This window comes from Microtus oregoni, unplaced genomic scaffold (assembly GCF_018167655.1).
Source record: "Microtus oregoni isolate MIOR12 unplaced genomic scaffold, Mior012 000006F_ref0000085, whole genome shotgun sequence".
Taxonomy (NCBI): Eukaryota; Metazoa; Chordata; class Mammalia; order Rodentia; family Cricetidae; genus Microtus; species Microtus oregoni.
The window spans coordinates 5,838,661-5,910,749 of record NW_024543065.1 but is presented as its reverse complement, the minus strand read 5'-3'; the positions used below and the strand labels follow the sequence as shown (position 1 = coordinate 5,910,749).

Here is a 72,089-nt window from a genome sequence, read left to right as displayed (position 1 = left end):
TTAGAGCTGGGTGAAGATGTTTTCATTCACTCAATAGTTTGATGCTCTCTACTCTGTAAAACTTGAAGTCACAGATAGGCTGAATGTGGTGACATAGGCCTATAATCTGAGTTCTCTAGAGACTGAGGCAGAACCAAGTGTTCATGACTAATCTGAACTACATACTCAGGGACACATAATAGGAACCCATTTTTATAACAATAATAAAAAAGAAGGGAAAGGGCTCGGCGGTGGTGGTGCGTGCCTTTAATCCCAGCACTTAGGAGGCAGAGGCAGGCAGATCTCTGTGAGTTCGAGGCCAGCCTGGTCTACAAGAGCTAGTTCCAGGCCAGACTCTAAAACAAAAAAAAGGGGGGGAAAGGAAGGAAGGGAAAGAAAAAAGGAAGGAAGGAAGGAAGAAAGGAAGGAAGGAAGGAAGGAAGGAAGGAAGACAATTGGCATGCCCTGTTCTAGAAAACTGCCTCTGCATCTTTAGCTAGTAAAATGTTTCTTCCTTATTAGAGTCATTTGGTTTATTGCTGACCAACTAATATACTTAGTTATAAACTATGTCAGTCCTGAGTGCTTCAAGTAATGTACCACCAAAGGGATCTAACATAGATATTTAAGTCTGTGAAGGATACCTTCACACTCCCATTCTTCTCACAAGCAGCAGCTCTAGAAATGTCCCTGGATCTCCAGATTAGATCAAATTCAGCCAGTTGATCCTCTTTCAGCCAAATGCTCAGACTACGCTCTATCACAGGTCAATCCCTGAGGAACTGCATGCTCACATGGCTTTCTGCTCCCCTAGGCACTGTACTCCTCCAGTGGATAGCTCGCACTCAGTCTTCCATCACTAACACTGTTATGCATCTAGTACACCCTGAGCACTCAAATGTTGTGGAAATGAGAAACATGGCTGGAGCATTTGCACAGTAAGCAAAATGTCACCCAGTAGGCACAGTTCCATCTTTCCAGGGCTGTAGGTCTCAAGTATGTGATGAATGTGACTTGTTATGACATGGATGAAACCAAACAGAGGATGTCCTGGAAACATATAAATGAAGCTAATAACCTAGCTGAGGAGTGATGAAGGTCCTACAGATGTGGCAAGCGTCCTTTATGGCAAGGATAACAGCTGGAAAATGCTATGAAAGGTGAGCAGGTGGGAGCCACCATTGATAAAGGAATAAAATTTTATCGGCATGTAGAGATTCCATAGATGCTGGAAGTTTGGGATAAATGCTAGCAGCATCTCGATACACAGAATCCCAGAGCATGTGTAAGTAGTGGATACAGGGACCACACACAAGACTTCCTGGGTTGCCTATATTCAAGCATTCGATTTGTCAATTAGTAGTTTAGTGAGGAATATTCAGCAAGAAGGTCACATAATCAGAAAAAGCACTGTAATTTATTTTGTAATAGTATACAGAATAGATTAGATAGAGCAGAAACTGTTAACAAATAGTCCTAGTAGGAGAGCAAGATTTCAAATGAGATAAGCTGATAGCCAGACCAAGGAATCAAAATGCAGACTATCTCAGCATTCTGTAATAGGCCCCTTTTCCTGTTAAGGGCTGGAAGATGCCTGTATCCTTCCTGTTGAGGACTGGGAGATGCCTGCACCCTTCTTGCTGAGGACTGAGAGATGCCTGCATCCTTCCTGCTGAGGACTGACTGAGAGATGCCCACATCCTTCCTCCTGAGGACTGGGAGATGCCTAAATCTCAGTAAAAAACTACTCTGGAAACAATCTTAGGGGACAACTCTCTCTATACTGAGCACTGAGTGCATGCTTGGTGTTAAATCCTTTATAAAGCAAGGCAGGCATTGATGAGCACTCAGAGAATGCCTAAACATGCAGGACATATATCCTAGGTACTACATCATCCTTGATCTGTAATTTGAATAATTTTAGTATTGGCGTTCCCGCTCTCCACTGCCTCGGCATCAGCTCCTCTCTTCAGCTTCCAACCTGGACTTCTTTAGTGATTGTGGAAGTGTAAGCAAAATAAACCCTTTATTCCTTGTGATGAATCGAATAAAAATGGCCCCCATAGGCTCAAGGATTTGAATGCTTGGTCACCAGGGAGTGACATTATTTGAAAGGATTAGGAGGTGTGACCCTTTTGAAGGAAGTGTGTCACTGGGGTTTGGACTTTGATGTTTCAAAATCCCAAACCACATCCAGTGTTTCTTTCTGATGCTTCCAGATCTGGATGTAGAGAGCTCTTAGCTACTTCCCCAGCACCATGGTTGACTTTGTGCAACATTCTCTTGGCCATGATGATAATGGACTAAACCTCTGAAACTGTACACAAGACCCAATTATTTTTAAGAGTTGCCTTGGTCATGGAGTCTCTTCGCAGTGACAGAGCAGTGACCAAGACACTTCTCAACTTGCTTTCGATCATGGTATTTCATCACAGGAATAGAAACCCGGACTAAAATATTTCCTTTTTGTGTACCCTAAGAAAAACAATCTTCTACTGATAATCTGATATTCAGTTTTACCCAGCTGTGTGCATTTGATCCAGGAACTTTCCCGACAGTGGCCTTACCTGCAGATGATACTGCCCTTCCACGGTATGCAGTCCATCAAAGGCCCCAAGGGCATAGACTTCATCACTTCGCTTCTCAGTCATCCGGTAGCTTAGATGACAGCAGAGATCATTCTGGCAAACCGTGTAATTCCCTGCGATTCCTTTTAGCTCCACAAAGGTAAACTCATCAAAGAAAGCAACGCTCTGAAATTCCTGGTTTCCCGTTGCGGGTGCGTCTACACTGCTGGCATATGCGGTCCAGTTCACGGCAGAGTGGCGTGGGTGGGACTCCAGCTGCGCGAGAAGGAGTTTGCCCTCATCGGTTTTCCTGTCATAGTGAAAGGCCCTTGGGGAATCTGGTGCATAGATGCCACTTCCTGGAAATACGGTTGGAAAAGGGAAAATAAGGAGACTTTGTGTTTGTCACTTCTACCTGAAACTCATCATTTTACCCTATCTAAGAAATATACTTCACTCATTTCTGTAATATATGTTGACTGGGAACAAACACAAGAGGAAATTCATACATAGAACATGACAATAAAAACATGTAAAGGATGAATGTTGAATAATATTAAATAAATATTCAAACTGAAAAATAGTGAATAAATCTGCAAATGAAGGCATGTTCTATTTGGGTCTTTATTATTCTTTATTTATTGGGTTTTGTTTGTTTGTTTGTTTGTTTGTTTTAAGTCAGCGTCTGTCTATATAATCCAAACTAGCCTTCAATTCACTATGTAGCCCAGCCTGGCTACGAACTCAGGATTTTCCAGCCTTAGTCTCCCCGGTGCTGAGATTACAGCTGTTCTTCATCACACCCAGTTACAAAAGACTTTAATAAAGAATAAATGCACAGCATATCCCAACGAAATATTCAAAATTAAGAGTTGGGCTAGAGAAGTGGCTCAGAGGTTAGGGTACTGGCTACCCTTACCCAGGACCAGGGTTCAAGTCCCAGCACCGATATGGTGACTCAGAACTGTTTGCAACTCCAGTCTCGGGGATCTGATGCCCTCCAAGGGTATTGCACACATGCATGCAAAATACCTATATATATATAAGATAAATAAATAAATCTTTAATAAGTAATTTCTATAAAAAAGATAGAATATATTAACTTTAAAAAGTAGGGGCTGACATCTAACATGGTGGCATAGGCAGAGGAGAGATGTGCTCCCCCACCCCCTGCCCATCAACACCTGAGACAGGTGGAGGAGCTGGCATGGGGGTCATAAGAAGGGAAGGGCTGTCCCTGTCCCTCACCAACTGCAGCACTCAGGAGAGTGGCTCCTGTACCTTACCTGGGCAACACAATAGAGCTGGCCCTGATGGTATAGGTGTGAGAAAGCTTACCCTGAGAGCATGGAAACAAGAAAACTGGTCCACCCCTTGCTCACAGGGAAATTAGCCAGGGCAATCCTGGCGAGCTCACCCTGGTGGGGAGGACAGGGGAGAACTGGCAGGTGGACCAATCCTGCAGCTGCTCAGCTAGACCCAGGGTTATGACTTGGCCTGCCCCAACATCCACCCCATCTGTAATCTGGAGTATGTGAGGGGACCTGACACGCAGACCCAATGCTGCTGGATCTCCACAACACAGGGAAACAAGAGTCCTAATGAGGAACCAGCATTGATGGTGCAGTAGAAACCAAAGGCCTTGAACCAGACCAATGACTCATGGTAATGAACACTTGCAAGTGAAGATATATGGATAAAAGGGCTTACTGCATGACTCCCTGTGTCACCCTGCGGTTCTGTGATGAGATTTTTTTTTTAATTTCCCCCCTTTTTTCTGTTTTCCTTTAACCTTTGTTTTATTGCGGGGGGGGGGTGCGGTCAGGGGCAGTGGACAGTTGTGACGGAATGTGGAAATGAATAGGATCCTGATACATGATGTAAAAGACACATAAAATAAATAAAAAGAAAGTTAAAAAAGTAAAATGAAAATGGGAGTTGAAAAATAAAAGATATACAAGCTATTTTTTTAAATGCTCTTTCTAACTAAAGGTCAAAGACCACACATTACCTACCTGTCATTCTCCTCAAGGGATTATGTATATTGGCTGCGAGGAAATTGACCCCCATGCCCATAGCCCAAGCTGAGTGGAATTCAATGGCTGCCAAATGGGGTAGAACATCCATCCAAGCGGTTGGGAAGAGTATGGTGTCCACCTGGAACTTGGTCACCAGGCTGACAGCGGGATCGTGGAAGAGTACATCGAAGCATGTGAAGATCCCAAACTTTCCGAACGGGGTGTTGAAAGTCACGAACTCAGGCTCCACGGGTGCATTGAATTGTTCTTCACCCATGAAAAGGTTTTGCTGTTATAGGCAAACCATGCAGAGGAATAAAATTCTTTGAAGCTTCCCAGGACGTTACTCTACGTGTAAAATGTGTTCATTCAACAGTGTGTGTTACATCTGTGACCACCGTCTTTATGGAAGAGCAGCACTTTGGAAAATGAGAGGTACTCCAGTAGGATGGAGCTGGCAACTCCCTTCCCAGTACAGACGGTATGTATGGGTGCACCTGTCTATACAGACGGTCTTCAATCTTACAAAATGACAGCGAAACAGACAGCCCCTGACCAAACACCTCGCCATGGGCAAAGAGCTGTGCTCCTTCCTTAGGACTAAATCTGCCCCATAAGGCCCTTTTAATTCATCTTTGACCCATGTAAAAGTCAAAACCCGAAAGATGACAGAGTAGTTCGATGAAGGTGGCTTCAGGTGACTCTCACCTGTTGAAATATTAGTTGAAGACGTGTTATATTTGTTTATGCTGGGGAACGTTTGTTTAGTGGTGCAAAGATGTGTTACATTCTTTTGCATTGCATTTATTTAACTCTGAAGCTATGTTACTTTGTCTAAGACACCTGATTGGCCTAGTAAAGAGCCAATAGCTAGGAAAAAGGATAGATGGGACTGGAAGGCAGAGAGAATAAATAAGAAAAAAAAATCTAGAGAGCAGAAAGCTAGGAGCGAGAAAAAAAGGAGAGGAGGATGCCAGGGGTGAGCCACCCAGCCACACAGCCTGCCACGGAATAAGAAGGAAAGAAAGACATATAGAATAAAGAAAGGCCAAAAGTCCAGAGGCAAAATGTATCTAAATAGAAATGGGATAATTTAAGTTAGAAAAACTGCCTAGAAAGAAGCCAGGCTAAGGCCAGGCATTCATCAGTAAGAAAAAGTCTCCATGTACTTATTTAGGAACTGGGTGGTGGGCCCCCAAAGAGTAAAAATAAAAAATTAAAAAAAGAAAAAACCCAACTGCATTCACATACCCCAGTTGGCAGACTCCCAGGTTGCTGGATGCACCGGTCTCCTTATAGGAATTGGTTACATCTAAATCCTCCTGTGCTGTCACCACTCTCCCTCTGAAGGTCGTTTATTGCTGTAAATAACAATTGCTCTCCTCCCTTATATTCCATTGTCATTCAGTTAGCTAATTCATTAATCAGTGTTACCTTGTGATATCGCGCAACCAGTTTACCCAGGGAATCAAACACCACGTCAGTGTTGTACTGGAAACGCCCATCAGGAGGACACTGAGGGTCACTAGTGTTGCATGGCTTCTTGTCTCCCATGTTGGCCACAACATAGATTGAGTTGTTCTTGGCCAGGCAGCTGAGTCTCTCCTGTACCGGGGTGTAGCCAAATCTGGTACATGTCCATTGGGAGAGAAATTTAAAAAAAAAAATCTGCATTAGCTTTTAACAAAAATCTATGGTTAGGTATATACAATGATTCCAATTAATAAGTAGGCAAAAAGGATTAATACAAGAGACGTTAGAGGACACTAATAGTGAGAAACTGGCAGTAGAAAAATATTCTGGGGTAAAGAGTCCAGCCATACCTACTTTTGAATCATAATATGTATCAAATCTATAAGTGTACATGCCATTGTATATTCATTTCAAAACATCTGCAGCATATTTCAGATATTATAAAGCAAAACCTTCCATGCTCTGTTCATGAAACCAGGCCTAGTAGAGGAAGCACTATGTGTGAATCAAAACCTAGAAGAATAAAGCTGGACAGTGGTGGTGTATGCCTTTAATCCCAGCACTCAGGAGGCAGAGACAGGAGGATCTCTGTGAGTTCGAGGCCAGCCTGGTCTACAGAACAAGTTCCAGGATGGACAGTCAAGGCTGTACAGAGAAACCCTGCCTGAAAAACAAAAAGCAAACAAAAAAAAAAACCACAAACAAACTTAGAAGAACGCTGGAAAGATAGAAGAATAGAGAACACTTGAAGGCGTAAGTCACAAAAAATGCCACACCAGTTTGGAATTATGATTAATAGGGTGGTATTTATTTAAAGGGGAAAAAACTTACAGATCACTGTCCCAGGCAACAGCCCTCTACGCAACCAGGAAGGGAGTCTAGTCGCCTGCAGAGCAGGAAGTGAAGAGAGAGAGGAGAGGGAAGTGGCTGCTTTTTTAAAGGGAGAGAGACCACGCTCCAATGGGCTGGTATCTCAGCAGCTATAGGCTGGAGGAGTGGGAGGACCTCCCACAACACCTCCCCCTTTTGTTTAAATAAGAGAGTTCTAAAGCTACTATGAAATTATATACATTAAGTACAAATATCCTATTCTAACTAGCTTGGTCTTGTATACTAAATAACTTGGCCAAGTCATGAGAGAAAGTAACTACATTTATATAGTCTTCAACCCCATCGAAGATCTGAGAAGGGAAATAATGTTACCTGGGTAATTAGGAAGTTCAGTAAAACAACTTCCAAAATATGCAACAAAACACAGAGACAACTAGCTACCTGGGCAATCACCCAAAGTCACATTAGCAGTGTTGAAGCAACCAACTTTGGCTAAGGCCTAACATAACTGACATACCATTTTCTAAGGCAAGCAACTTTTCAAAACTATCTTACCCTGTCTTGGCAGGATATGACAGTCCTGTTTTATCCACTGATGCATGCTCTGTATCTTTGTCAGTCGTTGAGGTATGGGCATTTCTTTGCCCCAAGGCCAGTTCTGCCAAAAAGAAGGCTCCAGATGGAGTGTCTTTGGTGCTCAACATTCTCTCAGGAATAGAGTGTTGTTGCCAGGAGCAATTGTGTCTCACTACCACAAAACTCTGAGTTAGATTAAAGGCCATTTTCTACAGCTCTTTGAAGAAGTTGAAGATTATCTATCTTACTGAGTATAATCTCTATATATCTAAAAAACCTGATTAGTCTAATTATAAATGACAAACTTAGATGACTATTAATCTATATAATTCTCAATATCTATCTAACTTAAAGACTAAGAAAATAAACGACTGTGAAACAAATGAGGACAATGACCTCCCAATATAAACAATGTACAAATATACATTGCAGTAGGTAAATATATATCAATACACAAATATTATATAAGTATCTTAATCAGAGGTAGAAATGTACACTGCAATATAGTAAATATATACAATATATATATATATATATCAATACAATATATGTCAATACATAAAAAATGTTTTAAACAGAGGTAGAAACATGCATGCATACAATAGTCAATATAATTTAACTTTGTATCAATATACAAGAATCTATACCAATATATTTGTCTAAAAACAGTAACTCACAATTACAAATCTATTATCCAATCATCCCTCTTTTTTTTTTCAAAATGATCCCTGAGCTTATAAAATTCCTCCCCCAACCCTCAATCATATACTAATTATAATCAATCCCTAAACGATGTCCCTAAACCCAAGGGCAAACTTTACTGGGAGAGGAGACTTCATCCTCTAGAATTACTTCCAGCTGTCATGGGGGCAACGTTCTTTCTGGGGGATCCTGTGAAAGTAAAATGATGGTTAAATTTCAAGATCAATGTCTTTTAAAATTGCAAATAGTCTCTGGGTATTTTGTGCAGGTCTGGCCAAAATGTTGTATAAGATGTGCACCATTTCAGCTAACCAAGTTAGAACTGTCTTGTGCAGCTGGTACCCAAAGCAGGTCTTGTAGTAGCACTGTCAATATCATGACGTCATATCAACCAGGTGGAGTTGTTGTTATGGGGCCCATCTTCTTCCTGGAAACTTCAAATGTCACTTCAGGAAAAACTCATTGTTCATTGTGAAAAACTTAAACATTAATCATATAGACATATATGTATATATTCACTGAAAGGCATGATAGATATATTCAATGAAAAGTATGATAGATATAAAGAAAAGCAAAGATGTTTTCTAAACTCATATTTCTTTCTGTCCCATATCATGGCTCTTGATATGAGACAGAAACTCCAGAAACTCTGGGTTTTTCTCTTACTAACAGGCTTGGAATTGGAGAGGGACTGAGCCAGAGTCCAACTTCAAAACCAGCTTTATAAATTTAGAAATATGGTTTAATATTACTTACACAACCCATTCAGTTTTCTTGATATTTCCTATTGGGCAGGTATTTTTCCATCTGTCAGTATCCAAATATCCAGGGTCCCTTGAATTTTTCAAAGATGAGTGTTTTCCTGTGGAGATAGGAACAGAACCCTGCCCCTATTCTATATGTTTTTCTTACCACCTGTATGAATATCATCATTGTGGATGAGTTGTCATTTCTCCTTTCCAAGAGGTTTCTCCTCTTCAAATCGAAACTTTATTAATTTTGATAGTATCCACAATTTTTCTTCTCCTGTGGAAACAAGAGCAAAACCCCTTCCCCAACGTAGCACATCTCCTGGCTTCCACTGAGAGGTCAGCACATCTTTGAAATAAATCGGTTGATTTAGTTCAGCAGACTTTTCCATTATCCAATGTCTCTCTGCTGCTGTCGTTCCTTTCTCATTAGCGTTAAGAAAATTTAAGGTTAATAAAGCATTATGTAATCTATTTCTGGGGGTATTTTCGGTCCCTTTCTGTTTGTTCAGCATATCCTTTATAGTACGATTTGATCTTTCTATAACTGCCTGACCTGTAGGATTATTTGGTATACCTGTAATGTGTTTTATATTATAATAATCAAAAAAGCGTTTCATTTTCTTAGATACATATGCTGGACCATTATCTGTCTTTATTTGTGCAGGTATACCCATGATAGCCATAAATTCCAATAAATGTGTGATTACTGAATCAGCCTTTTCTGAGCTCAGGGCAGTAGCCCATTGAAAACCTGAATACGTGTCTATGGTGTGGTGTACATATTTTAATTTACCAAATTCCATAAAGTGGAACACATCCATCTGCCAGATTTCATTTCTCTTAGTACCCTTTGGGTTACACCCTGCAGGCAACGGTGTTTGATTATAGAAAGAACAAGTAGGACATCTCTTTATAATGTCCTTAGCTTGTTGCCAAGTAATGGAAAATTCTTTCTTTAGGCCTTTACTATTGACATGATGCTTCTTATGAAATTCTGAGGCCTGCAACACACTTTGAATCAATAATTGATCAATCTCAGCGTTGCCTTGGGCTAGAGGACCAGGCAGACCTGTATGGGACCGGATTGTGTTATGTACATTGGACAAAGCCTGTTCCTGATTATGTCTTGTACCTGGATAAACAATGAAGTCAACTCTGTGTCATCTGGTATAAATCCAGCAGTTTCAATATGCAAGATAACTCTTTCTGCATATTGTGAATCTGTAACTATATTAAGAGGTTCTTTTTTTTAAAATATTTATTTATTTATTATGTGTACAATATTCTTTCTGTGTGTATGCCTGAAGGCCAGAAGAGGGCAGCAGACCTCATTTCAGATGGTTGTGAGCCACCCATGTGGTTGCTGGGAATTGAACTCAGAACCTTTGGAAGAGCAGGCAATGCTCTTAACCGCTGAGCCATCTCTCCAGCCCTAAGAGGTTCTTTAAAATCCCTTAGCACCATAAGAATGGCATATAATTCTGCCTTCTGGACAGAATTATAAGGGCTTTGTTCCACCTTACTCAATTCATCTGACTTGTAACATGCTTTCCCTGATTTATTTGCATCAGTATAGAACTTACGGGCTCCAGTTATTGGAGCATCACATACAATTCTAGGAAGAATCCAAGAAGTTCTTTTTATGAGGTTAAGTCTACCACTTTTGGGATAGTTGCTATTAATTTCTCCCAAAAAATTAGCACAAGCTCTTTGCCACGGTTCATTGTCTTCCCATAACTTTTTTATTTCTTCAGTAGTAAAAGGCACTATAATTTCTGCTGGGTCTATACCTGCTAGTTGACGAAGTCTCAGCTTACCTTTTATAATTAATTCAGAGACTTTTTCCACATAAGTTTTTAATTTTTTACTTGGTTTATTACGTATAATATCCACTCTAAAATAATATCTTCCCTCTGCATTAGAATCCCTGTAGGGGAAATTCTGGAAGGCAATATGACTAGGATGCAGCTAAGATTTGGGTTCAACCTATCCACATGTGCCTCCTGTAATTTTTCCTCAATCATTGTCAGTTCCTTTTCTGCTTCAGCTGTCAGTTTTCTTGGACTATTCAAATCTTTATCACCATCTAAGGTTTTGTTTAAATGAACTATTAGATCAGGTGTTATCCCAACAGCTGGTCGTAGACTGGAAATGTCTCCTAACAATCTTTGGAAGTCATTAAGAGTCTTTAACCGGTCTCTCCTAATTTGTGCCTTTTGCGTTTTAATTTTCTCTAACCCTATTCTGTAACCTAGGTAATTAATAGAATTTCCTCTTTGAATCTTTTCAGGGGCAATTTGTAATCCCCACCTAGGCAAGACTTTCTTTACTTCTTCAAACATCCTTTCTAAAGTATCTTTATTTGAATCAGATAACAAGATGTCATCCATGTAATAATAAATTATGGACTTGGGGAATTGTTTATGAATTATTTCCAATGGCTTACTTACAAAATATTGGCACAATGTAGGACTATTGAGCATTCCCTGTGGGAGGACAGTCCATTGATATCTCCTATTAGGCTGAGAATTATTATAAGTAGGCACTGTGAAGGCAAATTTTTCTCTATCCTTTTCTTGTATAGTGAAAAAACAATCTTTCAAATCAATAACTATAAGAGGCCATCCTTTTGGTAACAGAGAAGGCAAAGGAATTCCAGCTTGTAGTGGGCCCATAGGTTGAATTACTTTGTTGACAGCTCTTAGATCTGTCACCATTCTCCATTTACCAGATTTCTTTTTTACAACAAACACAGGAGAATTCCAAGGGCTGATTGATTCTTCAATATGGTGAGCATCTAGTTGCTCTTGCACCAGCTGTTCCAATGCCTGTAGTTTATCTTCAGCTAGAGGCCACTGTTTGATCCATATTGGCTTCTCAGTTAGCCATTTTAAAGGTAGGGCTGTTGGTACCTCTAAAAGTTTGGTATTTGCTGTATGCTCTTGTACAGCCTGAATGGCTGGTGACCTTTTTCCATAATACCTCATCATATCCTTCCCAGAATTATGAGTTCCTGGAACTACGGGAATGTTAATCTGGGTATTCCATTGCTGTAGCTGGTCACGGCCCCATAAATTTATGGCAATATTGGCTATATAGTCTTCCTATTTGCCCTTCGGGCCCTATGCATTCAACCCATCTTGTGCTTTGTTTTACACGAGATAGGGTTCCAATTCCCAGGAACTGAACATCTACCTCTTGAAGAGGCCAATTCGGATGCCAAGATTCTGGGGTAATGATACTTACATCTGCACCTGTGTCTAATAAGCCTTCAATAAAAGTGCCATTTATACAGACTCTTAGCTTTGGTCTTTGATTCTTAATAGAAGTCTGCCAAAATATACGTTTACTCTGTCCTACTGGGTTTTTTGACTCATCCTCCACATTTAGACCAGTATTACTTTTTACAGCAGAAATTGGAGCTTTTAATTTTCTTGGTGAGGCACGTTCTCCATTGTGACTGGGAATGACTGGGCCACTGTTGGCTTGGGGGCCTGCGAGAAGCCCCTCAAGGAGTTTCCCGATGATATCGGATTGCCCTGTCTGTCTGTTGTTGACCTACATTCGTTGGACCAATGCCGGCCTTTACCACATCTACTACATATACCTGAAGGCCGAGGTCTCCTATTTTTGTCATTCCCAGAAGAGGTATTATTCCTAGAAATTCTTTGCCTGCAATCCCTTTGAAAATGTCCTAATTTACTACAATTAAAACACCTGGCAGTTTGATGTCTCCTCATTGCTTTGGAAATCGCTTCTCCTACCCAAGATTCATCATTATAACTAAACGTCTCAACATTCATCGTATGCTGAATCCATTCATCCATAGGTGCTGATCTAGACTTTAAAGGCCCAATTATCTTTTTGCATTCTATGTTTGCATTCTCAAAAGCTAGAGATTCAAGAAGTATTCGTCTAGCTTCTGGGTCTGTTACCCCTATGTCCAGAGCCTTAATTAATCTTTGCAAAAAGTCAATAAAGGGTTCTCTCTGTCCCTGCCTAGTTCTGGTATATGATTCAACCCGTTTTGCTGGATCTTGTATCCTATTCCAAACATTTAAAGCTGCTTGGTGACATAGACACAGTACTTCATCATCATAAAGAGCTTGGACCTGTGGATCAGCATATTCTCCTGCACCAAGAATTTGGTCGTGGGAAACCTCAACACCTTTTGCTCTTCCTTGCTGTCCCATATGTTTGGATTCTTCTCTGAAATAAATTCCAAACATCAAGGAAGGTCCATTATCTAAAACTGCAGACACTAACTGATGGAAATCATGGGGGGTAGCTCTAGCATTAGAAGCCCAAGTCCTTATCATTTTCTTTACATATGCATTGTGCAAGCCAAAATTAACAACAGCTTGCTTAATTTCTTTCAGATCATTCATTGCTATTGGCGTCCATCTAGCTTCTCTGACTCCCTTTGAGCCTTTAGAAGTTGACGCTTTGTCAGAATTAACTATAGGGTATGTTGCTAGAACCCTGGGCAAGCCAGTTCTAATAGCTGGTGAAGGCATTATATCCTGTCCTTGTGCCTCCTTACTCTGTTCACCAGCTGCAATAATTTCTCCAATCTTTTCAAATCTTTTTATCATTATCTCTCTTAAATCCTGAATCTCCTGACCTGTATATATTTCCAGTGATATCACTGAGGCATCAATTTTTGGGTCCCCATTCTGCACCTGTGATTTCAAAGCTTTAATTTTTTCCTTCAAAGATAACATGTCCTCCTTAAACTTTTCTTGTATATCATGTAGATTCCCATCTTGGAGGTACATTCTGTCTGTTACCTTATCAAAACTTTGTGATAAAGTCTGAACGTCAAATTCAACAGCCTAAACCCTTTCAGGTAACTTTCTAATACCCTTGGATATGGAGTCAGTTTTGTCTGTCATAGTATCCACTTGTTCAGATAACCTCTGATTTTCAATAATTTTAATCCTGTCAATTAGTTGTTCATTATTAGTTCGTAAAGATTCTATCGTTCTTAGGAGTGCCATATTCTTCCTTAATGATAGAATATGGAAAAGAAAACTGAAACCTAGTAACAAGCAAATCAAGGTATCCCCATAATCATATAAACCTTGTATGATGTAATCCACTGTATTAGTAAATATAAATTTACTAATCCATTGTATTAGTGAAAACAAAGCAGTAAAATTTGCATTAGAAACGAAAACTGCCATATTACCTATTATCCAGCAGGTGGCACTGTTGCCGAGTCGCGATGAAAACGGGGTCCTGTTTCAGTGCCTTAGTAGATGTTAAAAACTGGAAAATGCAAGTTTCTCAACAAAGTAAATGTAACTAAATCAATTCCAGGGATGGAACCAGAAACCCAGAATCCAGGGGTAGAGAAGAGCAACCTGAAAGCCGCTTATGCCTCCACGTGACAGAGTCACCCTGAGGGGTTGCAGTTTTCAGCAACTGCGTGCTCTGGCTCATGCCACTTAAGAGCTGTGCTTGCAAGGGAGATTTAAAAACGGCTCAGAAAAGAGCAAACCACACAGGCAGAGACTACGCGGGCCTGTGGAGTTTAAATCCACGTGGGGAGGCCAAGGCCGCCGCTGCAAGGCACAGGCGGTGGCTGAGGAAGGGAGGGCTCCCACCAAGCCGAACTCACAGCCGGCAGCCGAGCGGGGAAAGGAGAGGTTCTAAAACCAAACATTGGGCGCCAAAATGAAGGCATAAGTCACAAAAAATGCCACACCAGTTTGGAATTATGATTAATAGGGTGGTATTTATTTAAAGGGGAAAAAACTTACAGATCACTGTCCCAGGCAACAGCCCTCTACGCAACCAGGAAGGGAGTCTAGTCGCTGGCGGAGCAGGAAGTGAAGAGAGAGAGGAGAGGGACGTGGCCGCTTTTTTAAAGGGAGAGAGACCACGCCCCAATGGGCTGGTATCTCAGCAGCTATAGGCTGGAGGAGTGGGAGGACCTCCCGCAACAAACACTGTGGAATCTGACTCTCTACCTAGACAACCACTGCACTGTAGAATCTGTCTTAACTATTTTGGAATTTGGTAGTCTATTCAAAGGTCCAAAATGTAAACGTAAGTTAATTCCATCATTTCTGTTCTAATTAGCCATGGCTACTCATCTCCCAACCCTAACCTTGCAACAGGAAGCTGTCCTTTTTTTGGTGAAGTGTACACACTGCTTGGGAAGCGAACTGGGTAACAAGGACTCTGGGCTCTTGATAGCAAGGTCCTTATCTAAATACCTGCTTCTGAACACACATATACAGACAAAGAAAAAGCAATCTTTGCACAAATGCTCCATTATTTAAAACCTGATCTTAAGTACCAGGGTATAAGAGACCACCTCCTTCCCCTATTTTGAAGAGAAGATACAGCAAATCCTGAGGAAAGTAAGAATCTCAATGATGTGGGAGTGATTACTTTCTAATCTGTTGCTTTCATTGGTTAATTAATAAAGAAACTGCCTAGGCCCATTTGATAGGCCAACCCTTAGGTGGGTGGAGTAAACAGAACAGAATGCTGGGAGAAAGAAGCTGAGTCAAGGAGTCGCCATGATTCTCCCACTCCAGGCAGCCGCAGGTTAAGATCATTCCTGGTAAGCCAGCTCGTGGGCTACACAGATTATTAGAAATGGGTTAGGTCAATATGTAAGAGCTAGCCAATAAGAGGCTGGAACTAATGGGCCAGGCAGTGTTTAAAAGAATACAGTTTCCATGTAATTATTTCGGGTAAAGCTAGCCATGCAGGCAGCCGGGTGCCGGGGACGCAGCCCGCTGCTCCTATTTCAACAGAGTGGCGCCTGATGTGATGGACTAAATCCACTTAAAAACCTAAAAGGCTTAAAAATAAGGGAGAGAGAGTTAAACACAGATTTTTGCTGTTTGTTGGTTGCATGCTTTAGAGAGATTTCCTGATTCGGCAACAGCAGCAGAAAAAATGCTGTGTCATTTTAAAGCTCAGTTTCTTGGGGCTGTGCTGCCAGCGTGAACTCTGGCTTTAATGCATTTCAGTGGCTTTTATGGGACTGGATGTTTGTGTTCCTGCTTGGGATCAGAAGGAGAGGGTTCTGAGACCGTGCTGATGGCTCAGAGCTCCTCGCCTGCACCTGGACAGATGGCAGAATCAGGCTGAGGCAGGCGGAGGAGCATGGAGGATTCCTGCTGCCATACAGAGACGTGTTTTTAGACTGCGTAGTGCTCTACGTGTCAGATTTGGCTGTAACTTGGATGAAAAGAGTTTCTGTGCCGCACGCTCAGTCTCAGAATTGAACTGCTGAGTGTGGCTCCAATGTAGACTTGCTGTGTGCCTGGAACAGTGTGTGCCACAGCTCAGAGGCACAAGCAGCTCCGCCATGTTGGACTGGACAGGACAAGCAGGCAATACCTGTTTTTGACCTAGGAATGTCACAGCTTAGATTCTTAAGCACTTAGTGATTTAAGGCGTAAATCAAAAGTGCTCCTGGATAGTAAAAAATTGCAGATTCACAATAGGACAGATTCAGACCACTAAATGAGTCACAGTATTGGATAAATGTACGTAGGCTTGGGAGAGAGAAGAAAAAGAATATAAAGAATAAAGTTAGTGTCTTAAAAAAAAAGGGTAAAGTCTTTAAAGAGACAGAGTACAGATAGTTAAGAGATTAAAAGAAATAAAAAAATAAGCCACATAAAAATGGAAAATTCACAGAGAGTCCGGATTACGTACATTGTGTTTTCTTTACAATTTTTGAGTGTGAAGGAGCTAAGTACAGAGAGACATTTCATTACATGGGATGCCAAGCTAAACCAGAATTGATATAAGGGTATTACGATTTCAAAACTTGGGTCTAAGGATATGATGCTTTAGAGAGGGTCTTCTTTTATTTTCACAGAGGACCAGACCCTGTGTATTGATTCTATCCCGATATGGTATGATAGACCATGACCTCCCGAAAAGTTGCTGTGAACACCCTCAAAAAATTATTTCACTCCTCTCCCCATCCCTCTCCAGTCCAAAGAGCAGTCAGGGTTCCCTGCCCTGTGGTAAGTCCTAGGTCCTCCCCTCTCCATCCATTTCTAGGAAGGTGAACATCCAAACTGGCTAGGCTCCCACAAAGCCAGGGGGAGAAGGGTGGGAGGAGGGGGAGGGAAATGGGAGGCTGGGAGGAGGTGGAAACTTGTTTTTTTTTTCTCCTTTTCTCAATAAAAAAATGGAAAAAAAATTATTTCACTCAACTGCCAACTGAGATAAACCTGACACACAGGTTACACCCTAAATGATCTGATTAACAGCGCCCCCATTCAGCAGGAAGCAGTTTGGAGAGAAAAAAACTGCGCCCATGTTCCCAAAATATTGTTTATAAATGTTCTTTTACATTTAAAGGGGGATATGATATAGATATGAATAATTTATATTGGTATGGATTTTAAGGTCAATTTTGTTATATGTATATGTATTTCTTGATCTTGACTAAGGTATTGTGACTGTGTAGTTCATTTAAAAATGTACTGTATAATTAAGAAATATAGGTTGTTAATGGATAATCATCAAAAATAGTAAAGCTTGTAGTCATGTTAGTTAGATTTTCTAGATATATAGAGATATATTTCAGATAGGCATTCTTCATATCTCTCAAAGGCTGCAGAATATGGCATTTAAAATATTTTAATAACTTAGGGTTTTTCACGACAATGAGACACGTCTGCTTCTGACAGCGCCAATCTACTTAAAGAGGAAGATGGGCATCGAAGAGGATCCTTACGGAGCTTGATAGCCATTTAGGCAAGAAACTGCTCTTGCCTGAACTGTTGCATAAACTAGACACAGAGAACCCACAGAGAGAGGGCTGCTGAACTTGCCAAAAGGTGATATGGTCTTTCGGGGTTCCTGATTCAAGAGAGTCTGTGAGACATTCTGCAGGACACAGCAGAAAGTGACTGAACTGTCTTTGAAAATTCCTGCTTCATGGAAATGTCTGCTGGATACTATGGGCCTGTAGGCCGAAGATGGATGCCCCAACGGTACAAAGGAACTTTGGGTGACTGTACAGGCAGCGAGATGTCTCTGTCATTTCTAGAGCTTTGGATTTCTTGTTTGCTTAGGTAATATTATATCCTTCTGGAGTCTTTGATGGAGTTGAAGAATGGTTAGTTATAGTTACAGTTTTCCTTAGTTATGATAAAAGATAAAATAGATATAAATATTGTAACTATAATTCTTGCTTGATAACTGTTTTGTTATATGTAATCTTACTATGTTAAAATGAAAGCCTTTCTTTTTTGTTTAAACAGAAAAAGGGGAAATGATGGGGGAGAGTCTTCTGGCTTGTGTTAATTTCATTGGTTAAGTAAAGAGACTGCCTTGGCCCTTTAATAGGACATAAAATTAGGTAGGCAGAGTAAACAGAACAGAATGCTGGGAGAAAGAAGCTAAGTCAGGGAGTCGCCATGGTTCTCCCACTCCAGACCAGATGCAGGTTAAGATCTTTCCTGGTAAGCACACCTCGTGGTGTTACATAGATTATTAGAAATGAGTTAAGAGGCTGAAACTAATGGGCCAGGCAGTGTTTAAAAGAATATAGTTTCCGTGTAATTATTTCGGGTAAAGCTAGCCGTGCAGCTGAATGCCAGGAAACTAGCCCGCCGCTATTAACACAACAGATGAGTGTAGATTAAAACCTCTGAAACTCTGGGTCTCCTTTTTTAGATAGCAGTGGCAGTCTGACTAACACAGGACCTGCTCGATGTTTTCAACAGCCTTTTTCCCAAGTAAAACAACTAGAGGTTCATAATTGAATTTTTCATGTTTTATTTTTTGTGGGAAAGGGGGTCATGGAACTTGCTCTGTAGGCCAGGCTGGCCTTGAAGTCACAGAGGTCTACCTGCCTCTGCCTCCTGAGTGCTGGGATTAAATGTGTGCACCACACCGGGTTTGAATTTCTTCCTGTTTCTATTTGAGAGATTCTCATATGTATACAGTAAAATCTGATCATATCTACCCTCCCCACACTCCCCCCTAGATGCCCTCCTACCTACTCCCCTCCATGTACTGTTTCTTCACCTGTCTGCATTATCACAGGGGATCCAGTTCACTTGAGGGTCCGGGATATCCTCCAAGTAGGGGTAGATAGTATCCCTGGTGAAATGCATGCCATATATCCCGTCTTCTGGAGTCACAATAATGTGTGCGCCCTGTTAGAAACAGAGAGTTAAAACACTTCTCCCACAGGCAAACAGTCAGAGAAGAGCTGCAGGAAGAGCTGAAAATTAAGTGGCAAGCTGGGTGTGGTAGAGGAGCTCCATGTGTGGAGGCCAGCCAGAACTAGAGAGAGAGAGATGCCATCTCAGAGAGAGGGGAGGGGGGTTGGAATTAAGTGGAAAATAGCTATTTGGGCACCTTTTAATCTTATTCTATTTTCTCTATTTTTCTTTTTGCAAGCTGCTTTGCCTTGTTTTGTTTTGAGACAGGATCTCATGTAGCCCAGCCTGTCCTCAAACAAACTGTATAGTTTAGAATAAGTTTAAACTCCTCAGCCTCCTGCCTCCATCTCCCAAGCACTCAGATTACAAGTATACATCTGACTTTGCTAAGCCCCTTTATCTTAATTAAATATCCTGCCATTTTCACACTGGTGAGAATTTTCATGAACATTAACTGCTGTCTATACCATTCGCTGCTCTGTAGACCCCTGTTCCCATTAATTATAAACCTATTTCTTCCCCCAAGTCAACCCCTCTTTGAACTTTGGTCAATTGTGCCTGCCTGGACTGATTTATAACTCAATCCCTGTTTCTGCCTCAGGATTCTCCTACACAGCACTCACGAACATGATTCCCACTCCGAGGGAGGAAGGACCTCGTACACAGGTCAGCTAGGCTATTCCTTGCTTAGCATAATCTCTCAGCTAACCTGCATACTTTGGAACTGGAGATCCACCTTGAAGGTTGCCGTGCTCCTTAAAGAAACAGTTTGGACTAAGGGTGAAATGCAATATCAATATGGAACAATCTTTTACATTTTAATATATAGAAAATTTTTATTGGAGACTCAATCTCACTGTGTATGCAGCCCTGGTTAGCCTGAGACTCACAGGGATCTACCTGCCTCTGCTTTTGGATCACTGGGATTAATAGTGTGTGCCATTACACCAGCTACCCAGTGTGTTTGTATTTATTACTGTTACCTGGCTTTCCATGTCCCTGGTCTATAACTGACCTATGAGAATCTTACTTACACCCCTGTAGCTTGACCACACTTTAGAGTTTGCTTTAAACTTTACACTTCATCCGATTCAAGAACATTGACACATATACTTTGATGGTGAAATTAAAATGAACTGGTGACCGTGATACTTAGTGGAAGGAGTTTGTAACCGGTTTAATTGTTTCCGGACTATAAGTGGGAAGTCTGTGTGGCCACACCCTTGGAACACTCCAGATCTTGTCTGGTCAGATTTTAAACTTATCTGATTCCTACAAACCAGAGCACAAACATACACTGATGCTATTATAGTTTAAAATATTAATGAAGGGGGCGTGGCTTCAGACTAAGAACACTAACTGCTCTTCCAGAAGATCCAGGTTCAAGTCTCAGCACTCTCAAGGTTGCTCACAACTGCCTGGGACTCTATTTCCAAAAGAGCCAATGCCTTCTGTCCTCTGAAGGGACCAGGCACACACCTGGTACACAGAGGTACACACAGGCAAAACACTCATACACATAAAGAAATATTTTTTTTTTCGAAGAAGAAGAAGAAGAGCAACTGGTCCCTGTTGTCCTGTTGTCCTGGTTATACTTTAGCCTCCATGGTTAGCAGAAAATGGAAACGAAAATATTCAATATATAGCCACTTCCCCAAAGTCCTACTTAAATAATGAGCAAAATATTTCCATCTTTGTTCGCTCCGTTTGTTAGGTATATATAATAGTTTTGAAGTAAACTGTTCTAATAAAACAAAGAACGTTGGCTATGCTAATATTGTAAATATTACTGACCCTGACAGTAACCCAGTTCCCTGAGAACCACCTCCACCCCTCCCAGGCACTCCCGCACACTCCCCTACCCCCATCCCTCTCGGGACTTGAGATGGAAGAGGATACCTGCTTTGCTGCTGCTACGATCGCTCCTTCCAGAAGATCCAGATTGCGATTCATTAATGCCAGAGCCTCACTGTGAGACACAGGCAACAGTGTGCTACTAGGCAGGATCACGGCGTGCTCGTAAACAGCTGCCACAAACGTGTCCAGAGAGCTGGCTCGTAAAACACAGAAGGCAGACAGCACCGCACAAGCCAGCCAGCGGGATGCACTCATGCTGAAGTCCAGAGAGAGCTGAAAACCCAAGGGAGGCTTACGATTTGTATAAACAAAAGCACGGGTGGCGTAGTTCCCAGACGTTAGTAAGCTTCCAAATAAATTTAAAAGGTTAACTTCAAGAAATCTTTGTCCCTGAGAGCAACTGTAGCAGAAAGGTCCTTGGTTCTCCAGTCAAAAATGCCAGAAGGCAACTGTGGTTACTTATCTTCTCTTGAGTGAGCCCCACCCATTGCCTGGAGGTCACACGGGAGGGTGGGCGGGGCTGGAGCTCCCTACCCGAAAAAAGCTTTGGAGCTGTATCTCTAGAGTTGAGGGATAAACGTGGATGATGTCCATATCCCGATTTCAGCCCATCTCCAAAATGACTTTAGGGATATCCCTTCTTCGGAGCCGGACTTTGCAGCAGTTTTGGTCTGGGCTCTGTGGAAGCCCATTAGGGAAAGCTGTTGCTTTGACTGGAAGGATACCTAACATTCCAAGCTATCCAGTAACTAAAGAGTTGTCCGAGCTGGGTGTGTCAATCTCCAGGCAAAAAAAAAAAAAAAAAAAAAAAAAAAAAAAAAACCCTCAATGAGTTGGATTCGTTTTAAGTCAAGCTAAAGAGACAGAAAGAATAACTGTCCCTTCAAGAAATAATATGGTGAGTGCCTGTCGCCTAGAGCTGTCGTTCCAAAACCACCTCAAGGTGCTGTTGGCTGAAGCTGTCTTTCTGACTCAGAAAGATATGGCTTCTTTCTTTCTTTTCTTTCTTTCTTTCTTTCTTTCTTTTTTCTTTCGTTTTCTCACAGACACTGGCAATAACCAAGGCTGCTTGTTTAACTTGTGGCCAACTTCCAAGCCTAACTCAGTCTGGCTTTGGCTCTTCTTCCCCTGGGCAGCTTCTGAGATTTAAAGTTTGCCTGCCCTGCGGTTTTCTTTAAACTCAAATAAAATGGTCTTTAAGTTGTTGCTTTTTACTTTTAAAGGAAAGGTAAAGAAAATATTGTCAAGCCATCTGTAGTGACACACATCTTTAATCCCAGCAGAACACAGTAGGCAGAAGGCAGACAGTTCTCTGTGAGTTCAAGGCCAGCCTGGTCTAGCGAGAGAGAGAGAGAGAGAGAGAGAGAGAGAGAGAGAGAGAGAGAGGGAGCGCCAGTGAGCCAGAGCTAAGTAGGGAGACCCTGTCTACAAAAACAAAGAAGGAAAGAAAACACTGCACTCTCAACATTATTCTAAGAGAACAGAAGACCTTTTCTCTCAGACAACAGGTGAGGAACAAGTAAGAGATCATGTGTACGGGACACAGGACTGTCACCTGGCAGCATACCACAGACTGAGCAATGTGAATAACACAGGCACATCGTTTTCTGGTAGCAAGGTTGACCTCTACTCAAGGCTGCAAGAAGGGACTTGCTCCTGTCTCTCCTTGGCATGACCATGACTGTCTTCTTCCCGAGTCTCCAGAGAGTAACTGCCTGTGTGTCCAAATGTCTTCTTTCCATCAGAGCACCAGGTAGATGCAGTGCCTACTTCCACTCCAGTGTGACCTCTTCTTAACTAGTTACATCTTACGCCCCATTTCTTTTTTTTTTATTTTATTTTATTGAGCTATACATTTTTCTCTGTTCCCCTCCCTGCCTCTCCCTTCCCCTTCAACCCTCTCCCATGGTCCCCATGGTCCCAATTTACTCAGTAGATCTTGTCCTTTTCTACTTCCCATGTAGATTAGATCCATGTAAGTCTCTCTTAGGGTCCTCATTGTTGTCTAGGTTCTCTGGGATTGTGATTTGTAGGCTGGTTTTCTTTGTTTTATGTTTAAAAACTACTTACGAGTGAGTACTATGATAATTGTCTTTCTGTGTCTGGGTTACCTCACTCAATGTGTGTGTGTGTGTGTGTGTGTGTGTGTGTGTGTGTGTTGTGTAGCTCTATCCATTTGCCTGCAAATTTCAAGATGCCATTATTTTTTCTTCTGTGTAGTACTCCATTGTGTAAGTGTACCACATTATCCTTATCCATTCTTTGGTCGAGGGGCATTTAGGTTATTTCCAGGTTCTGACTATGACAACCAATGTTGCTATGAACATAGCACATGTCCTTGTGGCACGAATGAGCATCCTTTGGATATACACCTAAAAGTAGTATTATTGGGTCTTGAGAAAGGTGGTTCCCTAATTTTCTGAGAAATCACCACACTGATATCCAAAGGGGCTGTACCAGCTTGCACTCCCACAGCAATGCAGGAATTTTCCCTTTACCCCTCAACCCCTCCAGCATAAGTTGTCATGGGTGTTTTTGATCTTAGCCATTCTTACAGGTTACACCCCATTTCTAACTAGAGGAACATGGTCACATCCCGAGGAGCTGGATTCCAACACGGACATTTTAGAACTTCCATGCTGCAGGAATTCCACATGTCTAAGTAGCATACTAGTCAGTAGCTTGACTATTTTGAAGTTATTAAGCCATCTTCTTGTGATCCTTGATTTTCGGTCACGCAGTTAAGACTCAGCTCAGTCAGACTAGTGTTGACCTCTAGTGACTTCAACTAGTGTTGAAAGCTGTGGGGTTTCCCTGGCCAGGAAACTACATACTTTGCAAGGAGAGAAGGAAAACGGGCCAGCACCTGCTGTGGCTGTGATGGCTCCTTCTGAGGAGAGGTCCGGAGAGCCAGCAGAAGGCAGAAAACAGCACAAGTATGCAAACAGCTGTTACGTCACGGTTTCTGAGGTAAAAGTTCAGCCAGAATGAGTTACCAAAGAGTCATTCCTAGATCCATTAAAGTTCAAAAAAAATTTCTTTCTGAGCAGGGAGTCACTATGTAGCAAGACTTGGCTGGCCTGGAATTCATGGAGCTCTACTTGCCTCTGCCTCCCAAGGGCTGTGATCAAAGGTGTGCACCGCCACACCTGATTCAAAATATTTTAAAAAGGATCTCCCACTAAGGTCTCTGTTTAAAATGGATGATGGTTGGCAAGGATCTCACCAAAAGAAAAAACAAAAAAAAAAAACCAAGAAACACCTGATTGTCAGGAACTCCCTAAGAGCCTTGAGAATTAGGTCACAGACCAGTCTGTAGCCCTCTGAGTTGGAGAGAAAGGCAAAGGAGACAAAAGCAGAGTGAGCCTGATGCCAGAGCCAGGCTTTCAGATGCAGCACTGCCTGTAGACAAAACTGTGCTGTGGACCCCCTTGAGAGAAAAGTCTGCAGGGAATGAAGAGGTCTCACCTTTTTGTCACGTTGAGTTCTGTCTCCAGGACACCTACCAGGTTTTCATGACAAACATATCAAAAATCCGTTAGAGCAGAATTCCTGCCATAAGGAGCTGAGAGGAGGAAACTGTAATGAGCTCATCCTTCAAAAGGCCCAGAACCTTCCATTGTTAACCTCCTTAACAAAACCTTCAAGGTCTAGTATGATGGTGCACATCTTTAATCCCAGCACTTAGGAAGCAGAGGCAGGTGGATTCCTGTGAGCTCGATGTCAGCCTGGTCTACAGAGTCAGTTCCATTACAGCCAGAACTACATAGAAAGACCCTGTCTACAAATCAAAATCAAAATGTTTCAAGGAAAAGTGTTTCACTAGATCCTAATCCTCTAACCTCGGACAGGCGGAAGCACTAGCTCTTGCCTCCTCTCCCTGGTTCTTGTCTCAGTGAGCAACAGAAGGGAAATGAAAGGGGGCTCTTACAAAGCAAAGCAGATTGAGGGGAGACTTAGTAAAAGGTTGCAAGTGCACCACAAGATAGCGAACGCTTGCTTCCCACAGCCCTGCAGGCCCCACTGTGTCAGTCCAACAAGAGCAAGGCATCAAAGGCAACACTGAAGCTCTTAGGTGTCATGAGCTGGACCTGGATTCGAGTTGTGCCAGCAGCTTCTATTCAACTCCTCTGTGGGGTCTTCAGCTCCCCAGTGTCTGGTACATCCCCTGTAACCAGTTCTTGCATTGCCTGCTAAGCTGCTACACATAGCCTCTCTGCTCACAGAGACCATCTCTCACAAAAAGACTATAAATGCAGAGAAAAGCCTTGGTAGAAACCTTCAGATTTCACCAGACTGACCTGCAAGGACGAAGAGTATTTTTTTAAATGTACATTGGTGTTTTACTTGAATATATATGTGTATAAGGGTGTCGGGCATCCTGAACTGGAGTTACAGACAGTTGTGAGTCCCATGGGACCTGAACCCAGGTCCTCTCGAAGAACAGCCAGAGCTCTTAATGGTTGAGCCAGCTCTCTGGCCCCAACACATTACTTCTTGAGGAGAAAATGGGCATAGCTCCTGAGAATGGGGACAAGATCACACTGGGCTGGTGTAAGACTTTAAGACAATCCTGAAGCCATTTTTGACAATTCTGAATCCTCTCAGCCTCTGTGCCATAGTGCTTCCCCTCCTCCCCTGGGAACCAAGGACCTAACAGCTACATTCGCATGTACTCAGTTCCTGAACAATTACCCATATACGTATGCTTTGGTTCGGTCCCCTGGAAAACGGGGTCAAAATGACCTCTTACCTCATCTGATCTGGCAACAGCTCTCCAGTCAATTATTGGTAATAGCCCTTTCGAATAAGCCAATCAGAATAGTCAAAGAACAACCCCCCTTGCTTCTGTGGCCCCTTTAAAAGTAGACTGTACCAGCTATTCGAGATCCCTCGGCTTCCCGAATGCTGGGGGACCCTGTAGTGACAGAATTAATAAAATCCTCACGGTTTTGCATGGGCTGTGGTGTGTGAGGTGGTCTCTGGGGGCGACTCCTCGGTGTTTGGATGCTAGAGTCCAACACTGGGAGTTTGAGAGCAAACTAAACTACACGATGAAACTCCATTAGAAAGAAAGAAAGAAAGAAAGAAAGAAAGAAAGAAAGAAAGAAAGAGAGAGAAAGAGGGAGGGAGGGAGAGACAGAGAGAGAGAGAGAGAGAGAGAGAGAGAGAGAAAGAAAGAAAGAAGGAAGGAAAGATGCTCACACTCCTCTGGCCTTTGCAGAGAGAGCAGTGAAGACATGACCCCAGTCAGCAGGTTCTGAAGTGTCTTCAGAAACTATTCCTAACCGTGTGAGCAAGCAGAACCATTTACTAGGGAAAAGAAACTGAGAACAAGAACTGTGTGGGGATAACACCGCCAGCTGCACTCTGAACTTGCAGAGCAACATGTACAGGTGTGTACGTGTTTGTGATGGGAGATTAGATATAGGCCTCTGTGTCCCTGATAAGCATATCATAAGATGCTAGTCATAACTTCAAAGCAATTCTCTGATTATGTCTAGTGTGGTCCATGAAGTTTTTTGTAGTTTAAGAACGTATTTTTGACTTTTGTAATGGTGCTGGGGACCACACTCAGAGACTCACACATGCTGTGTAAGTGCCTCGCCTTGCGCTACACCCCTGGCTACCTCAGTGTTGTCACTAAGATTTCTACGCTCTTGTCAAAGGACAAAATGACAGTTTATTTTAAAGATCTTTGTTGATTTTATTTTCAGTTCTGGGATCAACCAAGGCTTCATCCCATGAAAATTCTCTTCCCACAGACTGAGTAAAAAAAAAAAAAAAAAAAAAAAAAAAAAAACACTTTTGAGGGTTGGGGCTTGGAAAGATGGGTGAGGTTGTTTGGTTTTTGTTTGTTCCATGTTTTCAAGACAGGATTTTTCTGTGTAGCCCTGGCTGTCCTGGTCCTACAGAACAGGCTGGCCTCGAACTCAGAGATCTCCCTGCTGGGACTGAAGGCATGAGCCACCAGGCCTGGCTTTGAGAAAGATGCTTCAACATAGATTTAAGCTTGAGGGCTAAGACAGAAAGGCAGTCAGAATGAAGTAACATATCCAAAAGTACGGGTGAGAGTCTTCGGTAAAATCCTGTTTATCTAAACAGGGAGAGGCTGGCGAAAATCGGAGAGAATGGAAAGCTAATCTTTCCAAGTCACTTTCCTCATTAGGTGTGGGCAGGAGGCACACCAAAGTTTGGAGGAAAGGCTTGGCTTGCATCAGATTGTTCCGGGTGACTAATTGAAATAAGAATTAAAGCAGAGGACTAGGCATTGCCAAGCATTCTAACAGAAGCTGGCCTGTTGGGTCTTTGTGCCATCACCTCAATAATCCTGGTTTCTCAGTGGATAAGATAAGCAGTATATGGAGGTGGGTGGTCCTTGGACTTCCCACAGGGCAGGGAACCCTGATTGCTCTTTGGGCTGGCAAAGGAGGGGGACTTGATTGGGAGAGGGGGAGGGAAATTGGAGGTGGTGGCAGGGAAGAGACCGAAATCTTTAATAGATAGATAGATAGATAGATAGATAGATAGATAGATAGATAAGCAGTATAGTTTTGGCTTGGTTGGTGTGGAAGATTTTTCTCAGATTTTTAGCCTGGTTTTGCTGGAGTCCAGAGCGGGACCCGAGTTTAAAACAGTCATGCCGCATGTTTTTATTCAGCAGCTTGAATTAGTTCTCACAGGGGGGGAAAAATCATCTAACTAGGAAGTTATACTCCTCAATATCAGAAATATTAGCTGAAGACATGAAGAGTTTTGCTCTCCATAGTGTCTGGATGAGAGAGGTACAACTGTGTGAGCAGACTCTTGGAGGCTCACCATTTGTGTATAAACTGAGGACGTGACTCCTCCAAAGTGTCATTAAGGGGGAAGTTTTTACTGTAGAGATAAGGGAGAGAGCCGCCAGGGCAGCTGGAAGAGTTCCTAGCAGAGAAAGAAAAACAAATAGACCAGGCCTGTCCCAGCAAAGCTTATCATTTGTAAGGCGTGGTAAAGAAAAAGAAAGGCGTGACTGTCCTTTGTGTGTTGGGGGGCGGGGTGTAGAGGTAAAAGAAAATTAAAAACATTGGCAGTAAAGAAAAAGAGCAAGGTGGTTTCAAGAAGATTTCTGTTGTGCTGAGGAGCAAGAGCTGAGAAATGAGGCAAGGCATAAAATATACACCTTTAATCCCAGCACATGGGAGGCAGAGGCAGGCTGATGTCTGTGAGTTCGAGGCCAAGCTGGTCTATGTGATGAGCTCTGTATAGCCAGGGCTATATAGTGAGACTCTGTTTCTAAAATACCCAACAAGCACAAGAGCTGAGAAGGGATAGTAAAAGCTGAATTTGAAATCTTTTTTAATAAAAAAACTGGCAGAAGTCTGCCTACATGATTGTGTATGTAACAGGGTGCAGGATACTGAGAAAGCTGAGGTCACCATGACAGCCTCCAGATAGCTGTCTAGGGGTGGAAGAAGTAGTCTAGAAGGAACTCACATGAGTCCAAAAGAAAGGAAAACGGCCATGATTCACATGGACAAAGGAACCCAAGCCTTGGTTTCCTGTTGTCTTTAGAGTGTAGAGTCCTATAGCTCCTGCAGAAAGAACCTAAGAAAAACAGGACTAGAGAGCCCAAAAGCATTTTCTAGTGCCAGTTGTTGACACTGAAGTAAGTTATAGTGGGTGGAAATAAATACCAAAAATGTCTATAAATGCAGTGATAAGAGATGTCTCTGAACTCAGTGAGCCTCAACTGTCATCATTCAACCCAGATAATTTACATGCTCTCAGTTGAGCAAAAGCCCATAGCTCTTCCCCAAGTTAATCAATGACCAACCTGGATAAGGACTCCCAGGGCCAGGAAGACTGGGCTAAAGGTTTTTAGGGGAAAGGTGAGGTAGCCCTCAGGAAGTTTTGGGCAAGCACAGTACACAATAATCCCTTACTACTACAAGGTGGTTTCATGAGGACTCAGTAAATTTAGACTACAGTAGATTCATGAAATAAAGTATCTACCTTATAGACTATACTGACAAGACAGCAGAACCATTTGCATGACCACAAAGTATTCATAGTTACTTGATACATGCCCTTGTTCTGAATATCAATATACAAAACTCACTCTGTACATTTACAAAGACTATATGTTAAGATTAATGATATGAAGGAAGAATGGATGAAGAAATAAATAATAAATTAAAAAAATATGGAAAAAAGAAAGAGAGAAAGGGGGTTAATTTTAAAATAGGGGCTCACACAGTTATGGCTACTGAGAAGTATGATCTGCTATGTAAAAGCTGGAGACTATGAAGGCGAGAGGCATAGATTGAAGGACTAAGAACTGGAATATTCATGATGTTGGTTTAAGTCCAGATCTGAAGGCCCAAGCACCATACAGTAGACGATCTTGTGTCTCAACGCACAAAGCGGGAAATCCTGTTTGCAATACAATGCCTTTTTGTTCTGTTCTGGCATTCCAGAGACTGTGTGACATCTACTGATGAAGTGATTCTACTGTAACTGTGAGCAGGTTAATTCACATTCACTGTTCAGAGGCCACAGTCCATCATAGCTGGGAAGTCAAGGTGATAGAACCAGCCCCTGTCTGGAGGCAAGACCATGAGGCCACTTGCTCACCCTTGGAAGAATGGATCCAAGATACATTCAATATTGAATCTCATTTTTATTAATGTGTGTAGCACCACGGGGTGGTGGCTTACCAGGAAAGATTCTAGCCTACATCCATTGCATGTCGAAGAATCATGGCGTCTGACTCACTTCCCTTCTTTCCAGAATTCTGTTCTGTCTACTCCACCTATCTAAGCTGCTGTCCTATCAAAGGCCAAGGCAGTCTCTTTATTTGACCAATGAAAGTAGCACATAGACAGAAGACCCACCTACATCATGTTTTCAAGGTCAAACAGAGATATATTTAAAATAGCCAGGTCATCGACAAACATTTCAGAGACCTACAGAATATGGCATTTAAGATGTTTTAATAATATAGGTTCTTTTTTATGACAATGAGACATGCCTGCTTCAACCCCAATCCACTTCAGAGAAGAAAATGGGCATCAAAGAAACTCCACAAGGAGTTTACTTTCTTTGTGACAAAAGTAAGCCACTGAGAAAAAAACAAAATGTCCTTTCCTCAACTGCTGACAATATGCTGTCTTAATTTGACAAACAGGACACAAAAGAGAGTGGCTGCCAAATCTTGTCAAGACAAAGAAGGACAGTCCTTCAAAATTCCTGCTTCATAGGAAAGCCTGTTGAATAGTCTAGGCCTTTAGGCTGAAGATGGATGCCCCAACATTGCAGAGGAACTCTGGGTGACTGTCCAGGCAGCCAGGTGTTTTTGTTATTTCTCACATTTTTTGGAAGTCACTTGCTTGCACTTTCTGCTTACTCAATTAATATTATTTCCTTCTCTGGTCTCTGACATAGTTGAATACTATATAGTTATAGTTTTCCTTGTTTACAAGACTCAGAAAAGAAATTTACTAAAGAAGTGTAAAGTGTATAAGGTTGAAAGATAACGAAAGATAGTTTGGGATGGTAATGCAAGTTATAATAAAAAATAAATTAGGTACAAGACTTTGGACTCACCAAGATAGGATAGATAATAGAGTGTTTTCTCTGAATTTGTCACATGTAAATGAACTAAACATTGTTGATGTTCTTATTGCCTGGGTATATTGAATATAGTTACTGTGCTTATTGTATATAGTTTTTCTTGTAATTATTATATTCTTCTTTTTATTTTAAACAAAAATGGAAAATATAGTGATGTTTTGTTTGTGATCTAATAAATAAAGCTTGTCTGAAGATCTGTGTGCAAAGCCACACTAGTCAGTCATACAAGCCAGGGAGTAGTAGTAAACATCTTTAACCCCAGCAGCCACTCTAGTTATCCATAGAAGCTGGGCAGTGGTGGTGTGTGGCGGACTTCTCGATCGGCGACAAAGAATGACCACCACATCAGGATTCTACTCAGAACACGCTTTACTGGAGTGCCCTTGATTGATGGGGAGCAGGAAAGAAGAGGGGCAAGAAAACAAGGGGCAGTAAGGGAAGGGCAGGGAGAGCATGAAGCGAAGGGGCAGGGAGCGAAGGGGCAGGGAGCGAGGGGAGAGGCAGCAGGAAGCGAAGGGACTGGGGGGGGGGCACTTAGGCAGCCGCTTAAATAGGGAATTGGCACATGGGTCGCCCTGTGATTGGCTGCCACCAACAGCTGCCACCAGACTGCATCGGGATAGGCTCAAGGATCCTCATCTACCGCGCATGCGGGAAGCGGGGGGGGGGGGGGGGGGGACGTGCAGCTCTCAAAGGCATAGCCAAATATGGAGTTGTTTATTTCCAACAAGATAGGATGTCGGCGCCATCTTGTCATCTTGTAATGGCGATCCTGTCCGGCTCACTACAGTGGTGCATACCCTTAATCCCATCCCTAGAGAGGAATATAAGGTAGGATGAGACAAGAACTCACTCTTTTCAGTCTGAAGATTTCATAGAGGTAAGAGTGGCTTGGCTTGCTTTTCTGATTTTAGCTTGATCCCAATATGTCTCTGGGTTTTTATTATTCATGTTACAGGTAATGTAGTTGGGTCTTTACTTATCTAGACTGACTGCTCAGCAATCTCCAGAAACCCTGCTATCTTGACCTCCCCAGCAAGATAAAAAGAACGTACCACCATTCCTACCCTTTAAACCAGTTTTAAAGATTCTAAAACTGATGGCTAAATATGTTCAATACAATTTCAAGTGTGTACTGGCTATCTGTGTTTTCTTCAGTTGAGAACTGTCTCTTCAGTTCATTAGCCCATTCATTGATTAGATAATTTGGCAGGGGGTGGAGTGGTGTTTAACTTTTGTAGTTCTTTATCTTGACATTTATTCCCTGTCAAATGCAAAGCTCTTTCTGTTTTTATAAGTTGTTTTATTCACCCTAGTGATGGTTTCTTTTGTTATGTAGAAGTCTTATAACTTCACAAGGTCCTGTTTGTTCACTATTGGGATAATTTCTTGTGTTATTATTGGTGTCTCATTAAGAATATTCTTGTTTATTCATATACCAATATAGCTGGACTAGCTGGCCAGTGAACCTCTGGGATCTGTCAATCTGTCTGCCTCTGCCCCACCTCCAAAATACTAAGGCTTCAGGCATACACTGCCATGTTTGATTTTTTCATTCATGTTGGGGATCTGAACTTGGGTTCTTGTGATTGCACAGCAAACACTTTGTCTACTGAGCTATCTCTCCAGCCCTAAGTCAATTATTTTTGTATATTGATTTTGTACCCTCCTACTTTGCTGTCAGCATTTATCAGATCTATGGGTTTTCTGGTGAAGTCCTTGTGTTCATTCATGTAGAGGAGCATTCCATCTGCTAATAGACATAATTTAATTTCTTCCTTTGCTACTTGTATCCCTTTATCTGGTATTATAGATCTAGAGATAACCTGATAACTATGTCAAATAATAATTAGAAAAGAAGCCCTCATATCGTTCTAGATTTTAGGAGAAATTCTGCTTTAGTCCCACTTACTATAATGCTGGCTATGATTTTTCATATACACTCTTTATTATGTTCAGATATGTTCTTCCTATCCCTATTTTCTTTAAGATTTTTACCATGAATTTATGTTGAACTTTGCCAAGGGCCTTTCCTCACTGATTGACAGATGATTGTGTGATTTTTGCTCCTAAGTATATTGATGTGCCGAATTACACTTGTAATTCAGTACCTATTTAACAAACATTGTTGCCCTGAATGAAAGCAACATAGTCATTGTAATATGAGTTTCTTGCTGTGTTCTTAAATTTAACTTCTAAGAATTTTATTGAGAACATTAATATCTGCGTTTATCGGGGAAATTGGTTCACAGTTTTCTTTCCTATTATGTCCTTATTTGATTTGATTCTCAAGTATCAAGGTCAGGCTCCATAGCTGAGTCTTTCTATTTCTACGCCTTGAGAAGCATTGGCAATGAGTCCATCTAGACCTGGGCTTTTCTTTGTTGGGAAGTTTTTTATTACTGCGTCAAACTCATTGATTATTCTGCAACTGTTTAAAATTGTTTATATCTCTTTATTTACTTTAATAATGCTTTCATATGTTTCTAGGAAATTATACACTTCATCTATATTTTCCATCACTTTGACATATTTTTAAGTACTTCCTAGTGATTTTCTATATTTCGATGGATTCTGTAGTAATATCTCCTCTTTTCATCTTTAATTGTATTAATTATGATCTTCTGTTTCCTTTGGTTAGTTTTGCCAGGGATTGATTAATTTTGTTCTCACAGAGAACACAGTCTTTGATCATTATTAAGTGTTTGTGGTGATTTGAATAGGAATGGTCCCCATAGATCCATATGTTTGAATGTTTGGCCCATAGGGATTGGCAGTATTAGGAGGTGTGGCCTTATTGGAGGAGAGGAGGTGTGGCCTTGATGGAATAAGTGTGGCTTTGTTGGAGGAAGAGTGTCATTGCGGTGAGGGAGGGAGTGGGCTTTGAGGTCTCAGATGCTCAAGCCACACTCACTGTGACAGACTCTTCCTGATACCTGCAGATCCAGACGCAGAACTCTTAGCTCCTTCTCTGACACCATGTCTGCCTGCACACCACCATACTTCTAAACATGATGATAATGACTAAACTTCTGAAATGTAAGTTAGCCCCAGTTCACTATTTTCCTTTATAAAGAGTTGCCATGGCCATGTTATCTCTTCACAGCAATAGAAACTCTGACTAAGACAATATTGTTCCTTAAGTCTTTATTCTGTTAGTCTTTGCACTTATCTTTATTATTTCTTGCCATTCTTCTGCCTTAAGGTTTAGATTGTTCTTGTTTTACTAGCCCTTGGAGTCCATTGATATTTATGTGAGATTTTTGTGACTTTTGTTTTGTCTTCTTTTATTTTATTATTTTTTGAGACAGGATTTCTTTGTGTAGCCTTGGCTGTCCTGGAACATGCTCTATAGACCAGGCTGGCCTCAAACTCACAGAGATCCACCTGCCTCTGCTACTGGAGTGCTGGTGCATATGGTGAGTGCCACTGATGCCTGATGTGACTGTTTTAATGTGAACATTTATAGCTATAGCCCCTGTTCTTGGCACTGCTCAACTGCACTTCAACAGATCTGGTAAGCTGGGCTTTTGTTTAATTTTACTTGAGTCTCAAAACTTTTAAACTTCATCCCTGATATGTTCAGTAACTCACTGGTCAATCAAGAGTTTATTGTTCATGCTAGAGAGACGGCTCAGCAGATAAGAACACTGGCTGCTCTTGCAGAGGATCCAGGTTCAGTTCCCTGCATGCCACATCCACGGCTGTCTCGCCTGTGTGACAAAATGCCTCTCAGGTAGTGGCCGTCTCAAAATGAGGGGCTCGTCTACTTGGAGCTTGGCCCCCGGAAGTTCCCTGTCAGTCTGCTCGAGTTGAGGTGCCTGATTAGCCTCAAAAACCTCGTTCACTTTGTTCCTGGCGATGGTTTCTTGCATTGACTCTGCTGTCCTTTCTTCTGTTCTATTTTTCTCTTGACAAAAACTTAATCTGTTCAAGGAACCAAAAAACATTCCTAACGGCTCCTTGAATACGGAGGAACTGATGCGTCAGTTCCCTCCCTTAATTCAGGCCATTAATGTTATGATTAAGACTCTGGCTCACTCTCTGGGGGAATTTACAGATACCCTAGAACAGAAAGAGCTCATGATAGGAGATTTGGTAGAAGATGGGCAAATTATGAAGGAAAATGTATGGGATGGCATGAATTACCATTTATGGAAAGGCTAGCCAAAATGAGAAACCTCTGGTGCATTTTAGATAGGAAAGAAAGGCAAGATATTCTTGATAACATGAAGTCAGACATTCAATATTGAAACAAACCCTGGGGGTGGAATCCTGAAGAATGGTGTTTGGGTTACCTTGAGGGCAGATATGATTTAGGGCCATGAGGAAGCACAGTTGAGAATGGGGTTACTTTGTTTACCTTGAGGGCAGATATGATTTAGGGCCATGAGAAAGCACATTTAGTTAGTGGTGTGAGACGAATTTCTAAGAAAAGCTCTGCCTACCTGGCCCTGACCACAAGACTTGTTAAGAATAATCAATTATCTGTAATCATTTTTCTATGGAAACTTTTATGTCTGCCAACTTCCTTCTGTAATCTCTTAAAAGTGATGCTTGAATTTTAGTAAAGTTGCAGCGGATTCAAATCTCATTAGAGTTGTGTCTGTCTGTCATTCGCCGAATCCTGGGTTCTCCTAAGCCTTCACCCCTGTTCTCCCTCAGTCTTCGATCTCCAAGAGAGTCAGTCCGCGGCACCAGCATCCACCCAGTGGCTTACAACCATCCTTAATGCTAGTTCCAAATGTCTGATGCCTTCTTCTGGCTTTCAAAGGCACCAGGCATAGACAGGGCACACACATACACATGCAGGAAAAGCATTCAAGCACATTAAAACTTTTAGAAATCTTCTAAAGATTGCTCTCTCTGTATTGGTATAGTTTCTTTGGTTTTACTAATAATTTTTTAGCTCTGTAGTTTTACTAGTAATTTTTATTGTCCTGTATTCTGACAAGATTCAAGAGATAGTTTTAATTCCTTCATATCTGTTGAGACTTTGATTGTCCCTTAAATATGCTCTTTTTTTTAGGGGAGGCTCCATGGATTTTTATCCATTGAATGAAATGGCCTGTAACAAATAGTCCATACATAATCTGTAATATTCTGTAACTATCTGTTAAATCCCCATAGTATGCAGTGTACTTTCACTCTAAGGATTCTTTGTTGATTTTTAGTTTTCATGTATCTAGAACCATATATGCCTGTATGCCACCATGCTTCCGACTATGATGACAAGGAAATAAGCCAGCCACAATTCAATGTTTTCCGTTATAAGAGTTGCATGGTCATGGTGTCTCTTCAGAGAAATGGAAATCCTAACTAAGACTACCACCATGCCTAGCTATGAGAGTCTCTTGCAAGAAACCCATAAAATAAAACCAAGATACTATTAAATCTACTGATATGAAACAGAAGGAAACAAGAAAAAAATAGCTAGAACTAAGGCAAGAATATATACTGTCCAATAGTGGGAAAATACACAGACAAAATTAAATAGGCTCTGGTAAGTAACTGACAGACAATTCCAGAATTTAATCCATATGCCAACCTCAAGCTCAGACCATCAAACTTCAGGTTTATTCTCAGCTGATGAGCTCTATTCCCAGACACCAAAGGTGGGGCACTCAGAAGCCTGAGTCAGCTTCATAGGGCTTATAGCCTTTGGCCCATGAGTGTCTATCCCTCCTGCTCTCCGCGCCTGTCTGTCTGGGCCTTTTCTCAACTAAGGTCAGCACACCAATTTTAATCTGTCAGAAATACCCCATCACATACTCAGAAATATTTAACCAGTCAACTGAGCATCTGTATCTAATGGAGTTAGTATATGAAATGAATCTTCATCTGGTGAAATCATTGTTTGGATACAGCAGAACAGTTCCTAAAAAGAAGCCTTGCTCTCACTAAAGTACACCTTCTGCATCACATACTTACATATATCTGGGCACATATAAAAAAGCTGAAAAAAAAGCTGGATGCACATATACACTATCCCAAGGATGTGCATGCCTTATGGTAGCCAGTTTTCATTTGCTAACAGCACAATATTGCATATTGGGTACCTTATAAAGAACCATGACATTGGCTCATGGTTCTAGTTCCAGGACAAGGGCCTCACATATGGTAATACTCTTCTTCTTAACAGAGTTCCAAAGTAGTGAAAGACATTGCATGGTAGGAAACAGTGCTTCTGTGTGCTACACACACCCCCACACATATCTATAAAGCCACAGTATATCACTACACACCCTGGTTATTTACACAATCCTCCTCATTTCCTAAAAGCTCACTTCTGAAAACCGTGGCTGAATTAAGTGGTCCACTCTCTTAATACTTCATGATGGAAATTAAATTTGAGTATAAATTTTGGAGGAAACAAACCATATCCAGGCCATAGCATACCAAGTGCTTTTTATTTTATTGTTTTATTTCTTCATTTGGTTTGCCTTTTCAACAGCTTACATTGTATCTTCTAAAAAAAAAACTACATAAATACTCTTTTATTTATGCCCCCTCTCTTTGCCAGGCTAATTCTGACAGGCCACAATGAAGGGGTTCATTGTATCTTCCCAGGTCCCTGCCCTAAGCGTGGAGGGTCCTTCTCAAACACTCTTCCATATAAGGCCATCACCAGAACAGGCAAAGGGGCTCCACCTCGGCTCCAGAGACGTCCATCTCTCGTAACCTGATGAAAGACAGCAAAGGATTAACTCCAATGCAAAGCTCGGTTTCCAGCGACATCTCCTTCTAGAAACATTCCTCCCAAAGCAATATTGGGTGGTATAAATTACACAAGATTTGATGGTAGAAGACCCAACTTTCTAACTTTGCTCTAATTATGGAGGGAAGGGGTGAAAATGTGGCTAATAATCTCTCTTAAAACTCATAAACCACTGCACAACTATTGCTAGCATTAAAGCAACTTCTCAATGCTCCCATGAAGTGAGCTCTCTTTGCAGTGCTTCCCACTCGTCCTGAGCACTGAACTCAGGGTATTGTTAATGATAGACAACGCCTCTACCTGTAATCTGTATTCCTAACTCTTTAAAACATATCATTACTTTTTAATTTACTTTTTGGTTTTATGTATATGAATGTTTGGCCAGCATTTATGTCTATTCACTGTGAACACGTTTGGTGCCTGGGAGGTCGGAAGAGGGTGTTCAACACAGAACACCCTCCCTTAGAAATGGAGTTACCGATCCCCATGGGCCACCATATGGGTATTAAGAAACAAACTCGGGTTCTCTGCAAGAGCAGCAAGTGCTCTAAACCACTAAGTCATGTTTCCAGCTTAATTTTTACTCTATGTATATGATTGTTTGGCCTGCACTTGCACCATGTACATGCAATGTCTGAGAAAGTCAGAAGAGGGCACCAGAGTCCCTAGAACAGGGGTTACTAACCAGTTGTAACTGACTGGTCATGTGCACGCTGGGGGTCAATCCTGGTCCTCTGAAAGACTAGAAAATGCTCTTAACTGCTGAACCATCCTTTCAGTCAGTGTGTGTGTGTGTGTGTGTGTGTGTGTGTGTGTGTGTGTGTGTATGTGTGTGTACATATATAGCTGTGTGTATGTAGGTATATATGTGTGCATGTGTGTATATGTGTATGTATGTGCGTATACATATATATGTGTGTACTCTGAGTATATGTGTGCATGTGTGTATATGTGTATGCATGTGCGTATACATATATATATGTGTGTATGTCTGAGTATATGTGTGCATGTGTGTATATGTGTATGCATGTGCGTATACATATATATATGTGTGTATGTCTGAGTGTATGTGTGCATGTGTGTATATGTGTGTATACATATATCTCTGTGTTTGTATATATGTATGCATGTGTATCTCTGTGTGTATGTGTGCATGTGTGTATATATGTGTGTATATATATATATCTATGTTTGTGTATGTAAATATGAGCGTGTGTGTGTATGTGTGTGTGTGTTGGGTTTGTTTTTTTTTTTTTTGAGAAAGGATCTCTCTATGTAGTCCTGACTGTACTAAAACTAGCTTTGCAGACCAGGCTGGTCTCAATCTCAGAATTTACCTGCCTCTGCCTCCAAAGTGCAAGAATTAAACTTTTATATTCTTATTTTGAGACTAGGTCTCACAGAATTGTCAGTTCAGACCGGCCTTGGACTCACTTTGTAGCCTATGCAGGCCTTGAACTTCTGACCATCTTCCCTCAGTCTCTTCAGTAGTTTAGACTCCAGGCTGCTCCACCAGGCCCAGCTAGCTGCACTATTTAATGAACTGTTCTTAATTCGAATCTTCTACACTATAAAAATGGTTATTAGTAGTCTGTATTTTAATTTTAATTCCCCCATGATTTCATATTTTTATAGAACAATAAACCCCGAGTTGCCTATCACAGGATAAATACAATCTGCAACTACAGCTTGTTCTGTGTCACAGCCAATGCAACCTTTAAAGCATCTCATAGACTGTGAGGGTGATATTTTGGTACTGCTCTCCTTCTTTCCCTTCCTCCCTCTTTCTCTCCCTTCCTCCCTCCCTCCATTCTCCTTTTCTTTCTTTTCTTTTCTGGGTTGTTTGTTTGTTTGTTTTTTTGTTTTTTTTTTTTTTTTTTTGGTTTTTCGAGACAGGGTTTCTCTGTGGTTTTGGAGCCTCTCCTGGAACTAGCTCTTGTAGACCAGGCTGGTCTCGAACTCACAGAGATCCGCCTGCCTCTGCCTCCCGAGTGCTGGGATTAAAGGCGTGTGCCACCACCGCCCGGCTGTTTGTTTGTTTTTGAAACAGGGTTTTATCTGTGTAGCTTTGGCTGTCCTAGAACTCACTCTGAAGATCAGCTTGGCCTTGAACTCACAGAGATCCACCTCTGTGATTTCCTGAGTGCTGGGATTAAAGGTACACAACCACCGCCTAGACCTTTATTTCAAGGATCTTGATTATGTTTGTCTACTTCATCTATTCAAAGTTAAATTTTCTTTTAACTCAGTCATGCTACACTAGGTCACAAATTAACTTAGACTCCAGTAGAAGAAAGCTGGCCAACCATTCCTCTAAAGTAACAAGAGGATACATAGACATTGCACCCTTTTCAACCTGAACTTGCCTGCAGAGAACTCCTCAATCTGCTTGATATTTTTCACCTTGTAGCCAAGAAAAAGAAATGGTTCTGGTGATGATGGAACAAATTAAATGTTCTGTAGCTGCAACATTACATGAAATAACTCAATTTAATTCAATTTTGAAGAAAAATCTATGATACTTTGTTGCGGGAGGTCCTCCTGCTCCTCCAGCCTATAGCTGCTGAGATACCAGCCCATTGGGGCATGGTCTCTCTCCCTTTAAAAAAGCGGCCACTTCCCTCTCCTCTCTCTCTTCACTTCCTGCTCCGCCAGTGACTAGACTCCCTTCCTGGTTGCATAGAGGGCTGTTGCCTGGGACAGTGATCTGTAAGTTTTTTCCCCTTTAAATAAATACCACCCTATTAATCATAATTCCAAACTGGTGTGGCATTGTTTGTGACTTACGCCTTCAATACTTATGCTAATTGTTTTGTATTTTATTTTATCTGTGAACTTGACACAGCGAGGGTCATCTGGAAAGAGGAACCTCCATTGAGGAAATGTCTCCATCATATTGCAGGCAATCTGCAAGGACGTTCTCTTGATTAGTGGTTATTTAGGTGGGAGGGCCCACTATGGGTGGTGAGGAAATGTCTCCATCGTATTGTACGCAATCTGCAAGGACGTTCTCTTGATTAATGGTTATTTAGGTGGGAGGGCCCACTATGGGTGGTGCCACCTCTGGGAAGGTGGTCTTGGGTTGTAGGAGAAAACAAGTTGAGAATGTCACAGGGACCAAGCCAGTAAGCAACATTCCTCCATGGTCTCTGTTTTCGCTCCTGCCTTGAGTTCCTGCCCTGACTTCCCTCGGTGATGGACTGTGATTTCATCAGTAAGCCAAATAAGCCCTTTCCCCTTTAAGTTGCTTTTACTCATGGTCTTAATCACAGTTAATAAAAAAGCAATGACTTAGAACAAAACTCAGTAATAAGTCATCGTAACATATTCAAGCATTCTACCTGTAAATAATATTGCCCTTCTATTGTGTGTAGTCCATCAAAGGCACCCAGGACATAGGCCTCATCCATTCCATTCACTTCTCTGACATCTTGTACGTCAGGTGACAACACAGGTCCTTTTGGCAAACTGTGTAATTTCCAGTACTCCCCAAAAGCCGCGTGAAGCTGAATTCATCAAATAAATCATCCCTGGGAAGTCTGCCTGCTCTGATGAGAATGGTTTGATACTTTTGGTGTAAGCATCCCCGTCAACCTCTGCAGGGGAGCAGGGCTGGCGTGGCTGAGACTTCAATTCTGATACCAGCAGCTGGCCACTCTCTGTCTCCATGTCATAGTGGTACACACTAACAGCTTCCGGGCTATAGATCCCACTCCCTGAGGCCAACGTAAAGAAACACAAATTATATGGTGACAAAGGGAACATTCCCGTGGGAAATTAAACATAATGTTATGAACGGACAGTGACTTCTTAATTTTTTATTTAATTTTATTTTGTGTGCTTCAATGTTTTGCCATGGATGTCAGGTTCCTGGAACTGCAGTTACAGACAGTTGTGAGCTGCCATGTGAGTTCTGGGAATTGAACCCAAGTACTCCGGAAGAGCAGCCAGTGCTCTTAACCATTGAGCCATCTCTTCAAACCCACAATGACTTTTTAAAAGATGTTATTGGAAATCCAGGTTGACTCTGCTTTCTCCCTAAGGTACTGAAATGATAATTTAAAGTTTTGCTTTTTTAAATCTTTTCTTTAAAAAAGCAACTTTTCTCTTTTAAAATCAATTTGGGTTTGAAATTTATTCTTTGCAATTGTGTAAAACCAGTCAAGAGGAAGACAAATGTTAGCCTTAATGAGGATACTACCGAGTAAACTCTAAAACCGATTAAGCTCATTCATTTTGTCATCACAAGATTGATTTCAATACAACTAATATGTATTAGCTGGAACACCCTTTAGGTCTAGCATTGACCTTTTTTTTTTCTTTTAGTAACTTTGGTTGTGAGCCTAGCCACCAGCTACCACCCCTTTTTTGTTTTTACATGACCTGACTTCTTCACAACTTCAGTTTTCCCTCCTGAAGCATCAAGATAATATTTGCTTCCTTTCCTTAGCATAATAAAGCTCCTTAAGCAGAAGGAAGCTTTCCTGCTGCTAACCAGGCATGGTAGCGAATGTATGTAATCCAGCACTCAGGAGACTGAAGCAGAAAAATCATAAATTCTAGGCCTGCCTGGCCTACCTAGTAAGAGCCAATCTCAAAAACGAAGAAATTGATTTTTCTGTCCTCAGAAAAATAAATATATACATAAATAAATTTAATCAAACCTTGAGCAGAAACTCATGGTATTATTAATTTTATGATAGCGAACTTAGCCGTTAAGGAAAATTTTGGTTGGAGTTCTTCCCCAAGACTGTCATTGCTGCTTGGCAGATGATCAATTACCTGTCATGTGCATTCTGATGTTGTGGGTGTTTGCTGCCAGCAGGTTGACTCTCATGGCTCTGGCCCATGCTGAATGGAATGGGACAGCTGAATGGAGGAGCAAAGTGTTGTACCATGCCGTAGGGTAGACAACGCTGTCAACTTGAAAATCCTTCACAACCGCCACAGCTGGGTCGTAAGAGAAAATGTTAAAGCAAGTGAAGATGCCAAACCTCCCAAAGGCAGTGTCAAAAGTCACCAATTCTGAATCCTTGGGGAAATCAAACTGAATCTCTGGGGCAAAAAGATTGTACTGTCAAAGACAAGCAGAGAAGGAAGAAATTAGTAAAGAACCAATATGCCAATAGATATTGTCAATACCCATAAAAGCCATTTTCTTTCATGTGTACTGATGTGCATACGGTTACACGAGCATTTATAAGCATTAAGCCAATTACACCAACTACCTGTGAGTTTCCACACTGTGACAGTAATCCAAACACTATATGTTTCACCATCAGTGAACAAATGAAATAAATGACATCCAAGAGATGATCATTTATGTCTTTAAAGCTGCCGAGTGAAAATCTTTTTCGCTCTATTTTTAATAGTATGTGTAAGTGCGTGCATGTGAGTGTGGGTACCGATGGACCAGAAGAGGGTTTCAGATCCTCTGGAGCTGGAGTGACAAGCAGGTGTGGGTTACTCAAGATAGGTGCTGGGAACTGAACGAAGGTGTTCTGTAAGAACAGTGTATGTTCCTGACTGCTGAGCCATCCATCCAGCCTTCAGTCAGGATGAACGCTTGAGCCTCCTCTTTTTAAAACTGATTCCACTGTGTCCTTTAAATATGAACAGCACTCCAGGTGTGGGTTCTAGCCAGTGTTAATACAATAAACGTCACCATGTTTACTGTGCCACTTATATCAATTAAATGAAGCTGACTTAGAATTAATTTCTACTTTAAGGTTGCTACGTCTTACTAATTACTAAGCTGTTCATAATCTTATCTTTTTTTTTCTGCCTGATTGTTGATTCCAAATGGGTAAGTGTTACATTGATGGCAGCCATCAATGGGTTCCTGAAGATCCCTGAAGTTTCCCAGCAATTTCTTCCAAATACTTGTCACAAAACATTGTTCTTGTCAGGCACCTGAACGTGTCCTCCCTTAGTATGGCCTCTCCTGAATCCTGACTACTTAACTCCAGCTCAGGAGCAGGGTGCTTATTTAGCTGGGTCTTCACTTGGCCTCTTGCGTGCCTGAGTGCAGACACATCAGCTACCCCACATCCCAGTGTTCCAGAGACTCTTTTGCCCCCACTCTCCACCTTCATGGGATTGTGTCCTGCATAGACCAGTGAGTAGTTCTGAACAGGTGTGTGACCTGGCTGGCATGGAGGAGTGAGAAGGCCAGGCTGAGTGTCCAAGTAACAGAAATGCAAGTTTCTGTGGACTTTATTCATAAAGGTAAGAATTTTGTGCTGTGCTGTTGAGACCACATGGCTTCTAAAGGGGCAGTTATCCTGAGAAAAAGCTGTTAGCAAGACCTAGAGGGGTGGATAGTATCTGAGAAATGGACTGACTGCTCCTGGAATGATACCAGCCTTTTCTGTGATACGTATCCTTTTCAGCTTTACAAATAAGGATATTGCCTTTTTCTAAGAACCAGTTACTATTGGGGTTTGATTTCATAGCAGTCAGAAAGGTATGTTGAAATAAATAGTAACTTAATATTAAATAATAACAAATTATGTTCCCCCAAGCCCTCTGATACTAACTCAAAGATGAAACAGCATTTCTCAAAGGATAGTCAATCTTTGTGAGGCTACTATCACATCTGTTTTGACATTGTACTATATTATACTTTATGATGAATTCACATAGACAATCATTAATTGGTATACAGATAAGTGAAATTGCCTTTTCAATTTAAAATAGTAATGATTACGAGATGTCTCTGTAACAGTTACATCTCCAGTATTTAAAAAACAAATGTGCAAACATATCACAAACAACAGAAATGAACCAAGTTCAGTGAAAGCGCAGCTAATTCTTACCTTATGGTATCAGGCTGCTAACCTGACCTGGGAATCAAATACCACATTGGTGTTGTATTGATAACTTCTATCCAGAGGACATTGAAGGGTCAGTAGAATTACACGGCTTCTTGTCCCCAGTATTTGCCACAATATAGATAGAGTTATCCTTGGCGAGGCCACTGAGTCTCTCCTGCACTAGTGCATAGCCAAACCTAATTCAACAAAAGTTGCCTCAAGCTTAGTACATGAGAGGGACTTCCAAAATAGCAAAGCAATGCTGCGTTTTTCCATTTCCTATAATGTAACAGCTCTAGGTCAAAAATGAAGAGCCAAGAATTTAAAACTCATATGCAGAGTGGGGAGATGGCTCAGTCAGTAAAACACTTGGCTTCCAACTGTGACGGCCTCACTTCAGATCCCAGAACCCGTGTAAATGCCAGGCACAGCCCCATGCACCTGATATTTTAGCAATGGGGAGATGGGAGACAGAGACAGGCAGACCCCTAGAAGTTTGGGGGCCAGCAAGTCTGCCCTATCTGGTAAGGTTCCATGAGAGACCCTATCCCAAACAGTAGTAGACAGTAACTACACACCACCTACACCCAACATTGTCCCCGGACCTCTAAATATACACTACATGCTCACATGTGCACACACAGAGAAATGGCTTACACACATGTATATACACATGTACACAAAAGAAAAACAAAAGCTTGTGGCACAGAGGCGGCGTGGCGGCCAGACGCACAGAGGCGGCAGCATGGCGGCCAGATGCGAGGAGTGACACCACATTCAGGAAGAGGCTTTGGGGGACCAGCGCGGCGGCAGACCCAAGCGGCAGGAACAGCCGTGCAATAAGGAGAGCAGATCGCCCTACTACAATTGAATCAAAGAGGTAGGCCTTTGGTTGGCCAGGTCACTGGCACACAGGGAGCCTGGTCCTGTCCTGAAGACCCTTCAGAGGGGTGAGAGGGTTCTTGGCCTGCGGCAGGAACCAGGAAACAGAGCGAGGGCATTTTGTAAGAGGAGCCCTTGGCCAGCAGGGAAACCTGATCTGGTTTTTAAAAGACCCATTAGATAGGATCAATAGGAGGAGATGGGCAGGCGCCAAGGCAAGAATTCACCCAATAATCTGAAAAACAACATGAAAACACCAGAACCCAATGATCTTACAACAGAAGTATTTGAAAAACCTAGCACAGAAGAAGTGGAAAAAATTGACTTTATGAAGACAATAGAGTCCCTTAAACAACATGTAAAAAATGCCCTTATAGAAATGGATGAGAAGTATAACAAAAAGTTTGAAGAAATGAGTAAATACGTACGTGATACCCTGGGAAACCAAGAAAAAACGATCAAACAGGTAATGGAAACAGTTCAAGAATTGAAAACTGAAAGGAAGGCAAGGAAGAAAATACAAACTGAGGACCAGCTGGATATGGAAAATCTAGGTCAACGAGCAGAGTCTACAGAAACAAGCATAATCAATAGAATACAAGAGCTAGAAGAAAGAATCTCAGATGCTGAGGACACCATAGAGAAAATAAACGCTCTGATCAAAGAAAACAGCAAAGCCAACAAATTCTCAACACAAAACATTCAGGAAATATGGGACACAATAAAAAGACCAAATCTAAGAATAATAGGAATAGAAGAAGGAGAAGAGTCACAGCTCAAAGGCCCAGAAAATATTTTCAACAAAATTATGGAAGAAAACTTTCCCAACTTAAAGAAAGATATTCATGTAAATATTCAAGAAGCATACAGAACACCAAGCAGACTGGATCAAAGAAAAACATCTCCTTGCCATATAATAATCAAAACACAAAATATACAGGTTAAAGAAAGAATATTAAGAGCTGCAAAGGAAAAAGGGCAAGTAACTTATAAAGGTAAACCGATCAGACTTAAACCTGACTTCTCTATGGAAACTATGAAAGCCAGAAGGTCCTGGATAGAGGTACTGCAGAAGCTAAGAGACCATGGATGCAAACCCAAACTACTATACCCAGCCAAGCTATCGTTCATTATCAATGGAGAAAACAAGACATTCCAGGATAAGAAAAAATTTAAACAATACGTAGCCACAAATCCAGCCCTACAGAAAGTAATAGAAGGAAAATCGCAACCCAAGGAATCCAACACTACCAACACTGTCTACAATAACCCAGGCATCTAGTGACCCTTCACCAGCACATCTCAAAGAAGGGAGACACACAATCTCTACTACCAAAAGCAATAAGAATAACCAGGGTAAACAACCACTGGTCATTAATGTCACTTAATATTAATGGGCTCAATTCACCTATAAAAAGGCACAGGCTAAAAGATGGGATACGAAAACAGGATCCAACATTCTGCTGTTTGCAAGAAACACATCTCAACCACAAAGACAGGCACCTACTCAGAGTAAAGGGTTGGGAAAAGGCTTATCAAGCAAATGGACCTAAGAAAAAAGCAGGTGTGGCCATACTAATTTCTAACAAAACTGACTTCAAACTAAAATCAATCAGAAGAGACCGAGATGGTCACTTTATACTCATAACAGGAACAATTCATCAGGATGAAGACTCAATCCTGAATATCTACGCCCCCAATATAAAAACACCTACTTATGTAAAAGAAATATTACTAGGACTCAAGGCAGACATCAAACAACACACACTAGTAGTAGGAGACTTCAACACACCTCTCTCTCTAAGGGACAGGTCAATCAGGCAGAAACCTAATAGAGAATTAAGAGAATTATTGGAGGTAATGAAGCAAATGGACTTAACAGATATCTATAGAACATTCCACCCAAATAGGAAAGAATATACCTTCTTCTCTGCAGCTCATGGAACCTTCTCAAAAATTGACCACATACTCGGAAACAAAGGAAAGCTCCACAGATACAAAAAAAATATCAGTGTCCACCTGTGTCTTATCAGATCACCACGGATTAAAGTTAGAAGGCAACAACCACGCTACCCCCAAAAAACCGACAAACTCATGGAAACTGAACAGTCAACTACTGAACCACACCTGGGTCAAGGAAGAAATCAAGAAAGAAATTGAAGTCTTCCTTGAATTTAATGAAAATAAAGGGACAACATACTCAAACCTATGGGACACAATGAAAGGAGTGCTAATAGGAAAGTTCATAGCATTAAGTGCCCACTTAAAGAAAACGGAGAATGCATACATTGGGGACTTAACAACACACCTGAAAGCTCTAGAAAAAAAAAGAAGCAGATGCCCCCAGGAGAAGTAGAAGACTGGAAATAATAAAACTGAGGGCTGAAATCAACAAAATAGAAACACAAAAAACAGTCCAAAGAATCAATGAAACAAAAAGCTGGTTCTTGGAGAAATTCAACAAGATCGACAAATCCCTATCCAAACTAATTAAACGACAGAGAGAGAACATGCAAATAAATAAGATCAGAAATGAAAAGGGGGACATAACCACAGACACAGAGGAAATTCAGAGTATCATTAGATCTTACTACAAAAGGCTGTATGCCACAAAACTGGAAAATACAAAAGAAATGGACATTTTTTTAAATAAGTACCATATACCAAAGCTAAACCAAGACCAGGTGAATGATCTAAATAGACCGGTTACTCGCGAAGAATTAGAAATGGTTATCAAAAATCTCCCTTCGAAAAAAAGCCCAGGACCAGATAGTTTCAATGCAGAATTCTACCAGAACTTCCAAGAAGAACTAATACCTATACTCCTTAATGTATTTCACAATATAGAAAGAGAAGAGTCATTGCCAAATTCCTTTTATGAAGCTACAGTTACCCTGATACCAAAACCGAACAAAGACCCAACCAAGAAAGAGAATGACAGACCTATCTCACTCATGAACATCGATGCAAAAATTTTCAATAAAATACTGGCAAACCGAATCCAAGAACACATAAGAAAAATTATCCATTATGATCAAGTAGGCTTCATCCCAGAAATGCAGGGCTGGTTCAACATACGCAAATCTATCAATGTAATCCACCATATAAATAAACTGAAAGAAAAAAAACCATATGATCATTTCATTATATGCTGAAAAAGCATTTGACAAAATTCAACACCCCTTTATGATAAAGGTCTTGGAGAGAATAGGGATACAAGGGTCCTACCTAAATATAATAAAAGCTATTTACAGCAAGCCAACAGCTAATATTAAATTAAACGGAGAAAAACTCAAAGCCATCCCACTAAAATCAGGAACACGACAAGGATGTCCACTCTCTCCATACCTCTTCAACATAGTGCTTGAAGTTCTAGCAATAGCAATAAGACAACATAAGGAGATCAAGGGGATTCGTATTGGAAAGGAAGAAGTTAAGCTTTCGTTATTTGCAGATGATATGATAGTATACATAAGCGACCCCAAAAATTCTACCAAAGAACTCCTACAGATGATAAACACCTTTAGTAATGTGGCAGGATACAAGATCAACTCCAAAAACTCAGTTGCCTTCCTATACACTAAGGATAAGGAAGCAGAGAGGGAAATCAGAGAAGCATCACCTTTCACGATAGCCACAAATACATAAAATATCTTGGGGTAACTCTGACCAAGGAAGTGAAAGATCTATTTGACAAGAACTATAAGTCTTTGAAGAAAGAAATTAGAGAAGACACCAGAAAATGGAAGGACCTCCCTTGCTCTTGGATTGGGAGGATCAACATAGTAAAAATGGCAATTCTACCAAAAGCAATCTATAGATTCAATGCAATCCCCATCGAAATCCCATCAAAATTCTTCACAGATCTGGAGAAGACAATAATCAACTTTATATGGAAAAACAAAAAACCCAGGATAGCCAAAACAATCTTATACAATAAAGGATTGTCTGGAGGCATTACCATCCCTGACTTCAAACTCTATTACAGAGCTACAGTATTGAAAACAGCTTGGTATTGGCATAAAAACAGAGAAGTCGACCAATGGAATCGAATAGAAGACCCTGACTTTAACCCACAAACCTATGAACATCTGATTTTCGATAAAGGAGCTAAAAGTATACAATGGAAAAAAGAGAGCATCTTCAACAAATTGTGCTGGCAAAACTGGATGTCAATCTGTAGAAGAATGAAAATAGATCCATATCTATCACCATGCACAACACTCAAGTCCAAATGGATTAAAGACCTCAATATCAGTCCGAACACACTGAACCTGATAGAAGAGAAAGTGGGAAGTACTCTACAGCACATGGGCACAGGAGATCACTTCCTATGTATAACCCAGCAGCACAGACACTAAGGGCATCATTGAATAAATGGGACCTCCTGAGGCTGAGAAGCTTCTGTAAAGCAAAGGACACTGTCACTAAGACAAAAAGGCAACCCACTGACTGGGAGAAGATCTTCACCAACCCCGCAAATGACAAAGGTCTGATCTCCAAAATATATAAAGAACTCAAGAAACTAGACCGCAAAAGGCTAATCAACCCAATTATAAAATGGGGCACTGAGCTGAACAGAGAATTCTCAACAGAAGAAGTTCAAATGGCCAAAAGACACTTAAGGTCATGCTCAACTTCCTTAGCGATCAGGGAAATGCAAATCAAGACAACTTTAAGATACCATCTTACACCTGTCAGAATGGCTAAAATCAAAAACACCAATGATAGGCTTTGCTGGAGAGGTTGTAGAGAAAGGGGTACACTCACCCATTGCTGGTGGGAATGCAAACTTGTGCAACCACTCTGGAAAGCAGTGTTTCGGTTTCTCAGGAAATTCGGGATCAACCTACCCCTGGACCCAGCAATACCACTCTTGGGAATATACCCAAGAGAGGCCCTATCATACAACAAAAGTATATGCTCAACTATGTTCATGGCAGCATTGTTTGTAATAGCCAGAACCTGGAAACAACCTAGATGCCCTTCAACGGAAGAATGGATGAAGAAAGTATGGAATATATACATATTAGAGTATTACTCAGCAGTAAAAAACAAGGACTTCTTGAATTTTGCATACAAATGGATGGAAATAGAAAACACTATCCTGAGTGAGGTAAGCCAGACCCAAAAAGAGGAACATGGGATGTACTCACTCATATTTGGTTTCTAGCCATAAATAAAGGACATTGAGCTTATAATTCATGATCCTAGAGAAGCTAAATAAGAAGGTGAACCCAAAGACAAACACACAGGCATCCTCATGAATACTAACCTTCATCAGGTGATCAAAGGAGACAGAGACAGAGACCCACATGGGAGCACCGGACAGAAATCTCAAGGTCCAAATCAGGAGCAGAAGGAGACGGAGCACGGGCAAGGAACTCAGGACCACGAGGGGTGCACCCACACACTGAGACAATGGGGATGTTCTATCAGGAACTCACCAAGGCCAGCTGGCCTAGGTCTGAAAAAGCATGGGATAAATCTGGACTTGCTGAACATAGCGGACAATGAGGAATACTGAGAACTCAAGAACAATCGCAGTGGGTTTTTGATCCTACTGCACGTACTGGCTTTGTGGGAGCCTAGGCAGTTTGAATGCTCACCTTAGGAGACCTGGATAGAGGTGGGCGGTCCTTGGGCTTCCCACAGGTCAGGGAACCCTGATTGCTCTTCGAGCAGATGAGGGAGGGGGACTTGATCGGGGGAGGGGGAGGGAAATGAGAAGCGGTTGCGGGGAGGAGGCAGAAATCCTTAATAAATAAATAAATTTTAAAAAAAAAGAAAAACAAAAGCGTGTGTGCAACATAGTGTTTGTCTTTATGACTACTGGTGTCTTCTAATGTGCCAGGTGTTCCAGCATGAAAACCTAAAGTAGACTGAAAGAAAAATAATACTCTGTCTTCAAGGGGGAAGAGAAGCTTGAAATTTAGCAAACTCCTCCATGAGAAAGGCCTCATCTATAACGCCAGCTAGAATATTACACATGCGTGGCTGTAAACTGTGGTCGAAAACAAAGCACCAGTGCAGGTCATCTTCTATAGGGAGCAAATGAGGCCTTGTGCGGTAAGAACATAAACAAGTAAACAGTACTTGGGCCTGGCTCAACTTTCTCCTCCAACAAATGTGATATTTGGCTTAGAAGGTTCGTGTGGAGAAAAGTACACATCATGAAATTGTTGTTATATTTCTTCTAGGAGTCAAAAGGGAATGTCTTGAGGTGATTTAGGCTTCAAATCTGTGAATGTCTCTCTTGTGAGGGGTCTGTGTTGTGGATAAAGAAGTACTGAACAAGAGAGATCAAGGCCAGTGTCATAAGCAGATTCACAGATGACAGAGGTCATTCGCAGAAGACCTCTCAGGAATAAATCTATTTCTTTGTCATTATAATTTTCAGTATAATTCAGTATAGTGACAAATCTGTTAAGGTTCCATGGCTTAATACAAATGGCTGTGTGGTGTGTATGTGCAACTGTTCATGTATGTGGTGGAGGGTGCACACACGTGCATTGGGGAATCAGAAGACCACCCAGGGTGTCATTCCTCAGTCAGTATCCTCCTCCCTGCCCCTTCCCACACAATGTCTCTCATTGGCCCAGGACTTGACCAAGTAAGAAAACCAGTCTCACTGGCCAGCAAACTGGCCTGGGATTTGAATGAGTCTATTCTCCAATTTGCCCCTGCCAAAATTTTAAGTGTGTGTTACTGTCTCTAGTTTTTAAATGGGCTTTTGGGATCAAACTTGGGCTTTCACACTTTCAGGGCAAGTACTCTATGGACTGAGCCCTCTCCCCAGCCTGCAAATGGTTTTCTTTAATTCCACTTAACCTAATTACTTTACTAACATTGCAGCCCTAACACCCCCTTCCATCTCAGAGTTAATATGCAAATAGTGACACCTCTTGTCAATAGTGAAAGATTTAATATGCACAGCACACCAGATACAGCTCTTGGAATTCAAAAGCACAATGAAGAGCTAACACCTTATGGGTTTCTATAATTGTGAGGAGGTGGGTAGAACAGAGATTGTGTTCATGCCTGTGTATATGTACATGTGTTCTCCTATTTGATAAGTGCACATACCTGGGTAGGTACATGTGCATATATGTGGGTGTCCAGGTGGATGCCCAGAGTCGGTGCTGTATGTCTTCCCTGATCATTCTCACTTTATTTATCATTCCCATCACTGCCTCCCAAGCACTGACCTGCAGGTAGACAGGTGGCCCTCCTGCCGGCCTGGATTTTACATAGGTTCTGAAAATCTGAACTCCAGTTCTCATATTTAATTGACAAGTGCTTTATCCGATGAGCCATTTCTCCAATTGTTCCATTTTGCGACTGTTGGTGTTTTGCTTTGCTTTAAGTCGAGTTTTACTGTGTAAGCCAAGCAGCCTTGGAGCTCATGAAGCAGTTTCTCCCACCTCAGTTTCCTGAGTGCTGGGATTATTCACATGAGCTCCTAGACTCAGCTTGATTCCCCCTTCTGTTTCACAAAGCTGAATCTTTGTCACTGGAATAATTCAGTGTCAAAATTTCATGAACCTTTTGCTTTCCCAAGCTAACAGAATTCAAGTAAGCATAATGACCAGACTTTTGAGCCTCTTCTCCTAGGAGAGTCAGCTCTAATGGAATTGTCACATGAAGCATAGTTTAATATAAACCTCTAGAATTACAGCAAGTAATGATTGCTTGCTGTCCTAGGGAAAGCTTTTGACAAGATGATACTGAGTCACTATTCCATGCTTTCTGCACACAGGTTATATAACATTTAGAAAACACTTTCCCGAAGGTGGAAGTCTCAGGTTGAGACTTAAATAGTGGAGCTCAAATAGGGGAGCATTGGATTTATTTTTCAGCTGATGTCATGTGACAAGAATTTATTTTTTTAAAAAAGCTCCCCCTTGAAGGCAATAGATATATGAGTCTCAGCAGGTGCATGAAGATATAAAATTAGCAACAGAAAGCCCTTTTAAGATTTCTTCACTTAAAGAAATTACCTATGAACAATGCTAAAAGGTACATAATCACACCTAAAATAATCTATTTCATCTTTCTTTTAATAGTTTACATAATCACACACACACACATACATATTTCTTTCAAGGAAGTTGTACCTAAACCACAGCTATTGATAAGTACTAAAAACCTCTCTAAGGGCAAGAGTTCAGAGTAGTTTACAGTCAGTTTGTCCTGTTGAAAAGAGATCCTTGTGACAGGGGACAGTGTAGAGGGCGCTGCAGGGTAAGATATTACACACGCCATTTCATTTGACACTCTTCTGTACTCCATAAGGGAAATAAAGATGTGATGTACCCTGTACCACTCAGCTGGGAGATAGTAAGATGGGGACTCGGAAAGAGAGCTTTCTGTCTGAAACCCTGTGGAACTTCTGTGAACGTTATTGACCGTGAAATTGTGGTGACAGCACAGCTTTAGAAACACAGTAGGTATTTCTGCGTCAACTGACTGACTTGCAGTTGCAATCACAGGATCCAAAGAAAACAGTCTTACTTGGCTGAAACTCAGTAGAACACACTTGTTGGAAACAGTGTGTTCACGGGCTAGGTTTTAAAGACAACTGCCATGAGTAACAAACCAAGCTTTCTTATCTAAAATCATTCTTCAGATGGGAGACACGTTGAGTAGGAAATACAATATAAACCCTTAAAGTCCCATGCCACTGACTGTCTGATTATCAGAAAGATGACAAGCCAAGCTTGGTGACTTTGCTGTTCTAGCTCATCAAAACCTCTCTGTTGCAAGAGTTATTACTCTTTAACAAGATCTTACCTGTTGGGATCTCTACAGGAAACCCAGTTCACTTCAGGATCTGGTATATCCTCCAGGTAGGGGTAAATGGTCTCCCTGGTGAAGATCCAGCCATAGATTCCATCTTCTGGGGTCACAATGATAAGTGCACCCTGTTAGAAGCAAGTATGGAAAGAAAGTTTCTCATAGTTCTAAATACCCACATGCTTGTCTAGTTGCAAATCTGTATACCATCCCAGACATGAACAAAACTGTGATACCTGCTTGGCTGCCAGCGTTATTGCTTTCTCCAAAATATCTATGTTCTTGTTCATCAGAAACAAAGCCTTTTCCACCTAAACAGGTGTTTCTGTTTTGTTTGGCAATATAACAGCATGCTCATATACAGCAGCAATGAAAGTGTTCAATGCACCCACAGCCTGGGCAAAGAGGGAAAAACTCATTGCACATTTAGGAAAATATAATGGAACCATAGTTAAAATATAGTGACCCTTGAAAGGCAAAAGATTCTTCTATGGTCTATCAATGGAAAAATGTTCAGACTAAAGCTCTAGCCACAGCCAGCTGCATTTGTCTCCCTGTGACTGTATTATGCAACACAGCATTAAGAAAGATTTGCGCAAGACTGGCAGCCACAAGTACATAACCATGGATATGGGTCGGCAGCAACTGTTGACATTGCTCAGAAGCCAACTCATCTCTCAATGGCGTATCACTGAATCAACCAGATGAGCACACCCAAAACACACTGGTCAAATTCTTATTTGGTGCATTTTAAGTAAATATTTATTTATGTATTTGTTATTTATCTTCATTTCATTTTACATTCCAATCACAGTTCTCCCTCCCATCTCTCCTCCCACCCTCCCCGAACCCATCTCCCATCTCCCATTCACTCCACCCAAAGGGTAAGGATTCCCATGGGCAGTCAACAAAGCTTGGCCCTTTAAGTTGAGGCAGGACCAAGCCCCTCCCCCTGCATTAAGACTGATGGCATCCCACCAAAAAGAATGGGCTCCGACAAGCCAGCTCATACACTAGAAATAGATCCTGGTTCTACTGTCAGGGGCCTCTCACATAGGCCAAGCTGCACAATTGTCTCGCACATGCAGAGTGCCTAGCTTGGTCCCATGGGGGCTCCAAACCTGTCGGTGTAGAATTCATGAGTTCCCACAAGCTTGGTTAAGTTGTCTCTGTAGTTTTGCCCCTCATGATCTTGACCTACCTTGCTCATATACTCCCTCCTCCCTCTCTTCGACTGGATTCCTGGAGCTTAGCCTGGTGCTTGGTTGTGCATCTCTGCATCTGGTTCCATCAGTTATGGGATGAAGGTTCTATAATGACAGTTGGGGTATTCACCAATCTGATTATGGTCAGTTCAGGCATCCTCTCTACTATTGCTAGGAGTCTTAGCATCTTATGCCTGTCAGAACGGCTAAGATCAAAAGTACTGAAGACATCTTATACTGGAAAGGATGTGGAGTAATGGGAAACACCTTTCCACTGCTGGTGGGAGTACAAACTTGTACAGCCACTTTGGAAATCAGTATGGTGGTTTCTCAGAAAATTATAATTCAATCTACCTCAAGACCCAGCATTATTACCACTTTGGGGCATATACCCAAAGGATGTTCAATCACACCACAAGGACACTTGCACAATAATGTTCATAGCAGCATTATTCATAATAATCAGAATCTGGAATCAACCTAGATGCCCCTCAACCGAAGAATGGATAAAGAAAATGTCGTACATTTACACAATGGAGTATTAACTGTTAAAAACAACAACAATAACAAAACAATGAAAATTCCAGGCAAATGGATAGAACAACAACAACAAAACCATCCTAAGTGAAGTAACCCAGACTCAGAAAGACAAACATGGTATGTACTCACTCATAAGTGGATACCAGATGTAAAGGAAAGGCTAACCTGCCTACAGTCCACAGCTCCAGAGAAGCTAGGTAACAGGAGGGCCCTAAGAGGGATGCAGTGCTTGCCCTGGGAAAGGGAATTAGATTCCTGGGTAAACTGGGGGTGGGGAAGGATGGTAAAGAGAACGGGATGGGGGATGAGAACATGAGGGAATGGGATGGTTTATTTGGGGGAGAGACTGAAAGGGAGAGCCATTAAAAAGATATCTTGATAGAGGCAGCCATTGTGAGGTTAGGGAGAAACCTGGTGCTTGTGAAATTCCCAGGAATCCACAAGGATGAACCCAGTTATTTGGTGTATTTTTAAATGAAATATATTTTACTAGTACACTAATATTTCCAACATTGGGGTCAATATTGGGTTGTTCTAGAAGACAGTTATCACATCAACAATTACTTGAGGATTTATACTCTAGGCTGTAGCAGGGCTAAAACAGTCTAAGAAAGACTTCAGGGTTTTTTGCTAGACATTTTTATTTTACTTGTATGAGTGTTTTGCCTCTTTGTGTGTAAGTGCACTGTGTCCATGCCTGGAACCCAAGAATGGCTCCCTGGAACTGGAATTTCAGGTGGTGTGAGCCACCATGAGGATACTGGGAAATGAACCCAGGTCCTCTGAAAGAACAAGTGCTCGTAACTATTAAGCCATTTCTTCATCTCTTCCTTTTTTTAATCACTTGATAATTGCATACAAGACTATAACATGGTTTGATCAAATGTATAAATCCAGTCCTTATTCTCTGCCTTCCACTTCTGCCCTCTATCCTTCTTACCATTTTCCCCTCTCAACTTCATGTGTGAACTCTCTCTCTCTCTCCCTCTCTCTTCTCTCTCTCACACACACATACAAAATAATGCTTTTAAAATTAAAAACAAAAACCAAAGAAACTTCAATCTTGTTTCCGTATTACAGATTATTAGATAATTCAAAAATTATATAGTCTTTTTGGTTTTTTGTTGTTGTTGTTGTTAGTTGGTTAAGAACAGGGTCTCATTTTCTAAAGTTTAGCATGGGCTCACTACATAGCCAAGGATGATCTTGAACTCCTCACTCTCCTGCCTCTATTCCCTGAGTGCTGGGATTACAGGTATATGCTACCACTTCCAGTCAAGTTTTCTGTTATTTCTAGCCATAACATCTTTATAAGTCCCTTAGGGACAGAGGCCAGCTTTCAGTCCAACTGCTCATATGGAATTGTGCACTACACAAAGACCAGATTCCTACTTTACTAACTGCATTGCTGTGGTAGCACATTCTACTCCTTCAGCCAATAGCCTTTAAGATAGCAGCCAACATGGGTGTGGTCTCTGATACTCTAAAAGCAGTTGTAAAGCATGTGCCTGCTGTCTTGCTTCCAGCTCCCGCTTCTGGCTGCTAGACTCTGTTCCTGTTCCGTAGAGGACTGTTATCTAGGACAATGGTCTGTAAGTTTTCCCCTTAAATAAATAACCCTTTTATTATTCATAATTCTGAACTGGTGTGGGATTATTTTGTGACTTCCATCATCACTGCGTGGTTTTGACCTTGTTTTAAACTCAATCCCTTTGTTTGTGTATGAGTTAATTAAGGTAGAAAGATTTTCTTTTAAGACTTAAATCTGATTACAGAATTATTAATACTGATTATTCCTTTAAGGGTTCTTTCACACGTTCATTTGGTTTAGGAAAATGTACATGCTCTGGAAATGTGTGTCTTTTTGTCCTTCTTTTTTCGATTCTATGTTTCAAAGCCCTTTAATCTTAAAAACCTTTCCTCCTGGCATGTCTTCTGTAGGGCCCTCATGTCTTATGCCCTGAAACTGCACCCATAAATTCACACCGGAAGGCCCATCTACAGATCACTTCCTAATAAGAAAACAACTTTTTAAATTTCATGTTGAAATTCTAACATGTGTTAGCTCACCTGACTTTCTGAATAAAATCAGAGGAAAAGGTGTGGGAATTCCCTTGCATTTTTCCCATCTTTCATTCCAGGAAGTATTTTACGTTGAAATCCACAGATACTCGAAACAAATATTTTGTTACTCAGAAAGGTCAGTAATCATTTCACCTCCTGTATGAGAAACCAGGACTGTCTATAGAGATTACTTGAAAGGACATTTTATGCATAACCCTAAGGACAGTTTAGATTATTAAAATATTGGAAAATTTGAAGTTTTACGTTTTGTTCTAAAATAAGTGCAAATGTTCTTTTAAATATTTAAATGAAGAGCTAGAGACATTGGTCAGTAGTAGAGAGCCTGCTAAGTATGCAGGAGACCATTTGGTATGATTCCCAACATTATCAAACATGTGTGTGTGTGTGTGTGTGTGTGTGTGTGTGTGTGTTTACAAGTTTCTGTATCTGTGTGAGTCTATGAGTATAAGATAAGTGTCTCTGTATATGTATAAGAGAAATTTTAAAGGGGGATGAGAAACCTCAGAATAAAATCTTTCCTGGCACTCTCCAATCCTTCCTTTCTCGGATTCACTATGAGATATCTTCTTCATTCTCATGATTCTTTTTGCTAATACCTTTTTGTACATTTTATGCTTTTATTGGGTTATATTAATTACATATAATGAGCCTCACTGTGACATATTAATGTGTGTATGCATGTTTTTAGATGATTTGGTCACCCTCCCCATCAGCCACTACTATGACATACTATCACATACATGTATGTATTTTGATCATTTGATTATGCCTGCCATTACCCACTACTGTGACATGCTAACACATACATACATACTTTCTTGATCTTTGTCAGGCACGTATATGTGTATGTCACAGTTCTCACATGAAGGTCAGAGGACAACTTTGTGGCATCTGTTCTGCCCTTCTACTGTGTGGGCTCCCGGGGATCAAACTCAGGTTGTAAAGCTTAGCGCAGGCTCTTTTACCCACTGAGCCTACTTACCGGCCACTTTTGTTATGTGGCCCAGTGAATGTCATTGTTTTTCAGGGGCATGGGCACCTTATCTACACCACTGGGGGAAAAAAATGTCCCTTTCTCTCCTCGCCCCCCCCAGGCCACTCCCAGTAACCCCTAACTGTATGGGGAAGACTCCCATGACAGTCTCAATGGGCCTAGTCTTGTGCACATAATCATATCTGCTGTGACTGTAAGAGTTCATGCTCCTTTAATTCCAGTACTCAGGAGGTAGAGTCAGGAGGATCTCTTTGAGTTCGAGGCCAGCCTGGTCTACATATAATGAGTTCCAGGATGGCCAGGGCTACACAGAGGTCCACTGTCTCAAAAACAAACTAATGGAAGAGTATAGCAGTCATGCCACAACTGGAGACAACAGTCCACGACATGTTCCCACTTTTACATCCTCTTCACCTTCTCTGAGCTGTGGATGGGGTCACACAGATGCCCCTCTTTGGAGATGGGGTAATATAGATGCCCCACTTATGGCTAAAATTCAACAGTCACTTATTCTCAGAACTCTGAACAACCACGAGGCTCCACCGTTACTGTTGCCCACTCTAAAGAGAAGATTCTCTGACCAAAGCTGACAGCAGCACCAACTATGCAGATCAACAGTTATTTAGAGGCGATTTGATCCGCACGTCGTTTCTCTTTAGCAACAACTGTAGTTCTCTCCTAGAGCCTATTCTTTGTCCAGATTTACTGTACCAGACAGGAATTCCCACCTGCGGAGTAGCCCTCAATTCCAGTGAGAAAGCATTGGTTGACGTCATATCAGCCTTGCCACTACTGCACCAGTGCAAGTCCCTTATTCTTCCAGGGTCTCTCCATCAGCATCTCTGATTGCTTTTTCTCCTCCCCTAACCTCATGCAGTTCTGTAAGCCATTTAAGTCCCCTTCAGCACAGCTTTCATTATTTAAGATCCTTTCCATGTGTTTATCAGGCCAACATAAGCAGAGGCTTCTTCCACTTGGTCCTGTTTTATCTTTCCTGTACACAAGCAAAACCATTCTTCTTGCTGTATTTTAGCATTATCAGTATCGCTTTGAACTAGGAAGGATTCTGCAGCAAGTCTTGCCATCCTGGCTCAAGGCTCCTACCTCTCCAGTTCTGGTTGCTAGTCCCTTCCCTGAACTCCTGGCTCATGATCCAAAGACACTGTAGTGATTGTTTCCAGTTTATTCTACCCACTCCAACATCTAATCCCTAAAGCATTTGTGGGATATGTCTTGTTCAACATGGTTACACATCTAACACACTGATCAATCACTATGCTCAGGAAACCGTGTAAAGATTCTGACTGCATCTGATGACAGGGCCACCTGATGAGACAGGGTTAGAAAAAGTGATTAGAAATCCATTGAGGGGGAAGTGTTAACACAGACTCTTACACTATAGACCAAACTGGCTTTAAGTGCATGGTAATTCTTCTGCCTTAGCCTCCCAAGTGTTAGCACTATAGGCATGAACCATCACATCCAGCTGAGAACAATGTTCATGTGCCCTGGTATATCCTGGGTGAAGTCACAGAGATCATTGTCTCTACCTTCTGAGTGCTTCCATTAGAGGATCTTTCAACACTCACAGACCAGCTCCTATCTTTCTGATTCTCAGAACAACCATTGTATTTGTGGAGTGGTGTTCCGTTCTAGAGTTGGTAATGAAAGTAATCAAATTCCATTCTGCGGTCACTAATAAAGGTGATCAACTAAACTGTGACGTTGTGCTCTGACATAATCTCTAATCCAAGTATGGGGGGAGGTCTCCCTGGAGCCAAAAGATAGGCTAGTAACCCTTGGATAAAGGTCCAGAAGAAATACAGAAGTGTTTAACCATTACATTGTATTGTGTGCAATTAATGCGCGTGCGTGCACACACACACACACACACGTATGATCTATGAGACCATTTAGTGTCGCTCATGTGTATGTGTGTTTAAGCCTAACTGCTTGGCTTTAAATAACCAGTTATGGGCCTCAACCATAGGGAACATCGATTCTCCTCTAAGGAGCCATGAGTTACCTATAGCTCTTCATCTGGGCTTTGTGAAGGTGTCGCATTCACGCTGGCATGTCAACTGGTGCTAGCATTTTGCAGGTCTAATTGAGGTGGCCACAGTACTGAGACTTTCTGGGTACAACTTCCATGGCTTATATAAAAGACACCCTCTCACAGCAGACATCTTGGTCCTCTGGTTCTTGTAATCTTTCTGTCCCTTTTCTGTGACATTCCCTGGGGCTCCTGACTAGGAGTTGTGATGTAAATGCATCAGTAGGGACCATCACTCGAGGTTCTCTGCATTATGACCATGTGTGGCTATCTGTAGTGTTCTCCATCTGTTACAAGAAGAAGCTTCTATGATGAGGAGTGGGAGCTGCACCTATCCAAGGGTATAAAGATAAGGATTTAGAAATTGGAAATTCCTGAATTTGGAAATTATACTGGTTTAGGAAAGAGGCAGGCATTTGGTTTCCATCCTCTTTTTCTTATATGCCTTGGGTAAAGATTTTTCAGTTACCATCAAAACATCCCAATATAGTCCAATATTCCTCTAGGTAGGAAAAATAATATGAAGATATATTTTTTAAAAATATTAGTTTAAGGTGTTAAAAAAGAGAGTTATCCTCCATGAATACATAATGCTTCTCCCACAAGCCATAGTATAGTATCTAAAACTTCCAGTGCCAAGTTTGGGATATTTCCTTATGAATTGTTGGCCAGGGAGGCCCCAGATGCCCCCCAAACAACACAGACGGCTGCCATTGCTCTTGGTTTCCAACCAGAATCAGAGAGTAAGACTTTGTTGCTGAGGACAGCGCACTCATGAGTTGGAGGACACAGAGATATCAAGTTGGAACTGACATGAAAATTTCCTCCCGGCTAGCTAGTGCTGAAATGTGCCATGGGAAAGAAGCATCTGTGGTTTGATGTCACAGCATCCGTGGACCCTGCATGTTATACAGCACTGACCCATCAGGCAAAAGTGCCTACTGGTTCAATTGTGGCATGAATGTCTTGCGAGTAGTCATTCGTTTTCTGTTTGGACTTGAGGTCCACTCTACAAAGGGAATTCATTCCCTGCACTGTGAAACCTAGGCAAACACCCATGGTTGAAGAAGTCATAGGTTCTAGAAAGGAGACCCCTATTGGTCTTTTTGTTAAGTGGACATGTCATTAAAATACAGTCCAAATATTCGTGTTTATATCCATAGAGTGGTTCTGCTCTCAACCTTTAGTTAGAGACTCTGTGTGTTCCTCCAGTGGGCAGTTATTCATGTGCAAACTCAGAGCCGGTCAAGGTACTGAGAATAAGTGACTGTTCTGTGCTCAGAACTAAACCAGCAACACTCTATTCCCCTCCCCCACCCCAATACATGCACACACAGACAAAGAGAGAGAGAGAGAGAGAGACAGAGAGAGAGACAGAGAGACAGAGAGAGACAGAGACAGAGACAGAGAGAGAAACTGCTTTGGATACGTAATGGAGTAAAGATGGGGGAAGTGAGCTAACTTAAGAGAACAGAATCCGCAGGCACAAAATTGACCTAAATATCAGGAGTTAGATGGATTCTGGGAAAGAACAAAGGATAGATAATGGCTCAGGCCCACCATGCATACCAAATGTCTTAAGGTCAAAAGAGTGAGGTGACATTCTTCTGGAACCTCCTCCATGGACAGACAGGTGGGGAGGGCAGCTAGAGAGTGGGACGTCTGGGTTTGAGGAAGGATTGCACGACTACTTTTCCCTCCCTGCTGAACTCCTTTGAATGAGCATTCTCAGAAACCATCCTTGAACATACATGTAGCTGTTATTTTATCTCCAATTATATCTATAAAAGTAAGTTAGGGTTCTATTCTCAACCTCTCACTTTCCCAAGATTAACATGCAAAGAGAGCCAGAAATAAGAGCCATGTATTTCTACTGGAATTAGGAGACAAACAAGATACTCATGCTCATTTATTAAGTTGCTTGCATAGGGGTTGGTGGTAAGGGAGTTCTTACACGATGTCCCTGGCAAACAAGAAGCTGAAGGTTCAGCAGTCGTTCTGGTTACTAGGGTCGGTACCCCAGTGCAGGCCAATGGCAGTGATGTAGTTGGTAGCTCTGCCACTGATGTAGCGAAGGACAGTGTTAGGATGCAAGGGAACAGCATTGAAACTTATGCCTTCTTTTCCTCCGAAAGACAGGCGGCGGCCCTTGTTTGTGATGAAGACCAGCTTCCTCAGATAGTGCTTGTATTTGCCGGACACCTGAATCACTGATTCCCCAGGGTACAGAAAGATCTCTTCCAAGTCTCCTCTTGTGCCACCTACATTGTCACTCCATGTCCTGCCATAGCGTACCTGGAGACTGGAGGCAGAGGTGAGAAGCGAGGGAAGGGAAACACTGAACAGGGTTATCAAAATTCAGGACCTCCTGATCTATATGCTGAGACTTTTAAAGAGGTAACAGAGAAGACAAGTCCCCCGCAACACTCACACCGTGGATATGAATGATGAATGAACCCTAAAAGGTCATACTGAGAACTTTAGCCAACAACAGGGACAGAAAGAACTATCTCAGGAGAGACAACAAGCAAAGATGGACAAGAGAGAAAAATCAATGTGTTCAGTTTGCGGTCCCTGAGAGCTTAGGATTACATGACTTTCCAACTTCAGGCACACTGGAGGAAGTGAAGTTAACAAACAAACCCACAGATCCAGAAACTAGGTCCTCCAACATTTTACCAGCTCATGTGTTACCTGTGACTTGTTGATTTAAAGAAGCATGATTCAAGGTAAATAAGAACTCAGTTTACTATGACCCTCCATTGGCCCCAAACCACAGGAACTTGAAGACTCTTACCCTATGATGTAGTTTGTGTCAACTCGAATACGGATGGCGGTAATGGGACCTTCCATCTGGTTGCCAGAATGAGAGAATCGCGTTCCTGCAACACCTCCATATTCCCCATTATAAGAGGAGGACTTGGCCTGAACTAAAGGGGAAGAGGAGTTGGAGGTAGAAACAACCCAGGAACCCAGCTGTTCCCTAACATCTTGATTCTCCCCACCACTCCAAGCCAGTGCCTAAAAGCCCTGACTAACAGCATTGCAAGAGTCGTTCTTCCCGGGATCCCACGACCAGGCATCTCACTTACCTTCATTGGCAGAGGCTGACACACAGAGAAAGGCTAGAAGAGCAATGGCCAACATTCTGAGGCTGGAGTGTGAAGAAGGGGAAAGAAGAAAGCTTATCAATTCCCCGGCTTTGCACGTAGACCTAGGCGTTTCAATTTTTCAATGTAGACATAGTAGTTGCAGCCTTGAGCTCAGAGGAGACTGTCCACTGATAGTCTTGCTCCTTCCTGATGCTGTTTCCTGAGTCCCTAATTCCTCTGGTCTGGTTGTGGCTAATGTTCTTTTCCCAAGCCAAAAGATCAATCATGACTTTCTGTTGGATTATCTGAGCCGAACCTCATCCTGTCCTGGCACACAGCAGGAAAGTCCTCAGAAGAGGAGGTAGAGGCCATTTCTAAGGCATGGAGATGATGAAGTTCACCAAACCTAGAATCTGAGCAAAGCTCACCTGTGTGAGATTAGCCTGGCTGATAAGGCATGTGAGGCACAGAGGTTAACTCTCTACCCTTATCCTACTGTTGAGTCAGGGGAAAGAGCATTTAGAGGTACCTCTATGTCACCCAGGGGGACAAAGAGAGTGACAGAAAAGATTGTGCCAACATCAGTGTCCAAGCAGTTCTGCTGCAGCTGGGATAGGCTGGGAGGTGGTATAACTGGGGAGAAACTCAAGACGTTAGATCCAAAGCTTCGAGTCGTCATAATCCCTCCTCTAGCAGTCAGATCTTGCTGTTTTCCCGCCCTGAGCATCCATGGTATCCTCATCCCTTTAGCTAGAACTCAAAGACCCTGTGAAACTAGCTGAAGTCCAGGTGCCAATGTTCAAGTCTCCTCTGCCACAATCTAGGCAAAGATTTTAGTATCCCCTCTCCCCAAACTCACTCCTTACCTGGCAGTTTCAGATGCAAAATGATGCTCCAGTAATTTCCAGATCTTTTTATAGCATATCAAGCCCTCCCACTGTTCTTTATCATGTAAACTTCAGACCCAGAACAAATATGATCAACTGCTTAGGATCAGGTGTCTCGCAAGCTCTGAAGCATCTTAATCTACTCTTCCTCCCAAGAGTCACGGGTGGCAAGGTGGGGTCCACTCCAGGCACAGTGACAAATTTCAGGATAGGCAGAAAAACTAGCTAAAATTCACCGAATAACAATTGGGTGAACGAAAAGCTCACATAATCTAAAGAGTCTGATCTAGCCAGGTGGCATGGCTTGCACCTTATGTAAGTGCAACATTTGAGAGACATAGGCAGGAAGATCTTGAGTTCAAGGCCAGTCTGGACTTTGGGGCAAGAACCTGCCTCAAAACTAAAACAAGGAAAAGAAATTGAATCCAAGAGTTCTGGCAGAAGGTTCTCTCTATCTCAAGTGGTCTGTAGGCCTGAAGGCCACCCTTTGCTGGAATAAACATTGTCCGTTGGGCATTTGGAATTCCCCAGAAAGGAAATGTACTTCCAAGCAGAGTCTAGTATTTTCCTGACAATTTTTTATCTATTTCCTGATATTCTATTATGAAAACTCAAACCATAGTAAAGTTTAAAGAATTATATAACGAATCTCTATTTTTTATTGATATTTATTGAGCTCTACATTTTTCTCTGCTCCTCTCCCTGCCTCTCCCCTCCCCCTTCAACCATCCCCCAATATCCTCATTGCTCCCAATTTACTCAGGAGATCTTGTCTTTTTATACTTTCTACTTCCCATGTAGATTAGATCTATGTAAGTCTCTCTTAGTGTCCTCATTGTTGTCTAAGTTTTCTGGGATTGTGGTTGGTAAGCTGACTTTCTTTGCTTTATGTTTAAAAACCACTTATGAGTGAGTACATGTGATAATTGTCTTTCTGTGTCTGGGTTACCTCACTCGAAATAATGTTTTCTAGTTCCATCCATTTTCCTTCAAAATTCAAGCTGTTGGATGGGCACAGGAGATCGCTTCCTATGTATAACCCCAGAAGCACAGACATTAAGGGCAACATTGAATAAATGGGACCTACTAAAACTGAGAAGCTTCTGCAAAGCAAAGGACACTGTCACTAAGACACAAAGGCAACCTACTGACTGGGAGAAGATCTTCACCAACCCCTCAACAGACAAAGGTCTGATCTCCAAAATATATAGAGAACTCAAGAAACTAGACTTTAAAATGCTAATTAACCCAATTCAAAAATGGGGCACTGATCTGAACAGAGAATTCTCAACAGAAGAAGTTGTTGAATGGCCAAAAGACACTTAAGGTCATGCTCAACTTCCTTAGCAATCAGGGAAATGCAAATCAAAACAACTTTGAGATATCATCTTACACCTGTCAGAATGGCTAAAGTCAAAAACACCAACGATAACCTTTGCTGGAGAGGCTGTGGAGGAAGGGGTACCCTCATCCATTGCTGGTGGGAATGCAATCTTGTGCAACCACTATGGAAGTCAGTGTTTTGGTTTCTCAGGAAATTCGGGATCAACCTACCCCTGGACCCAGCAATACCACTCTTGGGAATATACCCAAGAGATGCGCTATCATATGACAAAAGCATTTGTTCAACTATGTTCATAGCAGTATTATTTGTAATAGCCAGAACCTGGAAACAACCTAGATGCCCTTCAATGGAAGAATGGATGAAGAAAGTATGGAATATCTACACATTAGAGTACTACGCTGCGGTAAAAAACAATGACTTCTCGAATTTTGCATGCAAATGGATGGAAATAGAAAACACTATCCTGAGTGAGAACCTTCATTTGGTGATGGATGGAGATAGAGACAGAGACCCACACTGGAGCACTGGATTGAGCTCCCAAGGTCCCAATGAGGAGCAGAAGGAGGGAGAACATGAGCAAAGAAGTCGGGACCACGAGGGATGCACCCACCCACTGAGACAGTGGAGCTGATCTATTGAGAGCTCACCAAGACCAGCTGGACTGTGACTGAAAAAGCATGGGATAAAACTGGACTCTCTGAACATGGTGAACAATGAGGGCTGATGAGACGCAAAGGACAATGGCACGGGGGTTTGATCCTACGTAATGTGATGGCTTTGTGGGAGCCTAGCCAGTTTCGATGTTCACCTTCCTAGATATGGACGGAGGTGGGAGGTCCTAGGTCTTACCACAGGGCAGAAAACCCTGACTGCTCTTTGGACTGGAGAGGGAGGGGGAAAGGAGTGGGGGGAGGGGGAGAAAGGTGGGAGGAGGGGGCGTAGGGTGGGAGGAGGGGGAGGGAAATGGGAGGCTGGGAGGAGGTGGAAACTTGTTTTTTTTTCTCCTTTTCTCAATAAAAAAAAATGAGAAAAAAAATTCCTGAAAAAAAAATTCAAGCTGTTGTTATTTTTTTCTGCTGTGTAATACTCCATTGTATAAATGTACCACATTTTTTTATCCATTCTTTGATTGAGGGGCATTTAGGTTGTTTCCAGGTTCTGGCTATGACAAACAAAGCTGTTATGAACATAGTTGAGCGCATGTCCTTGTGGCACGATTGAACATCTTTTGGATAGATACCTAAAAGTGGTATTATTGGGGCTTGAGGAAGGTTGTTTCCTGATTTTCCAAGGAATCGCCACACTGACATTCAAAGGGGCTGTACCAGTTTGTATTCCTAGCAGCAATGCAGAAGCGTTCCCTTTTCCCCCACATTATTCCTCCAGCATAAGTTGCCATCAGTGTTTTTAATTTTGGCCATTCTACAGGTGTGAGATGAAATCTCAGACTTGTTTTGATTTGCATTTCTCTGATGACTATGGCTGTTGATATTTCCTTAAGTGTCTTTCAGGCATTTTAGATTCTTCTGTTGAGAGTTCTCTGTTTAGGTCGGTACTCCATTTTTTTATTGGATTATGTGATCTGTTGGTGTCCAATTTCTTGAGTTCTTTGTATATTTTGGGGATCAGACCTCTGTCTGACGTGGGGCTAGTGAAGATCTTTTCCCATTCTGTAGGCTGTCGTTTCGTCTTGTTGACCATGTCCTTTGCCTTTACAGAAGCTTTTCAGTTTCAGGAGGTCCCATTTATTAATTGTTTCTCTCAGTGTCTGTGCTGCTGGGGTTATGTTTAGGAAGTGGTTCCCTGTGTCAATGCGTTCAAGTGTACTTTCCACTTTCTCTTCTATAAGGTTCAGTGTGGCTGGCTTTATGTTGAGGTCTTTGATCCATTTCGACTTGAGTTTTGTGCATGGTGATAGATATGGGTCTATTTTCATTTTTCTACATGTTGATATCCAGTTATGCCAGCACCGCTTGCTAAATATGCTTTCTTTTTTTTCCATTTGATATTTTTTGCTTCTTTATCAAATATCAGGTGTTCAAAGATGTGTGGTCTTCTATTTGGTTCCATTGGTCCTCCTATCTGTTCTTATGCCAGTACCCAAATCTCTATTAAAAATAAACGATGGGCTGGAGAGATGGCTTCATGGTCAATCGCACTGGTAACTCTTACAGAGGACCTGGGTTTGATTCTTGGCACCCATATGGTGGTTTACAGCTGTCTGTAACTCTGATTCCCACTTCTGATCTCTGTAGGCACCCAGCATAGACATATATGCAGGCAATACACACAAAAAATAACATGAATAAATCTACAATAAGTAAATAAATAAGATTATGAGACTTTCAAACTGTTTTTTCTATTTAATTCCAAACATATTAAATATTAAAAGCATAGCTGCTGTGTGACAAAGTTTACCTGGGCAGACACAAGATGTACATCTATTCACTCCAGATAGGGAGCCCACGACAGACCAAAGCAGGGATACCATCAAAGTCCAACTTGGTGAACCACTGGTTTTAATGGGGAATACTTACAGGAATCTAGGTGAAGGACTATTTACAAGGAGCAGAAATGATTCTGCACCACCAAAGTCCACGCCAGCATGGGTAACAGTTCAGAAAACCTGGGAACCTGGAGCATACTGTACAAATACCCCCCAACACACAAAATTTTCTCACGGTGTGATATTTGGTTGAAAATAAAGCATTTTTCTTTGTTTTGTGTGTTTTTAAAATTCTTTCTTGGACCTGGAAACTACCTAGATATCCATCAACTGAAGAACGAATGAGAAAATGTGGTACTTTTGCACAATGTATTATTCCTCAGCCGTAAAAAAACTATGACATCATAAAATTTGCAGGAAAACTGATGGAGCCAGCAAAAAAATCATCCTGACCCAGAAAGATAAACAAGGTATGTCCTCACTCATAAGTGGATACTAGATGTAAAGGAAGGGGTAACCAGACCATAATCCATAGCACTAGAGAAGCTAGGAAACAGGAGGACTCTAAGAGAGACACATGGATCACACTGGGAAAGGGAAATAGATGAGATCTTCTGGGTAACTGAGGGTAGGGGCAGTAAAGTGGAGGGGATGGGGGATGAGATCATGAGGAAACAGGATGATCAAGTTGAAGGAGGGATGGAGTGGGAAAGCAATGAAAGAGAGGAGTCATTAAGAGGCCTGGGAGAAACCTGATGCTAAGGAAATCCCCAGGAATCCTCAAGAAGGACCCCAGCTAAGACCCTAAGCAATAGAGGAGGAGATGCCTGAACTGTTTTCCCTGGAATCAGATCAATGACTACCCTGTCATCACAGAAACTTCATCCAGTAACTGACGGAAGCAGATGCAGAGATCCAGAGTGAAGCAATAGGCGGAGCTCCCAAAGTCCACTCAAAGAGAGGGAGAAGCGGTAATATGGGCAAATGGCTCAAGACCGTGATGGAGAATCCCTCTGAAACAGCTTACTTGAGTTAAGGAAGCTCACTGACTCCAGATTCAAAGCAGGGGAACCAGCATAGAACCAAACTAGGCCCTCTGAATGTATGTGACTGGGGCAGTCTGCGGGGCCACTGACCGTGGGACCAGGGTTTATCCCTACTGCTTGGACTGGCTTTTTTGAGTCCATTCTCTTTGGAGGGATACCTTGCTCAGTGGGGAGGGCCTTGGTCCTGTCTCCCTGTTTAAAACATGCCTTCATGTTCATTATCATACTTGATCCTAGCCAAATCTGCAAGGAAGGCCTTGTCCTTGCAAGCATGAAATTCGGAGGCCAAGAGACATTTCAAAATAACATAACTAGTTACTGGATGGATGAGATTTGTCAACAATGTGTTGAGCAGGATTTTTAAACATCCGTGATCACATTTCATGGCCCTCTAACCTCTGATTATAAAATTGGTGAGTAAGGGAGAAGATACACAATGCACAATGAATGTTCTTGAATTTCGGTCACCATAATTCTCAAAGGTGACTGGTAAGTGTTTGCAAAGGGAGTGTTCATCATTCACTGGAAGATTCTTAGGAACTCATTATGAGGGAATATTTACTGAAGTAAAATATTTGTAATCTAAAATATTATGATGTGCCTCTTTAGACCACTGGAGAAATAACTGAAATAAACAATCGACTAGGCAAGTCCAGCTCTGAAGAATGAGTTACTGTTTGGCTCTTCTCAGAGGAAGGAAGCCCTGAACCTGCATGATCTGCATCATCAGGCCTGAGGGAAGCCTCAGGCTTCCTTGTCTCCCTAGACATCTTTTACATAAAGCCCAAAGCCTTTTGTTTTAATTATGTATTCATAAACCAAATGATCTGATTCACATTTTGGACTCAAGAGAATTTTCCAGGGGATAACCCTGGTAAAATGACAATTTTCTGTTCTCTAGATAACTGAGTCTTTTTTCTTTTCCTTTTTTTTTTTTCTTTAAAGATTTTTTTTTTATTATTTATTTTGTTTACAGTGTTCTGTCTGCATGTGTGACTGCAGGCCAGAAGAGAGCACCAGATTTCTTTATAGACGGTTGCCAGGAGTTGAGCTCAGGACCTCTGGAAGAACAATCAGTGTTCTTAACCTCTGAGCCATCTCCAGTCCCTGAGTCTTTTTTCAGAATTAGGTTGGTGTCTTTTTGTTTTGATTTGTTTTTTGTTTGTTTTTGGAGACAGGGTATCTCTGTGTAATAGTCCTAGCTGTCCTGAAACTAGCTCTTGTAGAACAGACTGGCCTCTAACTCACAGAGATCAACCTGCTTCTGCCTCCAGAGTGCTGTGATGAAAGGCATCTCCCACCACCACCCGGCTTAGTTGGTTGGTGCCTTTTTAATCTCTCTTTTTAGTTTGCTGAAACCTTGATAAGCTTCTCTGGAAGTGATTTCACTTAGAATCGACTTGTAAAACCTCACTAGGAGCTTACAGAGACTGGGTGCTCTCCCAGGGATGTCGCTACAAAGACCCTTCTATAGCTGCTGAGTTCTCTCTGTTTTTCTGTGTCTCTAACTCTGCATGTCTGTCTGGGAGCCAGACTACACTACCAGTGCGCTACACGCCTCCCTCCCCTGCAACCAAGATGCAACCCCCTCCCGCAGCTGCGCGGGAGCCCAGCCGATTCCCACCAAGTCATTTGTTTTTGTTGGTAAAGGGTGTCTCCGGATCACAATTTTCGCACAACTTCTCGCCAGAGTTGCGACTCCTCACCCGAAGCGCTTCCCCACCCACTCCTCCCATCCTGGCACAGCGCCTCCGGTTTCCCCGCCCCCATAGGGAAAAACGCCGGTGTCAACTTTCCAAGAGAGCACAGCGGGAGACAGACACTCGTGTCTCCCAGACACCCTGCCGAGTGGACTTTGGTTATTCTGGGGGAGGAGGCACCAAGAGACAGGAGGGAAATTAAGTTGCCTTGCGCCCTCTACCTCTCTAAAGATTTAAACTGTACCGAGGCAATTTCTCGGCATGTCTTTGCCACTCTGTCTCTCTGCATCTGTCTCTCTGTGTCTCTGTCTTTGTGTGTGTGTGTGTCTCCCCATCTCCGTTTCTGCCTCTCTCTCTCTCTCTCTCTCTCTCTCTCTCTCTCTCTGTCTCTCTCCTAGCATTTCCTCTCTCATTTCCTCTTCCTGAAAATCAGCTGGCGTGGATAAGGCAAGACCCTAATCCCAACCCTGTGAAAGCGCCTAATTCAATGGAGAGACACTATCTTTTCTTTCTTTCCCCACTCCCAGTCAAGAACAAGAAGTCAGAGATGAGGGACCACCTGATGTGCAGTGACCCATTGGGACCAGAGTCTAGCCCTGTAAGGACTTGAAGACTTAAGCATTTCCTCTTGCGAACCATTCTCTAACCGCTCCCTACTGTCTGAGCCACCTGAGATAGGACGTTAGACAATAGGTGGCGGAACAGTGGACTCACTTCTATCCTTCTCCGTCCCTCCTCAGCTGTCTCCACCCAACTTCAAACACTACATTGATTAGATTCCGAGAAATCCTGAAATGGCTTTTTGGCTCTAAAACTTTAATCTGGTCTGGAAAACTCCAATGCACTTTGGTCCTTCTCCCTTGGATCGAGTGATTTCATGAGGTTAATACTCAACCCTACTCCAGGAAAACGCCTCAGAGGCTTCTGGGTGCATGGCATCAGTAGTACTCAGCAC

General features: G+C 41.9%; 2 protein-coding genes and 1 pseudogene across 2 annotated transcripts in view; all 3 read right to left on the bottom strand.

Moving 5' to 3' along the window:
* The window catches only part of Vnn1 (vanin 1), a 23,570-nt gene extending 2,221 nt beyond the window's left edge, over nucleotides 1–21,349 (bottom strand). Inside the window, exons 1-5 of the mRNA XM_041654089.1 lie at nucleotides 20,958–21,349; nucleotides 18,919–19,049; nucleotides 5,999–6,191; nucleotides 4,562–4,853; nucleotides 2,547–2,905 (exon numbers count right to left, since the gene is read on the bottom strand). Of these exons, the coding sequence (XP_041510023.1) occupies nucleotides 2,547–2,905; nucleotides 4,562–4,853; nucleotides 5,999–6,191; nucleotides 18,919–19,049; nucleotides 20,958–21,170 (1,188 nt within the window). The 5' untranslated portion in view covers nucleotides 21,171–21,349. The remainder of the gene's footprint in view (nucleotides 1–2,546; nucleotides 2,906–4,561; nucleotides 4,854–5,998; nucleotides 6,192–18,918; nucleotides 19,050–20,957) is intronic.
* A 15,734-nt stretch (nucleotides 21,350–37,083) lies between these two features.
* Nucleotides 37,084–54,031, bottom strand: LOC121449266 (annotated as a pseudogene).
* Nucleotides 54,032–62,604: 8,573 nt separating this feature from the next.
* Nucleotides 62,605–63,765, bottom strand: LOC121449052 (zymogen granule membrane protein 16-like). Its single transcript, XM_041653257.1, has 3 exons — nucleotides 63,711–63,765; nucleotides 63,416–63,548; nucleotides 62,605–62,920 (listed from the first exon to the last, which is right to left on the bottom strand). The coding sequence occupies exons 1-3, from the start codon at nucleotides 63,763–63,765 to the stop codon at nucleotides 62,605–62,607; spliced, it is 504 nt and encodes a 167-aa protein (XP_041509191.1).
* Nucleotides 63,766–72,089: the final 8,324 nt, after the last annotated feature.

Coding starts and splice junctions, on each gene's coding strand:
- LOC121449052 (XM_041653257.1), bottom strand. CDS start 63,765: ATGTTGGCCATTGCTCTTCTAGCCTTTCTCTGTGTGTCAGCCTCTGCC. Junction 63,549..63,710: donor GTCAGCCTCTGCCAATGAAG/GTAAGTGAGATG, acceptor CTTCCCCTTTAG/TTCAGGCCAAGTCCTCCTCT. Junction 62,921..63,415: donor GACACAAACTACATCATAGG/GTAAGAGTCTTC, acceptor CTCTGCCTCCAG/TCTCCAGGTACGCTATGGCA.